Genomic DNA, 70,937 nt, shown 5'->3' on the forward strand with positions numbered 1-70,937 from the left:
GGGTGAAGCGTGGTGACCTGCTCCAAGAAGCTGAAGACAGATATGGACAAAGACTGGTAAATTTCACAAGCAAAATAATACTGACACTTATGAATGAACTCATGAATGCACATTAATTTGAAAGATGAGAACACAATTTCATTGTCAGTACAGCTCCACATAGCTGAAACAACCGTCATAATATTGACACAGATGTGGAAAGTCAAAGAAAGGGGATTGTTCCACTCTCCAGGCTTTGTTGACTAGTGTTCTTAATGAGGTTTCTAAATGTAACAAGACGTCTATGATACTATAGATGCATTAAATTAGAAAATTAGAAAATGGCTCAGTCTGGCAAAGGCTATTGCTGAAAAATGTTCAATATTAGTATAGATACATATTGATTCTTAACAATACTTTTTAAATACTAATTTCATTGAGTCCATTTGAAAAAGAAGTAAATTACAATACATGCTATGGTACAATTCCAATCACAGGCATTATTAGGTCTTTGTCCATTCATGCATTGGCTAACTGACAATTATGGGATTTACTCATAGCAACCCTTGACAGTATACAGTAAAATCATTACTATCTCTCCATAAAAGTATCAAGGTTTAAAGGCATAGTTCAACATTTTGGCAAATTGGCCCATTACGGAGTTGTTTTAGAGGCAAATTCAGAGACTGCTTGCTGAAAAACTGCCCCTGAAGGCAACACGCATCAGCGGTTTTGCATGAATTTACCTCTAAAACAACTCTGTCTGGTAACGTTCTGTTATTATGTCATAGTGTGGTGACAAGTTGTGACCTGCACATTCACCACGCTATGAGATAATAACAGAACGTTACGAGACAGAGTTGTTTTAGAGGTAAATTCATGCAAAACCGTTGATGCATGTTGCCTTCAGGGACAGTTTTTCATCATCAGTCTCTGCATTTCCCTCTAAAACAACTCTGTCTGGTAACGTTCTGTTATTATCTCATAGCGTGGTGAATGTGCAGGTCACAACTTGTCCACCAGAGCGTTGTGGAGTTGTTGGATTGTGTATTTGATGAGTTTGATGAGGGAAACCAAGAAATCCCATAATGAGCCTCCGTAGCGTAGCTCTGAGCAGCTCACGGCTCTGCTCAGCCGTTCTAAAAATAGCTTGCACCGACAAATAAAGCTAACAAACCTACTGCTGTGACTATAGCGATTATGGCAATGGGCCAATTTGCCAAAATGTTGAACTATCCCTTTAATGCTCAACATTATACCTGACAGAACAAACAGACCATGACACAAAGGGACTTCTGTCAGACATGGTGGTGGTTCTGTTATGCCACACTGACATTTCCTGATGATGATACCAGCCAGCTGATTTTTAAGACTTTTTTTTTTTGACAAGTTCTTGGTGGAAGGTGCAAAGACGCAAACGCAGTTTGTCCTGGTGTGATGTGGACTAAACCATCATGTGAGTAATATATGCAGGCAGCTTTACAGTAATGAGCCTTGTAAATGAACAAATGCATGTGAACACCACACCTCTCACAAAGTGAGGACCACCCAACCTTTTCTGCACAGGATGCAGTAATAAGGTGGTTAGAGGATCTGCAGTGATGTGGTAAAACAGTAGCTCGCATCGAGAGCCTGTAGAGTTGCAGGCAGAGCACTGTGTAGAACATACAAAACAATTAAAGACAATTAAATGAAAAAAGGTGCAATACAAAGGGATGCTGGGTTTATTGCCTTATTATCAAATCTGATCCATGGTTTTTGACAGATGTGTGAAGTTATTGTGATTAATGATTCTTTCTAAATTATCACATACCTACTGTTACATACAACACATTACTGTACAGCCATTTGGCAGATGAAATGGAGAGGTGATCTTCACATACAAAGATGAGATAAGGACAGAAAATACTTCAAACAAATATTGGTTTAAGTCAATGGTGTTTGAGAGCTTTGGGCTGTGTTCAGCCCCAGTGGGAGGTTTGGGAAGCTCCCCCTCCACAAACTAAAGCCCTAAAGGCTAACTGAAGATAACCAGATTGTTACCATTGTTGCATCAGGTAACAGGTTCAGTCGCATGATAAACAGACACAGAGACAAATATCTGACTTAGAGAATAGAATGTTTTCCAGCTGAACCAAGAACATTTTTTTGGTAACACGTCACCTCTATCAATAGAATTAAAATATCGGTCTGTCAATTTCATTGTAAAGTTATTTGTAGCTGACTACTTTACAACTTTATGCAGGGTGGGTTTTATAGATTCTTTTCCCAGTGGATCCATAAGAGACCAATAAAGTTACTACCAGACTGCAAAAAGACGACTATGAAATGTGATGTGCAAATGGTTTCCTCTCTGATTAATGTTGTTTAGGCCTAAACATTACAACCAGCTCTCCTGAAAAGAATGAACAACCGTTTTTTTAAAATGTAAACACTGCTGAGAGCGGTTCTATGTAGGTGAGAGGTTTAAGGTTGAGACACAGTCGATCAAATGGAGTTAAAATTCAATGAGATTCAAGTTAATGACAACTGAAAAGTCTTATAAACACAGAAGACCTTTCCATTAGAAATGCTCCTTTAGAAACCCTGTTGAGGGTTGTACCTCCTCCCTGGGGTGACTCTAGTTAGGATGTCATCAATTCAAAAAGAATTAACTCAAAAGGAGAAAAATATTATTAACAATAATCACACAGAACAAGAAATGTTGCCCCTGCTCTACAAGAACATGCCGACTGGGTTTGGGGCTCAGATTCTTGGCAGTAAAGGAAATGACTTCATCCACACAGTCAGATCTAGATTTGGTAGAACTGGTTCAAGTCTTCATTGAGCACATGTTGTAATATCATAATAGCAAAGAGTAAATGTTTAAGAAGTAGAGCACTGAAGACCTGATGCATTAAAATGAATGAGAAGAACTTCACCTCCTCTCGCTCTCTTTCTCTGACAGATGGCGGGTCATCAGGGCGATGTCACGGCGACTGATGGATGATTGGTCCCTTCAGGGAGCGCCCATCATTCGGCTCATGTGACTGGCTCCTTGACAGTTTGAGGGAAATCTCTCCGCTCTGCTGATCTACAGTTACACCCAAACCGCGGGAGAGAGAAGGAATTAATTTGTTAGTTGAAACGTCAGCTCTTCCCATCACTGTCTAAGTGGATTCCAGGAAGAAATTCCACATGAAGAAACTCATCCAAATTAAAAAAGCTTACCTCTGTAGAATGTATCTGTGTTTGTCAGCACAATGAATACACTGAACATTAGCAGGAGTTCACATGCAGGCAGAGAGACCCACAAGCACATTTACTGAAGAACCTCTGTATCTGTCACACAGAACATCTGGTTAGGCTTCTTCGGGAACTGTTGATTGGCCAACCAGCAACCAGGTAGCAACATCTACACTTACCTCTTTAGAAGTTAAAGGGATAGTTCAACATTTTGGCAAATTGGCCCATTGCCATAATCACAAAAGTCATAGCAGTAGGTTTGTTAGCTTTATTTGTTGGTGCAAGCTATTTTTAGAACGGCGGAGCAGAGCCGTGAGCTGCTCAGAGCTACGCTACAGAGGCTAATGGGATTTCTTGGTTTTCATCAGTTTTAGTGTCCTCAAAAACACAATCCAAGATGAAAACGCTTTGGTGGACTTACATGTTGTGAGCTGCACATTCACCACGCTATGAGTTCTCAGAGCCACATGTTACCACACAGAGTTGTTTGGAGTGGACAAGATGATGCAAAACAGCTGATGTGTGGCTCTCCTGGTACAGCTGGAGAATGTACCACGGCAAGCCCAACTCATGTATTTACTCTCATTGTCCTACCACAGTGTAGTTAAGATTTATTTTTTATTTTTTTTAAAGATTTTTAAGATTTAATTTATTTGCACAATTTAACAAGAAAGAAAAACAGCATAAAAACAGTAAACCAGATGTGCAGGTGAGATTAAAGAAACCCAGAGGGGTTTATAAGAGAAATCTCACCTCATAGAAACAGAGATGAATATTAAGATGAATATTCCCCCAAAATCACCATAAAAGACAGATGTTACCATCAGATGTTGCTGTGATTGTGAAGGGGGAACTTACCTATTTTCATGTTGTCCAGAGGTTTCACTGAGGTTAGAGCAGTTTGTTACAGACCACAGATACAACTTAAAGGGATACTTCACCCAAAATCGATAATTCACCAATTTTCTACTTACTGTCATGCCAATGAAGTATTGAGAGAACTTTCAGAATTATCAAAACGCTTTTGGAGTTCCAGGGGGGGTCTGGCTGGCAACAGATTTTCATATAATGGCGGCGGATAGAGTTCACTTTTTTAAAATATATTTTGGCTTTTTGCCTTTATTTGATTACACACAGTAGAGATAGACAGGAAAGGGGGAGGCAGAGAGATGGGGAATGACATGCAGGAAAGGTCTGCCCGACGCGGGATTCGAACCGGGGCCACCTGCGGTGAGGACTGTAGTCTCTACATGGGGTCGCCTCTTTACCCACTGCGCCCCAGAGAGTTTACTTTTAAAATCGTCAAAAACACACACTAGGAAACATCCAAATACCTCCATACTGCTCATCAGTACTGACCCAAGTGTCCTGAAGCCGCCACATGAAAAAGTTGTTCGGAAGTTGTTAGAGTGCCTATCATTGTAAACACAGAACACATCCGTTGCTAGCTGGACCCCCCTTGGAACTCCAAAAGCGTTTTGATAACTACAAAAGTTATCCCAACCCTTCGTTCACATGACGGTGAGGAGAAAATTGGTGAATTACCGATTTTGGGTGAAGTATCCCTTTAATGAAGACTATAGTCTTAAGTAAGGATTTGTCAGAAGACCACACAATGCTGCCTAGATGGAAACGTATTTCAAATGTATCTGTTCCTGACAAATGAAGCATAACAGCAGCTTCTAGTGCTGACCTTGGACCAAAGGGGATCAGATCTGCTTTAGCAGGACGTGAACCCGGATCTCAAAACCCACCTCCACCCAGCCACCTTCTAACATGCTGCTGTATGGAACCTAGCACTTTCACGTTTCCTCTGAGATACATTTAAAAAACAGTGGTCTGGGATATAAATGTAATTTATAGGAGAGGGTGTTGATCCCTGACTGACTGTTGAAGTTTGAGACTCCAAACCTTAAACTTCACAGATGATCTTTAGATTACCCACAGAGAGGTGGGACACTGATTTATGTTTTAGAACCGCGGCTCCTTGTCAGACACAGATGTCCAAGGTCTGATGTTTATAGTTTACAGCAGGACTCAGTCCACCCCAAGTCAACATCACAGCAATGTTAAGTAATTACAAATCCTGTCTATGAAACGGAAACAAGGATTTGCCTCAAACACCAACCACAGAGATTTAAAGGGATAGTTCACCCAAAATTGAAATTTCACTCATTATCTACTCACCCTCATGTGGACTAAGGGCTGGGAGAAGTTTCAGAGTCCTCCGTGGCTTCTCTGAGTTACAGGGGGTCTCGGCGTAGCAGTGCATGTCCATATAACGCTTGCAAATGGATACCAACTGTCTTCGTAACAAAAAGACACACCAAAAAACATCCAAATACCTCCATGCTGCTCGTATGTAATGTCCGTCTTGTATTGAAGCCCAGAAATGCGAAATTGTCCCGAAAAAAATTAAATAAGTCTATTTCAAGCTTGTTTGTATAGCGGAAGTTCCTCTTCCCAGTTCGTCAAATTTGGACGAACCAGGGAGAGGAGCTTCAAGAAGCTTCTGCTACAAAAAAAGCTTGAAATATAGACTTATTTAATTTTTTTCAGGACAATTTCGCATTTCGGGGCTTCAATACAAGACGGACATTACATACGAGCAGCATGGAGGTATTTGGATGTTTTTTGGTGTGTCTTTTTGTTACGAAGACAGTTGGTATCCATTTGCAACCGTTATATGGACATGCACTGCTACGCCGAGACCCCCTGTAACTCAGAGAAGCCACGGAGGACTCTGAAACTTCTCCCAGCCCTGAGTCGACATGACGTTGAGTAGATAATGAGTGAAATTTCAATTTTGGGTGAACTATCCCTTTAAAGGCAATTTTTGAAAGATTTGTAGACACATTTTCATGGTAAAATCATTTTTGCTATGAAGATGAAGGAAAACTTTAACTGTCGCACAAAAACTTTGAATTAAGAAGAGAAATAAATCAGGAGAGATAAAATATGTAGAAAGAAGGACGTGCAGAAGCCAGGTGTAAAAAGCTCAGAGGGCGTAGGTGGAGGAAGCCAAAGAAAAGCGATGTGACTGATGGGTCAAAGAACCGGAGGAAGGAAGGGGATGAGCGGATGGTGAAAGTGCAGACTTGGCAGCTGAGTTTTTTCCAGACACCTGTCTAGGATTTCATTTGAAGGCTGCGTTGGGCCACACACTGACTGACAGACAGCACACAGACCACATCCACAACACTCTCCTCCGCTCTCTTTACTAATATTTAACGGAACTGGAGGCGTACGTGATCGAACTCTGACAGAGTAATTATTCCCCAAACTGTAATCTCAGAAAATGTTCCGCCTGGATTGAAAACGCTATTCTACAGGAATATATTACATTTCTCCCTCTGAAGACACACTATTGGATCAGGCTGAGCAGCTGCTTTTGCTCATGTGCTCCTCAAGAGGTTGAGAAATTAATAAAAACATGTTTAACATGTAAATGTTTCATCGTAAACTTTTCCAACCTGATGCATAAAGACACAGGAATGTGCCCCACAGCTGCAGATCACTTTAAAATCAAAATTATCTCATGACTTTTCATTCTGATGTTCCCCTCAGGAGCTGGTGGAGACCAAACACAGAGCTACAGTGAAGGAACACTGGGCTGAGATTCACCAGGCGACACAAACACCACCACATATGGAGGAGATTGTTGCTGTGACAGACAACCTGGTCTGACCTGATGTAGCTATAGCTGCAGCAGATGAGCCACAGCAACACAGATTAGGAGAACCAAGGTCAACAGCATCTCACCTGGACTTTGTTTGCTAACATTAGAACCAGGGATGGACTGGCTGTAGGGCAATAAGGGCAAATGCCACAACGGCTGCGTAATGATGCCCCGCCCCAATTCACATATAGGCCTACTGGTAAAAATAAACGTGATAGTATGAAAACATTAAAGTGAGAAAAAAAATAGATGAGGGAAAAATTAAAATATTGTAATAATTGCTGTGACCACAGCTGGACACATGTCTATAACTGCCGTTTATATGCAGCGGTTTGTAGGACCACTATTGGCCGTCCAAAATGCTCAGAAATCAAGTTTGTTTCATTTTAAAGCTTCAGAAACCATCAAACACATCGGCCTACTGTAGCCTATATTTAGGAAAGGTCACGGACTGGGAGACCAGTAGTTTTAATGTAAACTCAAACGGTCTGTGAGACAGCTGAATCCACCTGCTCCAGCAGTACCATAATAACACACCTTCTGATCGCTCCTGAACGAAAGAGTCGCGTGACATCAGTCAATCACATTCAATGAAGTTCGTTTTTATTTTTTGTGTAGGCTATATTCTAAATATTCAAGAAAATTAAAAAAAAAACACAACCAAACTTTTGAAGCAAATTATATTAAAAAAAAATATGGGCTATTAATTTTTAATTTTTTTTTTCATGAATCTCAGTGGGTGGGCACTGGGCAATCGATCAATCTGGGTGGGCCGATAGCTCCGCCCCTGATATATATAGGGTATAGTGTAGTGTGTGGCCTCTCTCTGTCAAAAATGCTCGGGCCTCTTGGTGCCAGTCCATCACCGATTAGAACATATACGACATTGTATAATGATGATGAAGTAACAAGCAAACAGAAAGATAGTCAATAATAGGTAGAGGCCCTACATCTTACATTACATGTGTCTCTCAACAACAGTCCAAAGTCAATCCAGACTCCTGCCAGTCCCAGCTTTCTGAAGCAGCTGGTCCAACCGTGTTCATGTTCAGCTGCTGCTCCATCAGACTGCAGCATAACCTCCACTGATGGATAAAACATGTACAGTGTTTGACTGCAGAAGTCAGAGGACCTGGACCTCCTGAGGACCTGGACCTCCTGAGGACCTGTCCCTTCAGGTAGAGGACATCTGCATTCAGGGACCAGTCCAGGTTACTGTCCAGCTGCACATCCAGGTATTATGTGCACTGCCTGTGACTGTGATTTCAGGCAGTCAGTCCTCCCCTAATGGCCTGAAGGGTAGGAAATGAAAAGGTTAAAGGGATATTTTAACATTTTGGTAAATCAGCCTATTGCCATAATCCCTATAGTCATAGCAGTAGGTTCATTACCTTCAATTGTCGGTGCATGTTGTTTTCAGATTGGCAGGAGAGAGATGGAGGCGCACGGTATTTCCACGTTCCCCTCAATCCAACAACTCCAAAACGCTCTGGTGGACAAGTTGTGACCTGCACATTCACCACGCTATGAGATAATAATGGAACGTTTTGAGACAGAGTTGTTTTCGATGCAAATGCAGCCGGAACTACATTTCAGACACGGCTGCTGGGCGGAGTGATTTCAAAGCAAGTAGTTCAAGTAGTTCGGAGGCTCTCTGCCTTCCACCTAGCGTCTCTTAGCGGAAAGCATCCTTATAAGATCAGCACCGCCCCGGTGTCTCAGATCTCGTCTCGGTGGCACCACGACACAAACAGGCCCCATAACCTGTAATCTCTTGTTTATGACAGATATGACTACATAATTATACACATGGTAACATTGTAAATAACATTATCCACCGCTCCATGGATTGATTTCTCAGCAGCTTAGTTGTTAACACGTGCACATGGAGGAAAGAGGGTTAGCAAAACATTAGAAAAGAGACCGGACGTAGTTTCCCCTTTAAGTCTAAAGTTGGAACAGACATTAGTTAGACTTAAAGGACAATTCCAGGCGAATTCAACTCAGGGGTGTATTTTCCTATCATTTTAGGTCTAAAAGAAGGAATCTGAAGATTTTCAGTTTAATTGCTCCTGTTTTGCGGTGGTTGTGTCTGTCCCCACATCGCCACGGCAGCAATGAATGGGAGTGGATGGAAGTTCTGCTGCTTAGGCTGTTTCCATCCCTCAAAGCCGCAATTTTTTTCCACAGACAGCGTCAGATGGCTACTCAAACATGCACCGAGAAGTTTATTTACTTCAAGCAAGCCGACATGTTTGTAAAACTAGATCTAATTCAAAGTCTCCCAGAGTCTCGCGCAAGTCCGAAGTTGCAGTGCTGGTGTATTCAGGTGCAGTGGGAGCTACCGCTTGTGTCATAAACACAGGAATATCAACTCTTTACTTGCTACAGACAGCGTCAGGTGGCTACTCAAACATGCGCCGAGAAGTTTTTTTTTACTTGAAGCAAGTCAAGAGTTGATATTCCTGTGTTTATGACACAAACGGTAGCTTTTCCCACTGCATGTGAACACACCGAGCACGGCAACTGGGTCTCGCGCGAGACTTCCAGGAGACTTTGAATTAGATCTAGTTTTACAAACATGTCGGCTTGCTTGAAGTAAATAAACTTCTGGGTGCATGTTTGAGTAGCCATCTGATGCTGTCTGTGGAAAAAAATTGCGGCTTTGAGGGCTGTAAACAGCCTAAGCAGCGGAACTTGCATCCACTCCCATTCATTGTTGCCGTGGCGATGCGGGGACAGACACAACTACCGCAAAACAGGAGCAATTAAACTGAAAATCTTCAGATTCCTTCTTTTAGACCTAAAATGTTAGGAAAATACACCCCCTGAGTTGAATTCGCCTGGAATTGTCCTTTAATGGCCAAACCTCAAAAGCTTATTGTTATAAACAAGCTTATAGTAAAATTCAAAGTTAAAGGGACAACGAGGAGTTTGTATTTGGTTATAAAAAAGTCTCACCTTAATGTGGATGAATCTACGTTACCTACACTTGTTAATGGCTCCATTTTCGATAAATATATCGTTTTGTCTCTTGTTATTTTGTTATTTTAATTAATGGTAGAAATGCTGGGCGAGCCGACCAGCGTTTCCTTACTTTCGGTTTCGTGGACGCTGCCCGGCGGGTCATGATAATAACGCCGCCGAATCGCCGTTTATGGTCGGAACTACGACGGTATCTGATCGTCTCCGAACCTCTGGCTTTCATTCTTGATGAATGAAAACATTCTTGGCAAGACGTCCATCTTGCGCTGGTCCAAGAATTTCACCGTGCGCGGAGGCTCATGGTGAATGTAGTATGAAAACACTTCGCTTTTCCAAAACTCCTCGTTGTCCCTTTAAGGCTAAGGTAGTTTGCTAAAAAAGTAACTTAGGGGCTAACGTTGGGATCTCGCTGTGTCTGACTTTCCAGCAAAGTCAGTTCTAACTCCCCGGGACATTTATCGTTTCATTACATTATATAAATATGACTTGACAGGGTAAGTTGTTCCCTGATTCTTAACTGAGGCCTCACAGATGGATCTGCTCTGGGAATGGTCGGTGAAACCTTTGTTTTCTTCCTGCAGACACACAGTTGGAGGAGAAGCTCAGTGTTGTTTGTCAAAGCAGCGACACAGACAGTCACTGGTTTCTATATTATTTCCACTTCCAGTCCAGCTCCAGGCGGGGAGCTGAGAGGAAATTTATTCGTCCGGGGTTTATGTCCAGTCCTCTGGGGGCGGCTGCAGACCCCAACACAATTCAGACCAAAGAGGAAAAAGAAAAGCTTGGTGACGTCTCTCATAAATAAATAAGAGCTAAAAGGCCTCCGCAGACCCCGCTGGGGTAGAAGTTTAGGACAGCATTGTTAAATTTGACAACAATGGAATTTAAGTACGGCGACCTGCGGGGGCCACAACTCACAGAGACGGAGCATCCTGCTTCCTGCACAGGCTTCAGAGCAGAGCAGAGCGAGGTCAGATGGACTGAGTGAAACAATCTGGACAGAATGAAGTCTTAAAGTAGGCCGACTGGAAGTTTTATATTGTATGAGGTGATTAAAATGCCACAGTGGCCAATCAAATGCATCTAAACACACATTCCTTTACCTTTACTCTTCATCTGTGAAGTTCACAGATGAAGCGTAAGGACAGTTTAAAAGACAAAATGAATTACAGAGACAAAACGGACGGAGTGAAGGTTTAAACTATCAGCCTCTGTGCATGTCCTGACTCTCAGTAAATCACTTTCCTTCATAATGCCAGACTGCTCCATTAATACAGAGCAGTGCTGTAAATGGGACGGATGAGTGGGGGCAGCTGTTCCAGTCTATCATAGGGAAGGTGAGTGCTGCCACCTGGTGGATGAGCACATTCAGTCACCTCCACAGGCTCCACTCCACATCCTGCTTCATGACTGTTGGCTGCTTTATTAATGGATTGTACACATTATTATATCATATGTTCTGTACACTAAACATCACTTGTGTAATCTGGTTTATTTACAATAGTATTTTAGTTTCTTTGTGTGTTTGTTGGAGTCTTTTCATAACTATTCATACCTCAAATTCCTCTTCCTCATTTTATAAAATATTGCGATTGTATTCACTTTCCTAACCACAGGAAGCTCAGCTCAGCTACCATCAAAACAAACCTGGTCATGCAATAAACCAGAAGGTTAAAGGGATAGTTCACCCAAAATTTTAAATTTCACTCACCCCCATGTCGACTAAGGGTTAGGAGAAGTTTCAGAGTCATCCGTGCCTTTTTGGAGTTACGGGGGGCTCCGCGCAGCACTGCATTGCCATATGACGGTGGCGAACGGGGCTCACTTTTCTTCATCCCAGTTCCCCAGTTCACGGCTCTGCCTGCTACAAACAAGCTTAAAATTTAAACTTATTTATTTTTTTCGTAACAATTTCTCATGTCGGGGCTTCAATACAAGAGGGACATTACAGATGAGCTGTGTGGAGGTATTTGGATGTTTTTTGGTGTGTCTTTTTGGACGAAGAAAAGTGAGCCCCGTTCGCTACCGAACCCGCTGTAACTCCGAGAAGGCACGGAGGACTCTGAAACTTCTCCCAACCCTTAGTCGACATGGGGGTGAGTAGAAAATGAGTGAAATTTGAATTTTGGGTGAACTATCCCTTTAATGAGAACCCGAAGCTACCAACACTAAAGCTTCATTTCAAACCAGTTTTAGGCAAACACATTCAAGTCCTGCAAGATCAACTGAAAACAGACCTGAATATGATGAAGGAATTTACAATTGAAATGAGAAACAAACTGACAAGACTCAAGTATATAAACTGTGACTTTGCTAAAATAACTGTTGTATCTCCTTGCAGTCATATCCAGAATACTGATTTTATCTTAAGAAGTGGAGAGCAGGCAACATCCCACATGTTCCACAGCTGAACTAGAACAAAAACTCTGTGTCTTCTTGATGACCCATTAGTAACACAATCTACTACTGCCACCTGCGGGCTGCAGCCAGCTACAGAAACAACACACAATTGTGATTACTGCAATAAGCTGCACAATCCACAACAGCTCCACTTGAATAGAAACAAAAATCAAATCACAAGGAAGTCACTCAACACTGAAACACCACAGCACAGACAATATCTGACCATAGAAGTCAATCAAACTGATGGAGAATCTCTAAAAGCAAACGTTTTTGGCTGGGGAAAATGGTTAAAATGTGAATTTTAAAAAGTAATTTATATTAATGTGTTTTAATTCTTAATCAGAAGAAAGAAAGACATTATAACATTATATTTGAGTTAGTGTGTTAGTGTATTAGGGTTTGGATGATAAATTGTTAATGCAGAAATACAATCTTGGAATATTCAATGTTGATGCTTTTGTTATACTGAAATAAAAATACAGAAAAACAGGTTCAAGTCTTGTATCAGATGATTAATACAAACTTCTTTTATAGGCCGAAGAAATCTGTGTACATTTTTGAATTTCATACAAACTAAACATTTGAAAAGAGAACCCACCACTCTAAAAATGACAAATTCTGCTTTTATTGACCAAAGAGAGAAGACAATGACGAGCAGAATAACAGCTTTGCCTGTAAAGATTTTACAAAGTGTTTAAGGCACTTTAACAAAACTGCAGCTCTACAATCTGAATCATTAATGTGTCCAGTTACATAGGAATACAACACAACATTAGATCATGATTCGAGTTCACCATTAGTATCTGAAATAATCTCTATACAGTGAAGGCAGGTTCATTCAGCTCATCGATGATGTGGCTGTTTTGATGAAATCAAACCCACAGCTTATACATGCAAGCCTACTGCTGAGCCCTATAAACTGATAAGTGCATTTATAAATGTGTTAGCACGCTAACATTAGCAGTGAAGATGAACTCCAGCTGAGGCTGATGGGAATGTCATTACATCTTCAGAAGTCAGAAAGCAGAGAACTGGATGAATTCAAATGAGACCTGATGGTGGAGCCAGAGGAAAAGTCAGAGTTCATCCTCAGGGGACCATGAGCAGCTGCTGAAAGCTTTCAGTCCAAGGTAAAGTGGAGGAGGCATCAACATGGAGCTGCTAACACTGCAAATTATACAGTTAGTTCATGGTCCAAGTCTCTGCATGGATCCAGACTGGGACCCAGCAGCTGTCTGGTTTGGTTTTCTACGGCACTGAACCTGAAGACAGAAGCAGAATCTTTCTTTTTCATCATCAATCATCCTTTTAGATGTTTGTCTGGCTTTTTAGGTTCATTGTAATAGACTGGGATATTTAATGTGCTTCATATCCTCTGAAATCACTTGTTTGTGTTGATTAACGACAAACAAGCTCCTTGTAATAAAACCTGTGGTGAAGAGTTATCCTGGAGGTAAGTTCACTGTGGGATGTCCAGCCCTGATCCTGGAGGACTGACCTTACAACATTGGACAGTGATCATTAGTCCTCAGTTGTTCATGTCAGAAACACACACACACACAAACACACACACACATCTTGCCTCCCTCCCTCAGAGCTTGGCCTTGGCTTGGAAGAAGCTCATGATGGCACTGAAACACTCGTCTGACATCCAGCGTCCGATCAAACACTCCACCTCGGCGTCGTTGACGGCGTAGAGACGCTCCTTCTCCACCGAGCGGATCAGCTGCTTGGAGAACGCCAGAGACTGACACAGACAAGAGGCAGGACGTTACATTCTAATTCATCTATGGATTTACATGCTGTCATTTAAAGTCTTGCCAATAAGCACAACTGAACTGAAAAGGATTTTTCCATCCATGATTTTTCCCTGCTAGGGAGGCACATGATTAAAGCGATAGTTCAACATTTTGGCAAATCGGTCCATTGCCATAATCCCTATAGTCAGTAGGTTTGTTACCTTTATTGTCGGTGCAAGCTATTTTTAGAACGGCAGAGCAGAGCCGTGAGCTGCTCAGAGCTACGCTACGGAGGCTAATGGGATTTCTTGGTTTCCCTCATCAAACTCATCAAATACACAATCCAACAACTCCACAACGCTCTGGTGGACAAGTTGTGACCTGAACATTCACCACACTATGAGATAAAAATGGAACGTTTCCAAGGTAAATACAGAGACTGCTTGATGAAAAACTGTCCCTGAAGGCAACGCGCATCAGCGGTTTTGCATGTATTTACCTCTAACTTGAAATTTCAGAAATATTGCTTTTATTTTGCGAAAATCTGTAATGGAAACGCAGCTAGTGACAGGACATTGACGCAAAAAACATGCAGCTGAGCAGAAAGGCACGATGGGAATAAGTGTGTACATGGATGCGGTTTGGAATAAGGATCGGCATAAACCATCCCTCATGATCAGAACACAATTTCTTTCCGACTGAGGTGAATCAGATCAGAATCTTCCAATGTTTACATGACGCATTTTTATTCTGATCAGCCCTTTATTCCGAATATTTGTGTCCATGTAAACGTAGCTATTGACACGTCATGTTATTGTTTCTATGGCACGCAACAGGGTGAAATCATGGGCATTGATGCACGGTGTGTTACTGTGTACTACAGACAATTACAGGAGGTAGGTGTGTGTGTGTGTGTGTGTGTGTTTACATTGGGTGGCAGCTTGGCGTAGGCCTTCAGTCTGGTCCAGACCTCTGACTGGAAGCTGTTGTCAGGGAAGACCTCGGTGACCAGCCCCAGGTCACAGGCCTGAGCCGCCGTCACCTTCTTGTTAAACAACAGCATCTCACTGGCCTGGACAGAGACAGAGACACAGAGAGACAGAGAAAACAGAGGACAAACATGAGACGAGATGACTCCAGTTCAAGAACTTCCAGGTTCAATTCAGACGTTCATCAGCTCACAGCAGGGGACGGTTCATCTACATTTCTGTCATTCAGACCAAGAGTAAAGCTTGTTTGCCTCCTTGTCTGTCAACCTGTCAGCAGCTTTCTGACCATTCTCTGCTCACTGTCACACATGGCCAGAGTGTTGCCAAGTCTAGGAAACCACTGAAGCTGCAGCTGCGGTTAATGAAGAAGACAATGATGAAGAAGCAAAAGAGGACAAAGGCGTAGAAGACAGGAGATGATGAAAAAGAAGCAGAGTGAGGAGAGGAGGAACATCAGAGATGTAGAAAAACAAGAAGTAGAAGAAGTAAACAAAAGAAGAACAATAACATGGAGACAAGATAGACAATGAAGCAGAAACAGAAAACAAGGAAGATGCAAACAACACACGCACGTGTGTGTACCGGTACTTGCACACCTATACATGTGAGGACCAGTTTGAGTTTGAAACCATCAGAGTGAGGACATTTGGGCTGGTCCTCACTTACTCAGAGGGTTAAGACTTTAGGTTATAATTAGGTTTAAATTAGGTTCAGAGTGATGGTTAAGGTTAGGCATTTGTTTTGGATGGTTAAAGGGCAATTCCGGGCAAATTCAACTCAGGGCTGTATTTTCCTAACATTTTAGGTCTAAAAGAAGGAATCTGAAGATTTTCAGTTGAATTGCTCCTGTTTTGCAGTAGTTGTGTCTGTCCCCGCATTGCCACGGCAGCAATGAATGGGAGCGGATTGAAGTTCTGCTGCTTAGGCTGTTTACATCCCTCAAAGCTGAAGATGGCGACTCAAACATGCACCCATAAGTTTATTTACTTCAAGCAAGTCAAGAGTTGATATTCCTGTGTTTATGACACAAACAGGAGCTTCTGACTGCACGTGAACACACCGAGCGTCAACTTGGGTCTCACGTGAGACTTTGAATTAGATCTAGTTTTACAAACATGTCGGCTTGCTTGAAGTAAATAAACTTCTGGGTGCATGTTTGAGTCGCCATCTGACGCTGTCTGTGGAAAAAAAATGTGGCTTTGAGGGATGTAAACAGCCTAAGCAGCGGGACTTCCATCCGCTCCCATTCATCGCCGCCATGGCAATGCGGGGACAGACACAACTACCGCAAAACAGGAGCAATTAAACTGAAAATCTTCAGATTCCTTCTCTTAGACCTAAAATGTTAGGAAAATACAGCCCCTAGTTGAATTTGCTCGGAAATATCCTTTAAGGCGCTAGGGAATACATTATGTCAATGAGTGTCCTCACAACGACTGCTGTACAAACGTGTGTGTGTGCGTGTGTGTGTGTGTGTACCTTGGCAGCTCCCATCATCTTGGGGAAGGTGTAGGAGGAGCAGCCTTCAGCGCTCTGCCCCAGCTGACTGAACGGAGTGTGGAAGGTAGCCTGAGACAGAGACAGAGACAGAGAGGTGGAGTCAACTACAGCACAGCAACCATCTCCTCTGTGTGTGTGTTCATGTCTCTCTGTGGCTAGGAGACATTAATTAGTCATCAAACAACATAGACTGTACTTTGAATGGTAGTTTGAGAGTTCACCCTACCCCCTCTGTGGCATAGACCAGGTCGAAGAGTCCCAGCACGGTGACAGAGACTCCTACAGCTGGTCCATTCACCACGGCGACCAGTGGCTTTGGGAAGTCGATGTAGGCCCTGATGTACTTCCTGTGGAGAGGAGACAGAGGGGACAGAGGGGACATTACCACCACACAGGGAATGAACAGAGTCCAGCTCTGTCCTGGCTTTCTCCTGATTTTCTAGCCGCTTGGAAACTCATGCAGGGGAGAAAAAGATAAACTGACACCTGTGATCGTTTCTCAGGTGGAGTGAATTATAAACAATAGTTTTAAATACTCCACAATGTTGAATGAGTGAGCTGATGAGCTGCTGGTCACCTGAGCAGCTCTCCACCACGTCTGGCCATGTCCTCCACACCTCCGTCCTGCATCTGGAAGTTGGTCAGGTCGTTTCCACTGCAGTAGAAGTCACCAGCTCCTGCAGCCAACAGCCAACAGTGTGTGTGTGTGAGAACATTTGAAAATGTAACCAGCTGCATTCACTGGAATATTCCTTTAGATAGAATCAAATCTCTACTCTATCTGAAGGAGTTTTCCACACAGTGAGTCATAATATATTTTACATAGTTTTATAAAACACACTTTTATAATGTACTCGAGTAGGTTCATTACCTTTAATTGTCAGTGCAAGCTGGTTTTAGATCAGCGGGGCAGAGACGTGAGCTCTGCGCGGTACTTTAGCCTTTCCCTCATCAAACTAAACCCACAATCCAACAAATCCAAGTTGTGACCTGCACATTTACCACAAATTTGGACACCACATGTCCAAATTTTTCCCTGTTAAAAGGGTTTTCTATGGAGTTTTTCCTCAGTGGATGTGAGGGTCTAAGGGCAGAGGATGTTGTTATGATGCTATATAAAGCCCTTTGAGACAAACTGTTAAAATGTTAAAAATGGGCTATCCAAATAAAATTGCCTTGCCACAGAGTTCCAACCTGTTTTCCTCCAGTTCGTCAACAAGGGAAAAAAGGACAAACAACACACAATCTGCCTGCAGCAACTTAAGGGCTGTGTGTGTCAGGTTGTGTGTGTGTGTGTTTACCAGTAAATACAGTGAGGACTGAATCATCTTTAGCTGCCTGCTCCAGGGCTGTGATAAGTTCATTGTACATCTGAGACAGAAAAAAAGAGACATGAGAGAGAGGCCAGTGTCAGCATTCAGGGAGTGAGGATGTGTTAGGTACCTGTAGAAATGGCCAATATAATAAAAACCTAACACCACTAAACAGCAAAGTGATCAGCATGAAGGATTCCATCACTGGCAAATCAAGAAATGTTGTTTTCATGATCAAATGTCCATGTGGAAAACTCTACTAACTAAATCAAAGAGGTGGCAATGTTGAGTTTACCAGGAAAAGAAAAGAAGCATTTTGATTTTCCATTTAAAACGTTTATTTCCTAGTGGCATGAGTGAAGATTTCTCAATTTATGACTTTATATAGTGTTCTTTTGTTCCTTATTATCTTTGCAAACAGTGGTTTTAGTGCAGTGCTTTCTGTAACGTGCTTATTGATGACCCTGATGAAGGCTATAAGCCGGAACACGTTGGGTTTTTTTTTAGCTACAAGTGTATATATAGATAAATATAAATATAAATAGATCCGGCTGATCCCAGATCTGCTGTACAGGTCTAGGATCAGCTGCTCACTGCTGTTTCACTGTCTAGAATTCCTGCCTTGCTGTTGTACTGTACCACCTGTCACTCAGACTGGTTTCAGGTTACGTCCCTGTTGATCCAGTCAGAACATATCCACCATTTGTGAGAAAAGTTGTCACATCTGCTGTGTGCAGTCTTAAGAGATGGATACAGTGTTGGACACATAATGAAATGTATATTCTAAACTATTCCGAACCTTTGTTAACATGACTTCCTGTCACTTCCAAATAATAAAAGACGTACAGACACACACCTCGGTTGTGATGGCATTCTTCTTGGCTGGACGGTTCATTTTGATGGTGGTGATGTTTTCCTCTGTGGTGACCAGCAGTGTCTTGTATGTGGCCCCGCTCCCGGCCGGCGACGCAGCCACCTCGGCCGAGCTCACACCTTCTGCCTCCAGCAGGGAACCAATCAGATCGCAGTACTGCTGCCTGGCTTCCTCCTGAGGGACACCGACACATACAGTGGCTTTCTACACAATGTTTTTGTTGTGTTGTTGAACTGATACCATCTAGTGAGGATCGGTGGAGCACTGTGGTGTGTGAGTGTGTGTGTGAATGAGTGTCTGTGTCTCTATATTGTATCATGTTTCTATTATGATATTGTACTGTTGATGACTGAACTCTTGTTTTGTATTTTTGTTGTTAATATGAACCCCTCGAAAATGAGATGGTACTGTACATCTGAAGGGGCTATCCTTTGAAAATAAAGTCACAAAGTCATTAGGGGGTGAAGCCCCAGCCCGGCCCGGCCCGATTAATTGGACGTTTCAGCTATAATCATCATATTTTGATTAAATGATTAAGTTAAATATGAATTTCTTTATGTCAATGACTGTATTCTCCTATTTAATGAGACTTGACGCACAGATGCAGTTACAGACCTCAGACCTTATCTGAGCACTTTCAATGGCTCGGCCATTGATATGTCTTGATTTACCTATCCTTGAGATGATTCCATCTTATTCATCATCTCTTTTAATCCTGAATAATACACAAAAATCTTTATTTCTTGTCAAAATGTCTCATTTCTGGTCAAAACTAATCTCTTTCCACTTAAAAACAAGATTCATCACCTAAAAATGAACTTGTTTTTAGATCATTTTCACTTGTTTCAAACAAATTTTCACTTGAAATAAGTAGAAAAATCTGCCAGTGAAAGCAAGTTTTTTGTGCTTGTAATAAGAAAGAAAAACTTGCCCCACTATCAGATTATTTCAAGTGAAAACATGCTTGAAAGAAGTAAAAAGTGTCTAAAAACAAACTACTTTTTAATGTGATGAGTCTTATTTTAAGTATAATGAGATTTGTTTTGACTAGAAATGACATTTTGACTAGAAATAAGACAAATATTCTTGGTAAGATTTTGAGTTTTTGCAGTGTAGAGCCTACAGTCTCCGCTCTCAGGACTTTTTACATTTTACTGTTCCTAAGGTCAGAACAGAAATGGAGAAGAAAGCTTTTAGATTTTCTGCTGTAACTACATGGAAAATTTTGCAGTCAGAGCTCAAACTCTCAAAGTCTGATATCACTGAATGTATTCAAGTCCATGTTAAAGCCCATTGTATCCAGGCTTCAGGAGTTCAAATGTTTTATTTGAGTGAAAATGTTTTATTTCTAACTAATTTTGGAAATGTTTGTATTTTTTATAACTATGTTTCATGTGATCATGTGTTGAAACTGTTTGTCACTTTATGTGCTGCCATTCTTGGCCAGGTCTCTCTTGCAAAAGAGATCTTGGATCTCAATGGGACAAACCTGGTTAAATAAAGGTAGAAGAATGGCATTAGTGTGTATACTTTGTTTCCTTTCAATATTAAGTTTATTTAGAAAATTGTTAGAAGCACCTTTTGGGTTGTTAAATTGATCATTTTGTTTTTTGAAGTGACTGAGCAGCACGATGCAGCTGCAGCATTACTTTCAGGGCCTTCCCTTGGTTCCAGATGGGACCAAGTTGTAACTAATGATGAGTAATATTGTGAATATTTTAGGGTGGACCTCTTTTTCCAGCTCTTATCAGCTCATCCAGGTTCTGCTAAACATCTCACACTGATGACAACAGCAACAAACCATTACCTGTGATATGGAGCCCAGGGACTTCCACGCATCCCATTTGACCTTGTTGACAAAGTCCAGCATGCCTGGTTTGGGGGTGTTGCAGGGACCCTGGGTGGCCTGGAGAGATGGCGGGGGGGGGGGGTAATCTGCATCAGTAACCATCTTATTTGACTTTTAGTTGTCAGTGCAGAGTACAGTAGATCATCGGAGATTAGTGGGCACATAATCATCATCCATTTATGTAGATATTTGCTGTGTTGATTGGTACGATTCAGAGTTGGTCTCAGATCAGTCAAACCCGGTGGGATCATGGAAAACAACCATGTGAATGCAATTTACTTCCTTTATCCTTTATGGATGGATGGATGGATGGATGGATGGAAAGATGGATGGATGGAAAGATGGAAAAATAGATGGATGGGTGGACGGACAGATGGATGGATGAGTAAACTCAATATCCACCTATATGGGTTTTACAACAGGAAGTGAATGTTTTTAACCACTGTTGACACTTCCGTAGAAGAAATAACAGCTTTACAGTGAACTACAGTGAGTTGCAACACTGGAGGACATTCCCTGTAACAGCTGGAACATCTGGAGAATCTCCCACCTGTTTGAAGAGAGCGTAGATCTGTAGCTTGACGTCGTTGCCTGGGTCGTTCTTCAGCGCCGACATCTTGGACTTTGCCTGTTCAAACTGCTCCACAGTCGCACCTGCAGAGATTCTAATATCACTACTGATGATCTGCAGCTCAACACCTCCATCACTGGGAATTATCAATAACCTCTGGATCATACATCACATGAATTAGATTGGTTGCTTGTGTTTAGGTTTGGGACTATTGTATGAATTTAGGTGTGTTCGTAGGGCCAGCAGAAACCATCATCTGCTGTTCCACTAAACTCAACTCCTCCAACCAGCAGGTGACAGTTATATATTCCCCATTCTGAGTTACAGTGTTGAATAATAGCGTGTTTTTACACAACTTTATGATGGCACAGTTAAGTTAACATTTGACCTTCAGCCATGCTCCGAGGTCTTTCCTCTTGTTGGTCCTGCACATATACTGTAGGTCACCGTGATTGGGTAGGTGGTTTTAGCAAAGATAAATAGCCTTAGGTTGGGTCATGTTTTACATCATCTTCTTTTTCTGTCTCTCCTTTATATAATCTCCATAAACTATTTTAACTGCTTCTTTCTATTGGACAATTTCTCTCAAATATAATTTGAATTGATGAATATGTAGTTTGTTTTGTAATTAAATGCTGACCATCAGTATTGACATTTCAGCCTTTTTGGTTTATCTTAATCCAAGTCCAACTGAAAGAAAAAGACTTACGATTACACCCCTAGATATACTGTCCACCTGTTATACAAAATGCGCCAAAAAGAAAGAAAAAAAAAAACTACGAAGATAAACTTTTTATGCTTTTGGATGAAATCAAAACTACTGAGAAAACTTGCCCAAGAGTGATGTATTTGGTATGTATTTTGGTCTAACTTCCTGCTTTGCTTGAGAGCAGACGCTTCACTCCTTTGCTCTCCGCTTCACTCTCTCTTTTTTTTCCATTGCAATCTTTTCCTTTTGAAATTTATTTGTATTTTTTCCTGGATACCTACATATCACTGGGAGCCTAATTTATGATAGTTACGGAGGCTACGACTGTTTTTCAAACTGTTTTACCCTGCGAGTGTGGCTTATCAGCAGCACAACCCGGCACTGTTGTGACCGGGATTGAGGAGCTCAGCTAACAGAAGCTAATTAGCAGCAAGATGCCTCCTTTTTCCACGGAGGACTACCACTAACTGCTCCAGAAGATAGCAGTACTGGAAACAAAAATGCATCGGCTCGAAGTGAACGTGGAGATAAATGGACAATATGGAAATGATACTACTCTGCCGATATTCCAAAACAGTGAAAGGGAGCAGGCTAACACAAGGCTAACGGGCACAACCAAGGCACGGCCGGAGCCAGGTGTAAATGGGAGTAAATCAAACAGTCCTCCCTGGAACTCTCTTGGTGCAAAGCCAAAGCACCACAAAATACCTCCCTCAAACATGGGAAGACGATTATCAGGCAGAACTCAGCACCCGGAGATGGATTACGACACCGAGTGGCCTGCACTGCCATCACACAGGACTGTCTCCTCAACCCCAAAACCACGGAGAAAACAACCACGGACCAAGGCTACGAGCAAACTGCCCCAAGACACAGGGATTCTACTTGTGAACAGATATGCTCCACTTTCACAGGACCCAGACTCCCCAAAAGAAGGCTCATCTCCCAGGACCAGAGAAAGGTATGAGGCTAAATCTGATGCTAAAGGGCTACAGAGAGAGCTAACCACTGGGCCTCAAACTCTGATAGTGGGTGACGGAGCTGTGAATGACATAAAACGTTTTTGCAGCAAGAACACCACCAAGGTACTGTGTTTTCCCAATGACATGGTGTCTGATGTCTCAAAAAAGATCCTGAAGATTGTTGCTGAGCATCCAACATTGAAATCGCTCATCATACACACAGGAGCCCTTGATGTTGTGAAGCAACAATCAGAGCTATTAAAACGAGACTTCATGGAACTGATAAACAAAGTTCAGTGTTTAAATACTGAGGTGTTTTTCAGTGGACCTCTGCCAACAGTTCGACGAGGAGATGAGAGATCCAGCAGGCTGATGATGCTGAACAGATGGCTTAAAGATGTACTGCTCAATCACTGAACTTTATTAACAACTTCAACATCTTTTGGGAACGCAGGCACCTCTTTAAGGCAGATGGATTTAGCCTTAACAAGTCAGGAGTACAGCTGCTAAGTGCCAACATCTTTTACTTTTTGCGTCAGGCACCAGCAGTTCCTGTCAAGGACAAGACACAAGACAATCCAAAGCAACAGATAAGACGGCGCTCTGGTGAGGGCGCTGAGTTAAGGATTGACAACGGAGGACAGCAGACTCAGAAAGAACCTGCAACGTCATCATCTGCACCCCAGCAAGTGGATTATACACCAGCCCCAACAGCGTCATCATCTGCACCCCAACAAGTGGATTATCCACCAGCCCCATCAACACAACATGAGGAGTCTCCCTTAGCCCCAAAAGCCCCAAAAGGGGAGTCTCCCCCGGCCCCAACAGGAGACTCCCAACATTCAGCCCCCTGGACCACATCCAGCCACCAACTCTCTTCATCTAGTCCCGACTCCCCATTTCTGGATTTCCCTGACAGGATGAAGAGCTTCATCACTACTGGAATCCAACTAACACCACGCCAGGGTCTCATATTTTCCCCCATTAACCCCCCACATCGTCCACCCCCTCCCATTCCACCGCGTCAGAAACAACCCTCGACCAAAAGCAACCGAGCCCCCCCACCTCCTCTGAATCATCATATCATTGAGTCTGAATGATATGTGCCGGGTCCAGGCTGCAATACTGATATCAAGAATGTTCTTTCCCAGGAAAAGTCAGGGCCCTATGGAGTTCAGGCAGCTTTCTCAATCCCTGTGGTGACGGGTAACAGAAAAGTGATCAAACTGGTGAGAAATAAAAAGGGTTCAATTAAATCTACCAATCTAGTGAGTATAGCTTGTCAACCTCGAAACTCACCAGTGTCTCCTGTTATCTCCACAAGGTTAGCTCTACTTAATATCAGATCACTAGCCAACAAATCCTTGTTAGTAAAAGACATCATTATGAACTATAATCTAGATTTCTTACTTCTTATTGAAACATGGCTGACTGAATGTAGCTGTGCTACCATTCTCAATGAGGCTGCACCAACAAATTTCAGTTTTATGAATAAGTGTCGAAGTGGTAAGAAAGGCGGGGGAGTTGCTGCCATTTTCAAATCCGTATTTCAGTGCAAGCAAACTATATTTGGTGATTTTAGCTCTTTTGAATATCTCTGTTTTTTAGTAAAGGGGGATCCAAAAGTTCTCTTCCTAATTATTTACAGACCACCAAGATACCCAGGAAAATTCTTTGATGAGTTTACCGAACTGCTGTCAGTTATCTGCACTGACCACAACTTTTTTATCATAACAGGGGATTTTAACATTCACATAGACAATAACATGGACACAAATGCCAAAGAACTTTGCTCTCCCAACATGTGAAAGGGCCCACACACACCCGAGGTCACACTCTGGATCTGGTTATCTGTAGAGGTGTTGACATTACTTCTGTTGATATCAAGGACTTGGCTCTTTCTGATCATTTCTGTGTGTTCTTTGACTTACAGATAACTCTGAACATGCAGTTACCCTCTGTATCTGTTAGGAAAAGGTTCATAAATGAGAATACCAGTGTTAAGTTTATGGAGGCTATAGTCATGTCACCAACTGTGAGTGCAGAGACAGTTGATGAACTCCTGGATAATTTCAACTGCAAAATCTCAAATGTCATTGATACCATTGCACCTTTTAAAACTAAGATGACCTTGACCAGACAGAGAACACCATGGAGGAACACTTTGATGGTAAAGGCTCTGAAAAGAGAATGCAGGAAAGCTGAGCGTAAATGGAAAAAAACTAAACTTCAAATCCACAATGACCTCTACAAACAAAGTCTTTTTAACCATGGGTTATTCAAGGCTAGACAGCAACACTTTAATGAAATGATTAATAAGAACATCAACAACACTCGTGCTCTGTTTGCTATGGTTGATAAGCTTACAACCCCCCCAAAAGAGATAGCTTCAGAACTCTTTTCCACAGAAAAATGCAATGAATTGCTTACTTTTTCAATGAAAAAATCAAATCTATAAGGCTAAATATCAACACAAATCAGCAAAATAATACAATGATGCAATCCCTAAAATCACCTAGGAATAAATCAACTGTAATGTCAGAGTTTAATACAGTTGACCAAAAAACCTTAGAAGAAACAGTTCAGCATCTTAAAACATCGACATGTTGTCTTGACACAATACCATCTGACTTTTTTAAAACTATTATAAGCTCTGTCCAAACAGATCTGCAGCAAATAATAAATTGCTCACTTCAATCAGGCACATTTCCTAAACCCCTGAAAGTAGCTGCCATCAAGCCACTCTTAAAAAAGAGAACATTGGATACTACCATTTTAACCAATTACAGACCCATCTCAAATCTTCCCTTTATAGCCAAGATCGTTGAGAAAGTGGTTTTTAATCAACTCAGCAACTTCTTGAACTCCAGTGGACTCTTTGACAAATTTCAATCAGGCTTCCAACCTCACCACAGTACAGAAACAGCTCTTATTAGAGTGTTAAATGACATAAGGCTGAACACTGACTCAGGCAAGGTGTCAGTTCTGGTCCTGTTGGATCTCAGTGCTGCGTTTGACACTGTGGATCACAGTATACTGCTGGACAGGTTGGAAACCTGGGCAGGACTCAGCGGGACAGTCCGAAAATGGTTCAGGTCCTACTTAGAGGAACGGAGTTATTTTGTGACCATTGGTAGTGATCAATCCGATCGAGTGGCTATGACATGTGGAGTTCCTCAGGGGTCAGTCCTTGGACCCCTTCTGTTTAACCTGTATGCTGCCTTTGGGTCAAATTCTACAGAACTCTAATGTCAACTATCATAGTTATGCAGATGACACATAGATATATATTGCACTGTCTCCAGATGACTGCAGTCCAATAGAGTCATTATGTCACTGTTTAGAGCAAGTCAAACATTGGATGAACCAAAATTTCCTTCAGTTAAATCAAGAAAAAACTGAGGTCATTGTTTTTGGAAATAAAGAGAAGAGGGTTGCTGTCAGTAAACACCTTGAGTCACTGTCTTTAGAAACTAAAGACCAAGTCCGAAACCTTGGCGTGCTGATAGACTCAGATCTGACCTTCAACAGCCATATCAAATCAGTCACCAAATCAGCCTTTTATCAACTTAAGATCCAGAATTAAGGGTTTTATGTCCCAAACTGATCAGGAGAAGCTGATTCATGCTTTTATCTCCAGTAGACTAGATTACTGTAACGGTCTTCTGACTGGTCTCCCCCAAAAAAGCATCAAACAGCTGCAGCTCATTCAGAACGCTGCAGCTCGAGTTTTAACCAGAACAAAGAGATCAGATCACATCACCCCGGTTCTTAAGACCTTACACTGGCTCCCAGTCAGCTACAGAATAGATTTTAAAGTTCTGCTACTGGTTTACAAATCACAGAATGGTTTAGGTCCAGAATACATGAATGACATGTTAGTAGAGTATAAACCCAGTAGAGCTCTGAGATCTACTGACTCAGGTCAAATAGTGGAGCTCAGAGTTCAAACCAGACATGGTGAAGCAGCATTTAGCTGTTATGCTGCACACAAGTGGAACAAACTACCAGCAGAACTGAAATCAACCCCAACTGTGAGCACTTTCAAATCCAGGTTAAAAACATTTCTCTTTTCACGTGCTTATAGCTGAGAACTTAAAACTTTATCTATTTTCTTTTTGTTTACTTTTATTTGCTCTTGCTTTTAACTCTGTTTTTAGTGTTTTGTTTGTTTTTATTCTATCTTATGCTTCTTTTTTTTTAATGTTTTGTCTTTATGTAGCTAAAGCACATTGAGTTGCCTTGCCTTGCCTTGCCTTGCCTTGCCTTGCCTTGCCTTGCCTTGCCTTGCCTTGCCTTGCCTTGCCTTGCCTTGCCTTGCCTTGCCTTGCCATGCCATGAAGACACACCTACACTCTTATTTTTTTTTCTATGCAAAACTTATATCAGCTTATGAAACATTCATTACATCCATACAGTTTGGGATCTTTTTTATTATTATTAATTTAGGGTTGAAAAATAGGTGAAAAATAGGTGAATTGTTTTCAGGTGGGATGAAAAATCACATGTTAAGAGCTAAACAGTTTTGGATCAGTGAGTGACACATGCAGCTGTTGGATTTTCTTAATGACTCCCTCTGGTGTTGGAGATGTGACCAGTGTGACAGGATGCCCCGGTCTCTGCTAAAACATTTATTTTGCATCTGCATGGATCTGTGTTTGTTTACTCACCCATCATAGGAGAGGCTGTGGTGTGGAACTTCAGACTGGGAATCCTGGAGAATCTGACCAAGCTGGTGACCCACAAGGAAACATTCAGTGCAGTGACCTACAGAGAGACTGAGCTCAACCCTCCCATACATGAAGCCAACTACAAACTAAATCACTAGACATTATCATCCCCTTAGAACTGCTGCACTGTTGTGGCATGCAAAGGTTTAAACACCCCTGGGCAAAATTTCTGTTAATGTGAGCAGTTAAAGGGATAGTAGCATGTTTTTAAAGTGGGGTTGTATGATCTACAAATAGCCCCTTAGTACTTTAATTGAAGTAGAAGACTCTGCACTCCTCCCGTTAGCAACGCCAGCCCATAGCCCTGCCCAGAGATTTACAACATACATTGGTTAGGTCCAAATAAAAACTGCGTTTTCCTGCACTTTGAAGGGCTGGAAAAAATTATATTATAGCGAACAATGGAACTGTGTATTTTTTTTTCAGGTAAAACCTCTTTTAGGCCGTTTCTTTGGGTCCATTCACAACAATGTATGTATGCTGTGGAGTGCAGAGAGTCTTCTACTGCAATTAAAGTACTTATAGGGACTATTTGTAGATCATACAACCCCACTTTAAAGAAATGCTACTATCCCTTTAAGCCAGTGGCAGATAACGATCTCCAAAAGGCATAAAGTTACACATGAAACAGTCTTTTTCAATATTTTAAATCAATATCAGTGTATTATTTTAGTTGTCTACAGTTTTAGAGTAAAAAAGGGGAACAAAGCAGCAGCCTGCAAAAGAATGGGCAGGCGACTTGAACTTATAATACAAGATATTTACTATGGCCAAACCTTTGCTGTGGACCCTTTTCCTTTTCGGTCAGTAAATGTAAAATATGAAAATATAGAAACATTTGATCAAAATGTTCAAAATGTAATAATATGTCATGTATAACTTTTTTTCATCTTCCTCTTGCTTCACTGTTCACATTAACAGACCAAGGGTGCCCAAACTTTTGCACCGTATACATTCACATAGACATATGCAAGTATTACTGAATACTGGTAATAATACTGTATCACTATCCTAGCTCAAGATGAGTGCCTTAACATTCCCTTTTTTTCATTTGTTTTTATTATTTGCTCTAGTTTCTGGTTCCTCTGAGTCAGTCCAGTCAGGTAATGTCAGTGTCTCCACCTCTGGGAATATGGAGCAAAGGTCACAGCTAACCTTAGCCTACTTTAGCTGCTGTTGTTTAACAGACAGAGACCTTTCTTCGATGAGGACATATCGGAGCAGTGTCTCAGTCCAATACAAACTGAAGGAAGGACTGAATTATGCAACTATCACCCTCATCATATAGTGTAGATGTTATTTCCCATTCATACTCGGACAGCCTGAGGCAGCCTTGTTAGCTTGTCTTACTGACACTGGTTTCGCAGCAGGTCAGGTGTAACTGACTGAGAACAGCAGAAGTTTACAGACTAACCCTCTGACAGACTCTACAGACTCTGTGTAGCTGCTAACAGAGCTAAACTAACCAACAGTTGGCCTGTAGATGTTGTAACCGAGTTTAAAAGCTCCACAACGTCAAAGTCAACGCCAACACCACCTATAATCTAAGTTAAGTTAGCACCGAGACAGAAACGTGAATATTATCGGACATGAGGAGTTTTGTTGTCTCACCTTCTTAACTTGACACAAAGCCAAGGAGCGGAACGCTGCAGGGCGACGCCGGCCATTTAAACCCAGGACAAGAGGTCCAAAGTGCAGGGGACTGAAGAGCAGGAGGTCCGGAGAGAGGACGGACTGGGCCAGGGAAGGGTTAACTAGCTTTACTCTGAGCTAACAGAGAGCTGCTGTTTATACCGCTGCTCCCGCCCACTCTGCCGTCTTCCGCTCTCCTATTGGTCAACGTACAGAGTCCCGTGTCAGCGGTGCGTTCCTTCTAAACCAATTGGAACGAACTCTGATAAGGAAGGCCCGCCTCCGTGCGTGCGCCCAGCCAATCAGCACGAAGCGCTCCTTAGCAATTCGGCGAGTCGGTGCTGCCAAAGATATTCAATAAATGGAAAGATACTCCATGAGCGGCTGCTCCAATGATATGAAATGGTATACACTTCCTGTCTCTCTAAATGGGCGTGGCCAACCGTCACCCCACCTCGTCTGTGAACGTGTGTGTGGATTTATACAATTTTTAGGTAGATGAAAGTGAGATATTTATATTTTCTTATGATAACATTAAATATTTACACTACTAACAGTAATATTTAGCATGCCAAAAATAATTTAAATCATTTTCACGGGATTTCGCGGCCGTTTGTTTGACGTTGCCTAGGAGATCTGTGCCAAATCTCGCGAGAGTGTGTCGTAGAGACAGAGACAGGTCTTGAACAAAGTGGATTTTCTCCGGATCTCTCCGTCTGAAAATTACCATTTTGGTGTCAAACTGTTCAGAAGAGATGTGGCTTGTGAAAAATGAGTCCAAAATTTGCTTCAGTGACCGTGGGGAGAAAGGCCCGATCATAATCGGTGTTCACATTAAATTGTCCCATAGGAATCAATACACTCCAAACTGCCTCTGGTCTCTCTAAAGGGGCGTGGCCGTGCAGAAGCCCACGTGACATGCATACAGGAAGCTGACTCGTCATGAAAGGTCTTGGTTTATAAACCGTCTTTGGTGCTGCTTCGGGAAGCGATGATGCAGGAGCCCTGATGATGCTCGCCTCTGTCTGGATGCTCCAACTAAAACCATGCCGCTGCCAAAATCACGGAAAATCGCAGTGTTGGGGTACAGATCGGTGGGTAAGTCCCCGTCACGTTACTTCCATAACATTAAGCAGGGTTTTGCCACGGTGCATGTCAGTCTGGACCCACGCCATTACTATTAGTTGACATAAAGCTTTGTCCTTCAGGAATGTGTAGTAGAGACTGTCCATCCTGGTGTTAGTCCATGTGAAACATGAAGACAGCATGGACTGGAGTGGGAGAGGGGCCGTTCCTCTCCCCACAGTATTGTAAAATGATACAACAAACTTGAAGTCATCCCCACAGCCATAATTGGGTAAAAGCAAGGATTGGTTATCTGACAGCCAATCAGATTGTGAGGCAGGTGTGGTCCTGATGCTGCGTCCTCCAGCATGGCTATAAGGCCTTCGCATCATCACCTGATATTAATTTGGTAGAAAGTAGTGTTTTGTTACACACGCACACACACACACACACACACACACACACAGAGAGAGAGAGAGAGAGAGAGAAACGAGGAGTCATGTAACCAAAAAGAGCTCCAAAGTAAAACGGCAGCATTTGAGCATTTACCCACATTCCTGAATGTAGTTTACATGAGTATTTTTTTTAACATCTGCCTTTCCCTCCTCTATGTGTAAGGGACCAATAAATAGCCTCATTAATAATGTTTAATCACAAACAATCTATATTCATATTTATTAAGCATGTTGATAACAATATTGTTATTTGTCCACTACTACTATTACTACTAATGCTACTACTACTACTACTACTACTACTACTAATAATAATAATAATAGTAATAAATATTACATTCATTAATCATGTCAATTTCCTGCACCTGTCTTAGACGTCCAAAAAAGTGACCTAGCCCGACGTCCAAATGTTCAACTGCATATTGAGTCCAAGTTGGGCCATGATTAGACGTCCAAATACTGGACCGTGGTGTAGACGTCCAGACACAATATAGACATGATCTGCATGTCCATCAGACGTCTAATGTTTAGTGGGATATTGTGTTTTTGACCTTACTATATTTTTAAGAAGCACTCTTACTTTGAATCACCTTTGAGTCAGTGAATGAATTCTGGTTGAAAAAGTGACAGGCCTGAAGAAAGGAGCCAAATCTCCAGAAAACATATATTAACGTCACATCATGTGTTAATGTGATATTAATACAGGCTTTCCTGCAGGCACAAGTTAATAAATCATCAGTCAGGATCTGTAAATGTCGATACCTTTTAAACGTAATAGGATGCCAGTTCCCATAATTCAGCACCTGGAACAAAGATTTGATTCAGTCATTTATCAGATTAGATGAAGTGATTAGTCATCACAGAGCTGTGAACCGAAGGAAGCCCAGTCATGCTTTCACTCCCAGTAATGCTGTTACTGTTACACACAAAAAAACACACACACTTCACTGAACTGAGTGTTTTTGTAGGGAAGTCCTCTCTCACCATCCAGTTTGTGGAGGGGCAGTTTGTGGACTCCTACGACCCCACCATAGAGAACAGTAAGTCTGTGTTGTCACTTGTGTTGTGTTGTGAAGAACCACTGTGGGAGGGGGGGGGGGGTTGAATGTCACACATTCTAACGTGGTCCCTCTCTGTCCCCTCAGCCTTCACCAAGACGCTGACAGTGAACGGGCAGGAGTACAACCTGCAGCTGGTGGACACGGCTGGACAGGTGAGCTCTGGAACTTCTCTATTTGCTGCTGAAAGTGGGAAAAGATGCAGGTGACTCTGTGCAGCACCACACACGTCTCACTCACCTAAAGACAACCAAAGTGTCACTTATGATTCCTTTAATCCTGTCTACTGTCCACCTGCTCTCAAAGACACACCTGTCTTACTACTCAACTCCTCACACACCCATCACACCTGCTCACTACTGTCCTGTTTATTACAACAACAACAACAACAATTTTATTTATATAGCACATTTTAACTCAATGTGCTTCACAAAAACAAAACAAAGCAGAACATTACAGAAGGAATACAAAATACATATAAATGCACAAAAAGACAAAAAGAAGGAAATGTTGCAAATTAAAAACTATAGCTTGTCAGAAAAGAAATGTTTTTAGTCTGCTTTTAAAAGAAGATACAGTACTGTTGTAGCAGACCTGAGTTCGTGTTCAGATCTGAGACAATAATTAGTGGTTTGTCTTTGCATTGTTTCTTATCTGTCTCTGTACTTCTGTGTTTGTTGTTTTGTGGTTGATGCTGCAATTTCCACTGGAATCAGTGAAGTATTCTCCTGAATGATCTATTGGTCTATTATTGATCTGTCTCTCTGTTAGGATGAGTACTCCATCTTCCCTCAGAGTTACACCATCGACGTTGATGGTTACATCCTCATCTACTCTGTCACATCCTACAAAAGGTAACTCTTCCTGTCTTTTTCGTTCCATTGTATTTGTATTCCTCCACGCCAGCGGTAGTCAAAACAGAGCCAGACGTAACACCTTGAAGGAACTTGTTCAGACACATTCATTAGGACTCATGGATGAAGAAATAAGGCTTTCTGGCTTAAGGTCAAAGGTTAAGACTGCAGCAACCTCACAAAACATGTTTTTCTCTTGTGAATTTTGCACAAATGTTCACATTGACTAAAGGACAGACTGATTAGAACTTAGTGGTCAAAGGTCAGTGGACAGTGTAACCTCACAAAAGACTTAAATTCTATAAATTACTATTTTATGACTCCCGATAAACTTGGTGAGGATTGTAGATGATTTTATTTTTGCTTCTTTCGTCTTCATTCACTTTTGTCTGGACTAACAGTCGGTCAGTGTGTTGTTTTTATGCCTCTGTGTAGTTTCGAGGTGGTCAGAGTGATCCACGAGAAACTGCTGGACATGGTGGGAAACGTACAGTACGTACACACATACACACACACACACACACACACACACACACTCATATTTTCTCTTGAATAAGCACAGACAAAGGACTAATGATGCGTTCATGACCCTTGCTACGACTCCATGTTAATGACGATTGTTATTTTTTCATCGTCTCAGTGGACAAAAGAAATCAAACCATAACTTTTACAGCTATAGCTCCCATAATGCATTGTGGATGTGAATAACATTTATTTAATAAGCATTTCTCAAGACCTGAGATGACAAGTGTTTCATAAGATACAAAATAATAAAACACATAACCCACCATAATAACCAATGTATGGATAAAAATAAAGATAATACATTTTGCAGGTCAGGTGAACCAGAGGTTTAGTATGTCATGGAGTCAGTGGATCACTGTGATACTGAAGGAAAGTTAAAGGGATAGTTCAACATTTTGGCAAATTGGCCATTGCCATCCGTAGCGTAGCTCTGAGCAGCTCACGGCTCTGCTCCGCCGTTCTAAAAACAGCTCGCACCCACAAATAAAGGTGACAAACCTATTGCTATGACTATAGGGATTATGGGATTATGGCAATGGGCCAGTTTGCCAAAATGTTGAACTGTCCCTTTAAAATGAAGTTCCACAGCTTCTGTTCCTCCTCAAACATCAGTTCCTTGATGTTTGTTCATGAGATTTACAGATAGTGGAATTTACACTGAATCTAAAAATATGTTTCATGTCTGTGTGGTGAGATCTGATGAGTCTGAGAAGGAGGAGGATTTGGAGTTAAATAATTAAAGATCCATTCATCTCTTACAGCTCATGAAGTTTCTCTATGTCTGTCAGTTAGACTGTATTTGTAGAGCACTTTTCATGCAAACAATGTAACACAAAGAGCTTTACATAACAAAAGCTTTTGAAATGAACAAACAACACCCACCCCTGCACACACACACACCCATTAGCACACAAAACATTGCAGGTAAATAAAAACAATGCAAATATGACAGTAATTACATATGCAAAGACACATTAGATTACAGTGCAAGAGATGAAATAATGAAATACTAAAACAGAGGACATAGGGTTAGGTTAAAATGCTAAAAGAGAAGAGATGCTTGCAAGGTGTATAACTAGAAATAAAATAAAATAAATAAATAAAAGTAGGCTATTACTGTAAATGAAAACAGTCCAGAAAATGTCAGTAAAGCCAGTAAAACTGCATAATTTATAAGAAAAGAAATTCAAGAAAGAAAAGAGTCAGACATATTGTCATGAGTCGATCATTTATCTCCTGTCAGACTCAGCTCTGGGTTTACAGTAATACTGACTTCTCTCTCTCTCTCTCTCTCTCTCTCTCAGAGTACCAATTATCTTAGTTGGAAACAAGAAAGACTTGCACATGGAGAGGTGAGATACATACACACACACACACACACACACATTTCAAAAGTACATGAGATTTTCCATCATACTCACCCACAGTAACAGGAACTAGGACTGTGTTGTAGACTGTTTCCCATATTACAGTAAAAAAGAACTTGAACACATAATGTCGATATCAGACCAGCGTGCACACACACAGAGTTCACACACATAGACCTGTGTAGGCGATGGGGGAGGTGGTGGAGGGTAAACATGAGGTGAAACATGTTCCTCGGATGATCCTTCACTTTGTACCACATCCATGACCCCTGGATGGAATTTAGATATCAGTTACTCCCAAAATATTTGTGATACATATACAGTAGGGCTGGGTCTTGACTAAACATGAAAATCACTTTTGACTTGGGTTCCAAAAATTTTAACCCCTTCCTGGCCAGTTGTTTTTGCTGCAAAAACACAACATTTCTATGGGGCTCTATGGGCTTTAGGGCTGGTCTCATTTACAGAGTGATAAAAAGAGATATCCAAAATCCCCTCTGTGAAAACTTTTGACTCTAATATGTCAACAGAATGAAACAAGAATTTTGAAAGGGGCTTTATACATTGTTCAGATTTCGGTTCTGGAAATGAGCAAATATTTCATTAGATATTGCCTCATTTACATATTTAAACATAAAATTTGACAAAACTTGTAATACAAAAAATATTTGTCTTAATGTGCGTGATAAACTTGGGAAGTTTCATGGTGATATCTGTCTTTTTACTTTAAAATACTTTTTTTTTTTTAAACATAGGCGGAGGTGGATATTTTTGTCCAGCAAAGGGTCATGGGTGTGGTTAAAATGCATTATGGGTCCAAAAAATGTACTTTTATTCTGAAATTCGGGACATCAAGAGTTTACCCAAAAATACACCTCCTTGCCAAACATCAGGCCCCAGTGACCTTTCATTGACCGTGGGGAGTTGGGAAAGTGTGAGAGGTGGACAAACATGTCCAGGGGTAACAGGAGGGTTGTATCAAAGGCCCATTAATGAGTCTCATTTTAAATAATAGAGACATAAGTCACTTATAATGAGGATTCAGATATCAGCCCTGATGATGATACATGTGATAATAGCAGCAACCACACCCATAGTTCCTGCAATAGCCCTGCGTTAGTGTGTGTGTGTGTGTGTGTGTGTGTGTGTGTGTGTGTGTGTGTGTGTGTGTGTGTGTGTGTGTGTGTGTGTGTGTGTGTGTGTGTGTGTGTGTGTTAACAGGAGGATATTGCCTGGACTGTGTGTGTGTGGACAGTGAATGTCTAAAGTGTGTTTTTATGGGTGAAAAGTGGTACACACACATCTAAAGGCTAACACTGCAGCTCCAATTACTAGTAAGTGTGTGTGTGTGTGTGTGTGTGTGCGTGTGTGTGTGTGTGTGCTCAGAGATCCAATTAGAGCAGGAGAAGAAGCTTTTACAGCAGGAATGTGTTTGAGGAGCGATGGAGAGTGAAGGAGGAGGGGACGATGAGTGACCACAACAAATGAGAGGATGAAAGTGAAAAGCTGAAAAGAAGGATGGGAGGATGGGAAACAGAGCAAAGAAAAGACAATGAAGGGAAGGAGAGGAGTGAAGGAGAGAAAAAGGAGGATGAAAATCTAGAGAGAGAGAGAAGAGACATGATATTCGCACCGACATAAGAACTGGAACCCGATGTGAGCCAGACCACTTTTGTGAATTTTAGGATGTCAGGATCCAGATCACATTTGAACAGCAGGTGTAAACAGGAAGTGATGTCACATCTTTCACTCTCTTCCTCATAGGGTGATCAGCTTCGAGGAGGGGAAAGCTCTGGCCGAGTCGTGGAACGCTGCCTTCCTGGAGTCTTCAGCCAAAGAAAACCAGGTGAGGTCCAACAGGCTCAGCCCGGCCCCCTGCAGGCTGACAGCCTCACTGCAGCAACTGACAGGAGACGCTGACTGACGGCCTGTCCCAGTATGCACACGATCACACTTACACACTTGGCGTGTGGTTCAGGGGCACTTGATTTGCACTTGCACCCACACTTAGGTTAAAGGGATAGTTTAATATTTTGGCAAATTGGCCCATTGCCATAATCTCTATAGCAGTAGGTTTGTTACTTTAATTGTTGGTGCAAGCTATTTTTAGAACGGTGGAGCAGAGCCGTGAGCTGCTCAGAGCTACGCTACAGAGGCTCATGGGATTTCTTGGTTTCCCTCATCAAACTCATCAAATACACAATCCAACAACTCCACAACGCTCTGGTAGACAAGTTGTGACCTGCACATTCACCAGAATGTTATGAGATGGAGTTGTTTTCAGGGTAAATACAGAGACTGCTTGCTGAAAAACTGCCCCTGAAGGCAACACGCAACAGCTGTTTTGCATGAATTTCCCTCTAAAACAACTCTGACTCGTAACGTTCTGTTGTTATCTCATAGCGTGGTGAATGTGCAGGTCACAACTTGTCCACCAGAGCGTTTTGGAGTTGTTGGATTGTGTATTTGATGAGTTTGATGAGGGAAACCAAGAAATCCCATGAGCCTCCGTAGCGTAGCTCTGAGCAGCTTATGGCTCTGCTCCTCCGTTCTAAAAATATCTTGCACCGACAAATAAAGGTAACGAACCTACTGCTATGACTATAGGGATTATGGCAATGAATAAATTTCAACTACTTTCTCATAATTATGACTTTTTAATCTCATATATTTTATATACTTTTATCTCACATATTTCAATTTCAGTTTTGTTGTCTTTAGGCTTCATTATCTTTTACATCTGATCATTTCTGACCTGTTATCACTTAATTATGAATTATCTCTATTGATTATAACTTATGTAAATATTTTTGATCATGCTCTGTTTAATCCTATGCGTTTATCTTTTTTTTTTTCTCACAGAGTTGGATTTACACATTTATGTTTTGAATCTTGCACATAGAGACACTTTTGGAGTAGATGAGACTCACTGTGATCCAGCAGCACTGTTTATTACGGTTGCTGTTCTGTGTGTGTGTTGGAGTTGTGCTAGTGTGCACAATGGCACTCAGATGACAGGCTTCACTTTTCCAGTTTGTCCTGAATTGCTTATAAATATCCCTGCACGTTTGGCCACTTACTACATGCTGCACACTATGAGCAAATGTACGTTTTTTTGTTTTGTTTTTTCGCACCAATACAGAATAACAAGAATAGGACACATTAAAATACATTGACAAAAAAATAATAGGTGCTAGCCGAGACAAGAGACCCAAAGGGCCTATACTGTACAAGGCCTCAGCTCAAGAAAAAAAAAAACAATTACCAAAACAAACAAACAATATGTATACCCATGTATACACATACATACACAGACACACACATGCATACATACTAGACAGTGAGAGTAGAAACACTACTCATCTTAAAAATAATATACTAAAAAATCACAATGCTAAGAATAATATTAATTAACGAGACAACTCAAATCACTCCAATATTAACATACAGTCACTTAGTAGAACATTTATAAGTCTACATTTGAGCACTGAAATAGACCGACACTTAGTAATTATATATGAGGTATAGAATTCCAGATTAAAGGACCTCTGAATTTAATACTAAACTGCCCTAATGTTGTACAAGAAAATTTACGATAAATATGATTAGCTTGTCTGGTTGGGTATGAGTGAATAGTGGAATTTGCAACAAAAAAGTCATTGAAAACAATAGGAAAAGATGCATTTGTAGTGCAATTAAACATAAAAATACATATTTGATAAGTGTTACGTTCCATTGACTGTCTCCTCCTCTTCTTCAGACAGCGGTGGAGGTTTTCAGGAGGATGATCCTGGAGGTAGAGAAGATGGAGGCGGGTCAGCCCCAGAGTCGGACACCCTGCTCCATGATGTAGCTTCCATCCCGACCTCAACCCTCTCCCACCCAACACCCAACACCCCCACCAGGAGGTCCAGGAGGTCCGGTTACTGTTAGCTTCCATGTTCGTCCTGATATTTACACCAAACTCAAGTGAAAAATGATCAGATTTAATGTTGATCTGCATTTTTTGGAAAACTAGAACACAACTCCTCAGGTTTTCTGTTCATTATCCCAAAGAAACGCTGTCGACGCCTCATTGGAGATGTAGTTGTTGTTGTACCAACAGAGTAATCACTGTTTCATCTTTGTTCCACCAGATGGACAGAAAACCTCAGGAGCATGTTTTTCTCCCTGACCTCAGAGCTGATGTTTAAAACTGAACTGTGATCTGTAGACTTCCAAAACCTCAGCAGTGAGTCCTGGAGGGAAGTCTGGTGGTCTCCGGTGGATGTACAGCGATGGTGTTTCAACTTTTACAACCTCTTGCTCCATGAAAACAAACAGGCAGCAGGAAGCAGCTTTGAAAGTTGACTTCATTGGAATAAATACATTGATTTAATGATGAGCTGAATTTACTATAAGACTAGGGATGTCTTTTTTCACCACATTGGAATTGTGGGTAATTTGGGAAACAAATCTAAATTAACGGCTTTTCAAAAGATGTTTTGGATATAACATTTGCCTGTCACATTATATTATGAGACCAGAACCTATTTAGATGCAGCAAAACACAATGTATTTATTTATGAAATGTTGTCAATTATATATAAGATCACACTGTATATTATTCAGATTCTTTAGGGTGGATGTTGTAAATGCCTCTTAAGTGAAAATTTAATTTTAAAATGGATTAATTCTGTTTTTATGATTAAATTATTAGTATTAGTATTATTATTATTATTATTATTATTATTATTATTATTATATCAGGTATTAAGGTTACATTAGATGCATAGATGGTTTAACAATTTCCTGACGTTGACAACACTGTCTGCTGCTCTCCCTCAACTGATCACTCTTCTATATTAAGAAAGAAAACACTTTTTATATGTAAAATAAAAAGACAAAAAAGAAATGTTTCTGTTTTTATGATTGTTCTCATTAAAGCTGTGTTCTGTTGTTTGGCTAAAAACCTGCTCTGTGTTTTATTCAAACTGACAAAAACAGCACTTTTGTCTCATGAATATTTCAGAAAGTTCAGTTCATCTGGATCATGAATATTTTCATTATCATTTAATGTGACACATATATCGCAAAACTGCAGATACTCACTTTACTCTTGTTAATTTTATTAGTTTTATCAACCAATGATTTAATGGACCATTGGCGCTACAACCAGTGTTGGTGGTGTGGTGATCACCCAGACCAGCAGAGGGCAGCATCAGCCCAGCAGACAGAGGTGTGTAGTCACCAACATCTCTCCATTTTTACTGGCTATTAGGATCTTTATAAGGTGGCAGACAGTCTCATTGACCTATAGGTGTTGACCCCCTCCAAAGGGTCACCAGGTGAATCTGAGGGGTTATCAGAAGAATCAGATGTCAGCCTCTTTTCCTCCCATGAATCATCTCAGATCTAGTCCAGACCCTTAGGCCTGAACCATCTGACTGGGTTCAACATGGTTAAAGCAGCTAGGTCCTATAATAAGTTCATGGTCTGTCTCCTGTTCCCTGTTCTTGTCCAGTTTTATTTTGAAGTCCCATGTCTTGTCTTCCTGTCCTCTCCCGCTGTGATTACCCCGTGTGTCTCAGCTGTGTTGATTGTCCCGCCCGTATCTTGTTTCTCTTTTACTTCAGTGTTTTCCCATTGTCCTTTCTGTCTGAACTGGGGACTGGACCCAAAAGCACATGGAAACCAGTAAGGTGGAACGAAAAAATAATGAATTAAACTTGCAGGGAGAAAAAGAACTTGAAGAGTTAATTTGCAAAAGCAGATAAAATTTCAAAAAGAATTTTCAGTTACTATTTACACCAGGTGATATCAGTCAAGCCAAAGTTGCGTGGCTTTGACCAAGGGGATGAGACGTAATATAACAGATGTAGCTCAAAAAAAAAGAAGCTTTATTGACAACAACACTATGCAAAGAATAATTCAAAAGCATCAGCTCATTTTTTTCAAAATGGCATTTATCTGCTTTTGCAAATGAAGTCTTCACTTGCATGTGAAACAGAGCATGGAACAAAGAGAAAACGAGACACAGGTGGTGTAATCAACAAAGTGAGACACATGAGGGAGAGGACAGGAAGATGAGACAACACATGAAACTTCAAAACAAAACAGGACATGGACAGGGAACAGGAGACAAACCATGACAGTAATGAACTGACAGAGGATCAATGATCTGATCACAGATCAGTCCCAGGAAGCACTTGACCCTTTTGATACTTTTGGCCAATAATATTTTGGTACTTTGGAGGCTATGATGCCATGTTTGACAATGGTACATTTACTTGAGTAAAAGATCTGAGTTATTTTTCCACCACTGATGGGACATGAAATGTTCTGTAGTCTGGATGTATAGTTCCTATTCATGGGGAAAACAATAGCTGTGACACCTTCAGTTAGCGTGTGAGGGTTTAAGCTCATTAATTTCTTCTCTTCCTGTCTTGAATATTCTTTAGTTGAATCTCAAGTTTTAAAAAAGCTGCAAAATCAAATATATGTTTTCCTCTTTCCTATAGGCAATGCAAGGCGTTTTTATTTATATAGCGCATTTCATACCAAGGCAACTCAATGTGCTTTACATTAAGACATAACATTTAAAAAGAACAGCATAAAACAAAAAATAAAGTGTTAACGTTAAACATTATAGGCTGTAGGAAATGTAGTGTATGTTGTATGAGAACACTGACTCTCAGAGCTCTGTAGGCGTCCCTCACTGTCTCTATAGAAGCGTGGTATGTGCAATATCATTGACCCTGCAAAGTTCAGGCCAAGCACATTCTATTGAGACACGCATACACAGACACGCGCACACACACATACACACACACACAGCAGAATCAGCAGACGCATCAGGATGAAGGGAAAGCGTTGAGGCAGCAGAAACCTTTGAAGCCCGTCTTTTGTCTGCCGGGCCTGGACCTCACCCCTCGCTCGTCCCTCACTCGACCCCTGGCGTATATATTGGGGTGTCCAACTTTTTCTCTGTTACACTGTGTGTGTGGTTGTAGGCCAGGTTGGACAACATCCAGTGGGCAAAATGTCACAGTATTCTGGAAAGGTGAGTAGGATGGTAGTGGCTGTGGGACGCTGCTGGTGAACGCAGCAGGATTTTAATGTTTAAAATGTAAAGATTAGAATGTGGAGGTTTAGCTAACCCTGTGGTAAATCTGATACAGATGTGAGCTACTGGAAAACATGTTATTTAATTCTCAAAGTTAAATCTTTATGGGTATAACTGTATAACTGACCTTACAATCTTGTTGGTTGATAAAACTAACCACTGGAAGGTTTATTCACACAAGGTTAGGATTCATTTAGGAAATGGAACCAAACAGCTTTTCTTAATTGTGTTGCAGCATCCAGATGTAGCACCTGATCCTCCTGCTGTTGAGTTACAGTTAATCTGTGTAGTTGGTTGTGTGATTAACTATTGTGGAAAAGCCAGTAACTACTACTTTGTAGTTTAGTTTAGTTTTGGTAACTCAGCCTCTTGTTTTTTGATATTTACTGGTTTCATTTCTCACAGATTCAGATTAATTTCTCAGTGATGTGGAAGTGTACTCTAGGGTGTGGCAGTACAGTACATCACTGCTGGGCGTGGTCCCAGATGCAGCTGAGAGGATGTTACATGTTAAACTTCTTGTTATTAACTCAGTCCTTACACAGGACTGGATGCTGCCCTGTTTTGTCACTCAGGGATGAAAATTAACAAAGTAACATTGGTTTCTTCTGGTAACTCGATTGGTAACTTCATTACAAAACGTCTGTGTCTGTTTCTGGCCTGTCACAGATATTGCTATAAAGGCTGTTGAAGTTTAACATGTTAAAATACTTAGGAGTCTGTTTGATCCTGGTAAACTCACAAGATGTAGAGGAAATTGCAAAAGCAAGATGTCTGACTTAAACTAAATCATCTTATTGAACCTTTAAATCCAAATCTCTTCCACATTTCCAGCTGAATCTACTCTCACAGTCAGGAACTGCTTTTTAAAATCACTCATTACAGACATGTAAAGGCAGCAGGTACAGGTCAGTGATCACATGTCTGTATTTCTTCCTCCAGATTACCTTCTATGAGGGAAAATGCTTCACTGGCAGGAAGCTGGAGGTCAGGGGAGACTGTGATAACTTCCAGGACCGTGGCTTCATGAACAGGTGACAGAAAATGTCTTAAAATGTCTTATTTCATGTTTGTTTATCAGCCTTGACATCTTCAAGCATCTTTGTTTGACATCATGTTGCTAATGTAGCAACCTCATATCAGAACAGAAATATTGTGTTTTGATCCAGAGGATTCTCATTGATAATTCCCATTTTTCACATTGAAAGCGTAGAAATAAAGAAAAGACCACAAGTCTCCTAATATGAAAAATTGGAGAATTTCTGAATCCTGATCCTTGGTGTCCTTTCAGGGTGAACTCTATCCGTGTGGAGAGTGGAGCCTGGATCTGCTACGACCACCCTGACTTCAAGGGCCAGCAGTACATCCTGGAGCACGGAGAGTACCCCGAATTCCAGAGGTGGAACTCCCACAACGACCACATGGGATCCTGCAAGCCCATCCGCATGGTAAACACTCTGACAGGCTTTGTGTTCTTTACTAACCAACACGATGTCCCTTGGACACATGTTTTGATCCACAGTGAAAGGAATCTTAGATTTACAGCACATTCATGTTCCCTGGAGAAAGAGCCCTGTAGATCCAGAGCTCTGTCTCTCACAGTTACATGATCGTGGATTTCTGGGAGTTTCTGTCCACTGCATGTCTCTAGAAGTTTGTCTTTCCAGATGTTTTTATGAACTTCAACTTGTGTATTCAAAATAGGAGTCTATACATATAATGTTAAGAAAAGAAACAAAATCCCAATTTGATGAAGTTTTGTTGAAAGCTGCACCACATTCAAATCATAACGTGACCTCTAAGACTTTCTAGAGTGGTGGTCATGTTTCATTGAATCACACAGTTTTATGTCTTTTCACTTATTGGAAACAAACTGAAAATTCAGGAGTGATCTTCATGGAAACAGAGCTCTGTTAGAAAACTACAACAACAGTCCTTCTCTCTTTGAGACCGATCTGACCCATGTTCCTTCCCTGTCCCATCAGCACGGAGAGCACTACCGCATCGAGCTGTTCGAGGCCTGCAACTTCTCCGGTCAGTGCGTGGACATCTGTGACGACTGTCCCTTCCTGCAGAGCCGCGGATTCTCCAAGAACTGCATCAACTCCGTCAAGGTCTACGGAGACGGAGCGTAAGTTTAACATACACACGGTTTCACTGCACCACCATAGATCCAGGTCTGTGGACAGGCAGTAAGACGGAGATTGGCAGTAACACATTGGCATTACATTAGCAGCATAAAGGCAATAGGCCTGAAATCAAACACAAGAAGTCAATGAATCAGTCAGTTCACAAAGAACTGTTTAAAGGGATAGTTCACCCTAGAATGATATTTCGCTCATTATCTACTCACCCTCATGTTGACTAAGGGCTGGAAGAAGTTCCAGAGTCCTCCGTCCCTTCTCTGAGTTACAGGGGGTCTTAGCGTAGCAGTGCATTTCAAAGCAACGGTTGTAAAGGGACACCAGAGCTCTTCGTAAAAAAACACACACAAAAAAACATCCAAATACCTCCATGATGCTCGTATGTAATGTCCGTCTTGTGCTGAAGCCCCAAATTGCGTAATTGTCCCGAAAAAAATGAAATAAGTCCACATTCCAAGCATGTTTGTAGCATTAGCTCTGTGTCTGTTGTCCGGTCTTCCGCTGCCAGCGCGCATGCGCAAAGTTCGCACTGAGACCGACTCGAGTCTCAGTCTGGTTGCGCATGCGCGCTGGCAGCGGAAGACCGGACAACAGACACAGAGCTAATGCTACAAACATGCTTGGAATGTGGACTTATTTCATTTTTTTCGGGACAATTACGCAATTTGGGGCTTCAGCACAAGACGGACATTACATACGAGCAGCATGGAGGTATTTGGATGTTTTTTTGTGTGTGTTTTTTTACGAAGAGCTCTGGTGTCCCTTTACAACCGTTGCTTTGAAATGCACTGCTACGCTAAGACCCCCTGTAACTCAGAGAAGGGACGGAGGACTCTGAAACTTCTTCCAGCCCTTAGTCAACATGAGGGTGAGTAGATAATGAGCGAAATATCATTCTAGGGTGAACTATCCCTTTAATGACTCATTAGTCTTAGAGCTATTTTTTCTATACAAAACAAAGAGTCACACATTTTTTGGCTCCATGTGAGCTTAGAATTATAAGGTTCTATCTCCATTTTGGGTAGTTCTGAGATATTGAGCATCAAAGTTCCAACTCGGCTTGTGTTTTGGTTGATAGAACCTTTTTATTTTACGAATATCTAATTAAAACATGTTGAAATAACACCACACAGGCATTAACAGACCACTGATGGATGATATTATGCAAAAAACCCAATTTTGAAAAAAATGGAGATAGAACCTTATAATTCTAAGCTCACGTCCAGTCATTGCCTAGCCTCGTAAACCCGCCTCTCCCGGAACTGCATTTCATTTAATTCTGAGGGAGAGTCTGGCCTCATCCCCGCTCTAAGCGTCTGGGGTGGGCGGGAGCTGGGCGGGAGCTGGGCGGGAGTAGTAGCGTTGACAGACAACCCCATTCAGCCAATCAGCAAGTTGGTGTAGTGACGGGGCTTTGCACCAGTCGGTCCCTGATTGGCCAACGTGCTGTGTCAATCACAGCGGCGACGCTGATTGGCTCGGCCTTCTGAGGGTTTCAGGCCAAACGCTTAGAATGGGGATGAGGCCAGACTCTCCCTCGGAATGAAATGAAATGCAGTTCCGGGAGAGGCTGGTTTACGAGGCTAGTCATTGCCCAGACATCAGAGCACATTCATTTTAATATATTTGAATTTTTATTTTTATACTTTCTAACACTTGCTAGACCAAACAAATAAATGATTAATGAGATGAATTGATAGTAACAGTGTCAGGATTGAACAGTTTTACGAAACTCTTCCTCCTCTGTCCTCAGCTGGGTGATGTACGAGGAGCCCAACTTCCGTGGTCGCATGTACATCGTGGAGCGTGGAAACTACTGCAGCCATAACGAGTGGCAGGCCCAGAACCCCAACATCCAGTCCATCCGCAGAGTTGTCAACTACTTCTAAACCTCCGCCTCCCAAACTCTTCTGTGACTTCCATCACTGCTGTAATCATGTACAATAAATAAACCCAAGCTAAGATAAGAAAAGAGATTTTTTATCAAACACTTTCTGTGTGTGTGTTATTTGTGTGGCCTCAGTGGGCTTGATATTTAAACTGATGGTTCTCGAGTGTCACAAGATAAAGCTTCATTTTCCAGGGAACTCTAAAAGACCATGGTTAAAACTACTTACTGAATAAGTTAACTTGATAGGTAGGTGTCAATCACATGTAACCATGCTCTAAAATCTACCCTGCCTAATCACCTTTGGCAGTGGTTCCACAACTGTTTTGGCTGTGCACCCCATTCACATTTCTTAGCTGACGCACCCCCAGTGCCTGACATAAAAAACAAAAGGCAAAGGCCCGTCTATTAAAGGGACAACGAGGAGTTTCTCCATCGGCAGAACGAAAAATTCCGCGACAATAAAAAGGTCTATATTAATGTGGATGAATCTACGTTACCCACACTTGTTAATGGGCCCTTTTTCGATAAATATATTGTTTTGTCTCAGTGTTATTTTGTTATTATTAGTGGTGGTGGAAATGCTGGTTGAGCCGACCAGCGTTTCCTTACTTTCGATTTTGCAGCGAGTCATGAGAATAACGCAGCTGAATCGCCGTTTATGGTCGGAACTATGACGGTATCTGATCGTCTTCAAACCTCTGACTTTAATTCTTGATGAATGAAAACATGAGTCTGTCTTGCGCCGGTCAAAGAATTTCACGGTGCGCGGAGGCTCATAAATGTAGTGTGAAAACGCTTCGCTTTTCCAAAACTCCTCGTTGTCCCTTTAAATATGAAAGGAAGATGAAAATCACATGACATGTCTGTTCTGATTATACAAGTCAGCAGTCCTGAAATGTGTTTCTCTTCTATAATACACATTCTACATCTCAGAGGCGACGTCTTTCCACATACGGGCTTCCTTCACCTTTCTAACGGGACAGAGCTCAGTGGGAAACAGTAGGAGAGACACAGCCTGAAGGGGAACCAGGATCTGACATAGCACCGATGGGAGGAGCCGGTCCAGGGAGCTGTGCATCGCAGACGTGCATGGAAAAACAAGCATGTTGCACTGAGTGCACACCGCTACAGCATCGTGTTGGCCTTTGCCTTAGATAGGCAGGGAAAACCCTTCTACTTGTAAAATATAACACCATACCGCCTTTACCCTATTCATGTCACACACCCCCTAGCAGGGGGTGCATATGCACCATAGTTTGGGAATCCCTGGTCTATGGAAACATAACTTGAAAAATGAACATCATGTTGCACTGACAAAGATGAGAGAGGTCAGTCAGTTGATGGGAAAGGGATGGTTGCTTTCAAAAAGGTATATAGTCTTTTGTATAGCAGAGGTAAGGGTTAGGCTGTCTGTGTACATTTGTGTAATATGTGTGTGTGAGAGAGTGTTTGTATATGTTGGACTTTGACAGTACAGTGGGTGTTCAGCACTATAAACAGATGTCCCTAATTATTTGATGATTGAAAACACCTGTGTGTCAGGGGTTACCATGGTGATTTTACCTGCAAAGAGGTAAATAAGTTAGGCCAATAATTTATTTTCAACAAAGGTCAGTCAGTAGTGTAAGTATGATCCAGGGCCGTTGCTAGGAATTCTGGGCCCCCTGAAAGAATACTAAAGTGGGCCCCTACCCCCTGACTTTTCCACTTTTTTTCTTAGACTACGTATGTATTATCATTTTTTATTTAGCCTACTTTGTTTTGATGCTAATGCAGCATTTCTATGAGTATTAGTCAGAGTCTTATGCAGAATAATTCCGTCATACAAAGATTACTGGGAGGGGTTTGGGCCCTACTGGCCCCTAGAATTATCATCACCTTTCTCCCCTATACAACGGCCCTGGTATGATCGCAAAAAAAAGAAAAAGAAAAGAAAAGAAAAGAACAAGAGAGAGAAATGTGAAGGATTCAAAAAGCCCTGGGAACACTGGGCTCAGGTGTACAGTACCCAGGTAGCAACTACCTAGCAACACCCACTGAGATCTAGAAGAAAGAGAGGAACACAACCATACAGGACAGGGTGTCACAAAAAACAGCATCAGCAGCGTTAAATGAATTAAAACTTTTTTTCAAGCACGCTATGCTGGTGTCCCTGTGCAACCAAAAACTTGTTTTCCTTCTCCACACATAAACATGAAAACGGCATATTGAAAAGTCTACTGCCTGAAAGGGATTTTTGGAAATATCCATTTTAAGGACCAAAAACGCTGTTTAGGTGTGTATGATAGAATAGAATAGAATAGAATAGAATAGAATAGAATAGAATAGAATAGAATACTTTATTTAAGCCACAAACGCATAGAAAAGTATCCAATTTCGGCCGTTATTCACATGTGGACAGGGCCTGAGTCTCATAATTCCAGTTCCTTCAAAACCTGAGGTGGAGTGATGGTGGTACAGAGTACAGAGGGAGGGGCAGGGAGGCTTTAGAGCAGGTTTGGCTGGCAGACGGTGAGGATAACTGAAGCATGGCAGGCTCAGGTTTCAGTCTGAGGCAGATCAACAAGGTGGAGTACAACATGAGCAAGATTAAGAAGTAGACAGCAGACCACTGAAGTGAACAGAATGATCTGGCAAGAAGTAGAGATCTGAACCCACTTCTTATACTGCAGCAGTTTGACTAGTTGCTGAGGCTCAGATGAAACAGTTGATTGGAGAAAGAGAGGGAGGGGCCAGGGAAACACATTACAGGCACATCGCCTTTACAAGTTGTGGCTTGAATTCTTGATGCCAGCTGTTTCTGTTCATTGTAGGTGCAATAACTGGAGGCTTTAGGCTACGGGATAAAATCATTCATCTGCAAACAGGACAGAGAGGCTCCAAGTGAGGTATAGCTCATAACACATTTGCAACAAACATTTCCTGGACACAATGCACAGGGCAATTTCATATTGAATTTGGTATTGATTGATATTGACAATATAGGTAACTGTACTGTAGCGCTTTCCTGTTCTGTATTGAGTTTTGAGTCTGCAGCAGCATCGTCACTCTCAAATGCTGCATCCAAAGATCAGAATCAATAACTTCACCCTGTCTCTCCTACCTGCTGCTGCCTGACTTCACCTGAGGTTTATCCTTTTCTCCACAGAGCCTCCATAGAGGGGCACTGTTTTCAATTTGTCATTTGTTTCTCTCAGTCGTGTCATTCTTGATTCTGAGCCCAGACAGTTTTCCTGTAAACAGAGAGGGGCAGAGCCAGCCAATCAGGTGTCAGGTGATCGAGGTACCTGAGAGGAGGGAGGGGGCGGTTGAACATTAACTTGAAGTTGTCATGTCAGATACTGTAGTTCAGACTCCATTTTACCTGGGCAGAGCATGGGGGGGTTGAAGGCGGAGGCAGGTGAGTGTTGATACAACAATATTAATATTTTACAGTCTGTGGTCAATGTGGACAGAAGTACAGCCAGAGACAGCTGCTGTCCACAAGAAGACACAGAGAGAAGAGGGAGAGATAACAATCTGTGTGTGTTTATGTCTGTGTTTGGTATTTGGGCTATGACTTTTTTGAACAGACCTGTTTGTCCTCATGTGTGTGAGCTGACAGTCACCGTCTTTGGCTGATTCAGGCCTGAGAAGATGAGTGGGTGTGTGGAGGAAGAGGAGGGGGACAGAGCAGTGTCTCCAGTCCCCAGCTGTCTGTCTGTGAAGACTCACCTGTCCAAAGATGAACCTCTGTACTTCAGAGACAAACCTGGACACTCACACACACAGTAAGAGAACCTTTACAAAGCCATTCATATTCTTATTTTTTAAGTTATGACTCAAATATTTTTAAACTTAATTGAAGCTATGGCAATTAATTATTTTTTACATGTATGTTTAGATATGATATCTATGTTTGTGCATTTAATGCCTAATGTGAAATGTGGACAAGTGAGCCACAATACAGTTAGATTAAACCAGTGTAGTTCTTCTCACTTTCCCTTCTGCCTGCCTGTTATTGGTTGGATGAGTGACATGTGACGAGGGGAGACAGGAAGTTGATGTTGTGAAGTGATGTGGTGTGAAACTGAGGACCATCCAGTCTGTGCTGCTCGCTGCTCATGCACTGTTCATGTAGTGATACTGTAGTGACACCTACTGGTTACTTACTGTCACTACTGCATTATTATATCTGGTAGTGTAACAGTGTATTCTGAATTATACATAGACACATTTATAACATTTTTTGACATTAAGAAAAAAATCATACCCACATTATATACCAGAAATAACTATCGTCATGTGATCTATTGTGCAACGTGTTACTTCCCGTTTCCCTCAGTCCTTTTGTGATTCTTGTGTGAGAGCTGACAGTCAGGGGTTTCCCTCTCAGAGTGACTCAGGACCAGAAGAGGAGTGACTCTATGGAGGAAGAGGACAGAGCAGTGTCTCCTGTCCCCAGCTGTCTGTCCATGAAGAGTGACCTGTCCAGAGATGAACCTCTGTACTTCAGGAAAGACCCTGGACCCTCGAACACACAGTAAAGGAGTTCTATGGTGCATCAGTGATTGAGGACAAAATGATTTACATCCATGATGCTGAATGAGGCTGGATGACCTCACCAAATGTTATTTCTGCAGCAAAACACTGGATCGTTGATTTATCTTTACTCTGATGTTTTATGTGGTTGAACAGGTCTGTTCTAGAGGATTGGTCATCAGAAGATAAGAATCAGAATAATAATAAAATAAAGTGAATAACACATGTTTGTGTTTGCAGAGGTCAGAGCCACAGAGTGAGAGCAGTGTCTCCTGTCCCCAGCTGTCAGACTGACCTGTCCAGAGATGAACCTCTGTACTTCAGGAACCAACCTGGACCCTCACACACACAGTAAGTTAAATGTTTTAAAATGATTGATAAAAAAAAAAAAAGTTTTCTACAGAAATCTAATGATTATAAACCACTGACTATCCACCTGTTATTTTCTCTGACAGCTGTTAGTCACATAATAATACATAGTGTCAAGTTCAACTGGAAGAAGATTTTGTGTTTTGTATTTTCATTATTATTTCTCAGTTTTGGCCTGTGACGTCTCTTAGAAAATTACAGTAAAAATGGGAAAATCCTCAGAATGAAGTAAAAAAAAAAAAAATCCACATGATGCATTCTGAATTTTATTAGTTGATCCTTTACCTCTTCTTCCATTTCCTGTTGATCCAGCTCATCAAAATATTCATTATTCATCAGTTACATAGTTCATGAAACCAGGCACTCCTTCCTGTCCTTCAGTGTAGTAGTAGCACAAGGTGTCTGATGTGGGAGCTTCAATACCAGAGTCTTATACATGAAGTGATGATACTTTGAATGATGAATGTGTGAACTGTGGAACAGCTGTCCTCTCACTTTGAACGTCCTGCATTGTGTGAGAAAGAAAAGTGTCTGATGTGGTGTGGGAGTCTCAGTAGGACGTTGTTGTGGTTCTACAGTATGTGACTGCATTGGCCTCCTGCTCCCTCTAACTGTACTGCTGAGACTCCTATTCAACAGACATATTAAATGAACTTATTTGAATAATTGGAATTTAAACCTCTAAATCTGTATTTTAAAAAAAGTCTTGAGAAAAAAACCACATGAGTTAACAGTATCATGAACTTAGGAGTGAAGTCAGTAGTGAAAGTGAAAGTGAAAGTCAGTTGTCCAAGAAAACACTGAACAAGGCAGAGCAGAAGAAGGGAAGTGAATGTTAGCATTTTACTGTCACAATCTCTGAGTGAGGGTAGGGGTTAGGGGATGAGCGTCTGAAAGAACACATGGTGTTACTTTTTATTTTCTCAGTTTTCATGTGATTCTTGTGTGAGAGCTGACAGTCAAGTTTCCCTCTCAGAGTGACTCAGGACCAGAAGAGGAGCGACTCTATGGAGGAAGAGGACAGAGCAGTGTCTCCTGTCCCCAGCTGTCTGTCCATGAAGAGTGACCTGTCCAAAGATGAACCTCTGTACTTCAGGAAAGACCCTGGACCCTCACACACACAGTAAGAGACTGTTTCTACTGTAAACTGACCTGATGGAAGATGAGACAGACTAAAGACAAAATGATCTACTAATAGATTAATATCATTGGTTGTTACATTCCCAGGGAAGTCAGATAGACGGATACTTCTGTAGTAAACCACCTGAAAATATTCAGAATATACACCTTTACAAAACATTAATTTGTCTTGATCTTGATGTTTTACCTTCCTCCACTGCTGCGTGAACTGGTCTGCTCTTGAGAACCGTTCAGGAAAAGGTGGAACAAGAATCATGCTACAGTAATGTGAATGTGTTTGTGTTTACAGCGGTCAGAGCCACAGAGTGAGAGCAGTGTCTCCTGTCCCCAGCTGTCAGACTGACCTGTCCAGAGATGAACCTCTGTACTTCAGGAACCAACCTGGACCCTCACACACACAGTAAGAGACTGTTTCTACTGCAGACTGACCTGATGGACAAAATCACTTTTATCACTTTGTGATAAAAGCATGACATTTGGTACATTTATAGCCAAAGGCATTCTGAAAATAACTGGATATGGAGCCATCTTGGGGGTGCAAAAGCAATTTAGAATGGTATAGTAAATAAATTTAACTGATTATGACCTCGGTATCAAATTATATCCATCACAAATATGAAAACTGTTTGGTGACCATTTTGAAAAATGGCTGCCATGGCCACTATATTGAAAATCCAAGATGGCTCCATATCCAGTTATTTTCAGAATGCCTTTGGCTGTACGTGTTCCAAATGTCATGCTTTTATCACAAAGCTAAGCTACTACACTATTTTAGATTGATATCTACGGTTGATACATTTCCCAAAAGGGTCTCAGGAAACAGGGCAGTAACCATAGATGCAACAGGAAATGGCAAAACAGAATAGAAAAAGGAATACAGATTCAACAATAAAATTCTGATTCTGCATAATGAGGAACTATGAAAAAGCTAACAGAGAAACAGAGGGTAGCTTAGACTTTACTAAACCGAGATAAACCAAATTAACAACAACAACCAATCAAAAAAGACTCATTGCTAGTATCTGTTAGTCATAACACAACTCAGCAGATGGTGTCACATAGAATAATGAATTATCTAATCTAATAGGATGCTGTGGACACTGAGGAGATAATACAGTTTGAGGTGTGTTTGTAGTGATGCACAGAATGATAACACACGGGTTCAGTTTGGTCCGACACATTTAATGACACTTTTTACTGTATGCTGTTAAATGTTGTTGCAGCTCAGCATTATCTGCTTTTATCACAGAGATCCTCATTCTGACACCCACTCGTTACTGTCACTACCACCTAATTATAACTGTCAATGCATCACTGAATCCTGAATTTCATAAAATATAGCACATAGAAAATAACCGTTTTAATGTGACCTATTGTGCCACATGTCACTCCCTGTTCTCTCAGTCCTTGTGTGATTCTTGTGTGAGAGCTGACAGTCAGTGTCTCTGGTCTCCCTCAGAACGACTGAAGCCCTGGAGATGAGGGATTTGGAAGAAGAGGGGGACAGAGCAGTGTCTCCTGTCCTCAGCTACCTGTCCATGAAGAGTGACCTGTCCAAAGATGAACCTCTGTACTTCAGGAAAGACCCTGGATCCTCACATACACAGTAATGGAGTTCTACTAATGAGATGATGCATCATGAATGGACAGAATGATCCTCTAACAGATTTACATTCATGATGATGAACCATTAGGCTGGATTACCTCATCAAAAACTACTGATGTTATTTCTGCAGCAAAACACCTGATCGTTCATTTATCTTTACTCTGATGTTTTACCTTCTTCCACTGGTGCTTTAACAGGTCTGTTGTTGAGAATTAAAGCATGTTTGTGTTTGCAGAGGTCAGAGCCACAGAGTGAGAGCAGTGTCTCCTGTCCCCAGCTGTCAGACTGACCTGTCCAGAGATGAACCTCTGTACTTCAGGAACCAACCTGGACCCTCACACACACAGTAAGAGACTGTTTCTACTGCAAACTGACCTGATGGAAGATGAAAAAAAAACTATTAGTATTGATGCTGCCTTAAACTAAGATGGATCTAGGTTTCCTCTCTTGAAATTACTGATATCAAAACACCTGAAAATGTGCATGACAGTATTTACATGTTGAAAAAACATTTATTTGTCTCTACCCTGATGTTTTACTGTTCTCCACTGGTGTTTGAACACGATCTTCTTGAGAACTTTCCAGTGAGGGTAAGAATAAGAATACTTCTATAATACTGTGAACAACACATGTTTGTGTTTGCAGAGGTCAGAGCCACAGAGTGAGAGCAGTGTCTCCTGTCCCCAGCTGTCAGACTGACCTGTCCAGAGATGAACCTCTGTACTTCAGGAACCAACCTGGACCCTCACACACACAGTAAGAGACTGTTTCTACTGTAAACTGACCTGATGGAAGATGATGCTCTGAGACCTCCCAAAAAAACACATAATGAGCATCTGTGGAAAACTGAATGAAACCGGAGGACTATACTACTTTGTTGTAGTAAAAAGAGAAACTGTTCTGCTGATCCAACAGCAGCAGAACACCAGAACTTAAGTTTGGAATGGCAGGTCTCACCCAGCAAGATTTAGTTGTGATATTTTGGAACTGAAGAGATCACACTGACTGGCAGTGTAATGTCAAGTTGCAGCAGAGAGCCTCTGACAATGATCTGACTGTGAATAAAACACAGTTGTGTTTGCAGAGGTCAGAGCCACAGAGTGAGAGCAGTGTCTCCTGTCCCCAGCTGTCAGACTGACCTGTCCAGAGATGAACCTCTGTACTTCAGGAACCAACCTGGACCCTCACACACACAGTAAAGGAGTTCTACTACCTAATATGAGATGATGCACCAGGAATGATTGAGAACAGAATGACTCACTAATACATTTACACTGAACCATTAAAGAGGAACCTAAGTCTTTTCCTGTGTTTTGCTAACCCTCCTCCTGGCCATGTGCATTTGTTTACAACGAAGCCGGAGACAAATCAAGACATGGAGCAGTACATAACCTTACATAACATATACAATGTTACGAGAGCCTCCATTCTCACTCATAACAAGTCACAAGTCATGTAGTTAACTATTACAATTACGCAGGAGCTTTTTAATTAATGTAGCATAGCCACAGGAAAAGTCCTGTTTAGTTCCTCTTTAAGCTGGGTCTCCTCATCAAAAACTATTTATTTCGGCAGCAAAACACCTGAAAACCCACATGTGAGAATTTACACCATTGAGAATCTTTCATTTATCTTTACCCCGGTGTTTTTCCCTTTACCACTGGTGCTTTAACAGGTCTGCTCTTGAGCTCTTGAGAATTAAAGCATGTTTGTGTTTGCAGAGGTCAGAGCCACAGAGTGAGAGCAGTGTCTCCTGTCCCCAGCTGTCAGAGTGACCTGTCCAGAGATGAACCTCTGTACTTCAGGAACCAACCTGGACCCTCACACACACAGTAAGAGACTGTTTCTACTGCAGACTGACCTGATGGAAGATGATGCTCTGAGAGCTACTTAAGACAAAATGATCCACTAATAGATTAATATCATTGGTTGTTACATTCCCTTGAGTCTCAGGGATCAGTAAACTGATGATGATGCACTGAGAGAGAATGACTTCTAACAAAATGATCCTCTAATACATTTATATTCATGATGATGAACCAGATGATGCTCTGAGAACAGTTTGAAACAAAAAGACCAGCATTAGAGGACGGGGAACAGGTAGCAACCATGCAGGGCAGATAATAAATACCTACAGTATTATAGTAATTGCCACATGATGCAGGGGAGACAACCATTGATGCATGAGTGGAAAGCTGGCAATAATTCGGAAGAGAATGAATTATTGATGCTGCATAAGAGATGTTCATAACGATGAGTAACAGCAGAGGAATGGAATGTGTGATCATAGAAGAGGATGAGGACAAGGATATGCATATGAGAGGCAATGATGATGAGGTTGTGTGTAATAGCCAGGCCTTATAAAAGGCAGGCAGCAACCTTTATTATTGTCACATAACACCCTATTGCCAGTGATGACCCCAGATGTGGCAGGCAGCTGCAATGGGACAGAACCTGTACAATGCTGAGGATAATGTAGGCCTTTGAAGGACACAAAATAGGCTAGGGTGAAGATGTGAGGCAGCAGAGAGCTTCTGACAATTCATTAAAAATGACAAGTCCCTCCTAAAATACTGTGAATAACACATCTGTGTTTGCAGAGGTCAGAGCCACAGAGTGAGAGCAGTGTCTCCTGTCCCCAGCTGTCAGACTGACCTGTCCAGAGATGAACCTCTGTACTTCAGGAACCAACCTGGACCCTCACACACACAGTAAGAGACTGTTTCTACTGTAAACTGACCTGATGGAAGATGATGCTCTGAGACAGACTAAAGACAAAATGATCCACTAATAGATTAATATCATTGGTTGTTACATTTCCTAGGATCTTGGGTCTCAGGACACAGGGAAGTAACAATAAATAGTAGGGACTGGGTAATACAGAAATGAAACAGAATAGGTACTCTGAATAAGCTTTAGTGAAACTTCATTATTGGTTCATGCTGTTACTTCCAGTCCCACACGTACACAGATAGACAGCTGCTGATTGGTCCATTCTGGCACCAAGCAGGCCTCAACCTGTGTCCATACTTTAGCAATTAGAAAACTTTTTTCTTTTTTCTCCTGCTGGAGAAAAAAGGGAGGGTAGAGGGCAAACAGCACAAATACAACACATCACAATGACGTCAAAGCATTAATATTGACCCTTTAAACTAAGAAGGGTGTTGGGTTTTCTCAACAGAAACGACAGATACCTCTGTAGTAAACCACCTGAAAATATTCTGAATCTTCACTTTTACAAAACATTAATTTGTCTTTGTCTTGATGTTTTACCTTCATCCACTGCTGCGTGAACTGGTCTGCTCTTGAGAACCGTTCAGGAAAAGGTGGAATAAGAACCATGCTACAGTAATGTGAATGTGTTTGTGTTTGCAGAGGTCAGAGCCACAGAGTGAGAGCAGTGTCTCCTGTCCCCAGCTGTCAGAGTGACCTGTCCAGAGATGAACCTCTGTACTTCAGGAACCAACCTGGACCCTCACACACACAGTAAGAGACTGTTTCTACTGCAGACTGACCTGATGGAAGATGATGCTCTGAGACCAAGTGAGACCACCTGAAAAAACATGGACACAGCATCTGTGGAAACTGAATGAAACCGGAGGATTTTACTACTTTGTTGTAGAAAAAAGATAAATGGTTCTGCTGATTCAGCAGCAGCAGAACACCAGAACTTAAGTTTGGAATGGCAGGTCTCACCCAGCAAGATTTAGTTGTGAACATTTGGAACTGAAGAGATCACACTGACTGGCAGTGTAACGTCAAGTTGCAGCAGAGAGCCTCTGACAATGAATCAAGTCTCTACTGAAATACTGTGAATAAAACACATGTTTGTGTTTGCAGAGGTCAGAGCCACAGAGTGAGAGCAGTGTCTCCTGTCCCCAGCTGTCAGACTGACCTGTCCAGAGATGAACCTCTGTACTTCAGGAACCAACCTGGACCCTCACACACACAGTAAGAGACTGTTTCTACTGCAGACTGACCTGATGGAAGATATATACATGTATATATATATAGGTATAGGGATATAGGTGTGCCACAGTCACGAGGTACCAGTAAGGAGAAGTGACAGGTTGTGACAGGTTGTGCCGGTTAGCGGTACTGGAAGTAAACTCACTCACCCATAAAAGTCGTGCTAACCCGCTTGCCAAGCAGTGTCAACCCCTTAGCAAAACGATTAGCATCGTCACCTGCGGTGCGGGAGACCGCGTGTTTTTCTCCTGGAAGGCCACAATATTGCTCCAGGGGGCAGAAAAGCAGGATACAAAATAACTTGCGAGTGCTTTGAAAGCACTCGGAAAAAAAAAAAAGCGCACAAGTTTCATTGCGCGGTTTATGTCAGTATTCTATCCCCATACTAAGTAAATTACTTGAATTCTTGAACAGCAGCTGCATTCTTACGTTTCTCTTTGACTTTCCATATTTTTCAACAACAAATCATATCTTTATCAATCATTTCTTTACAGAGAAAACAGGATGAGTGATGTTCCAGAGGAGCAGCAGCTGTCCTGCTGTGCTCTGTGTCAGGACATCCTGAAAGATCCGGTCTCTACCAGCTGTGGACACTGGTTCTGCAGACAATGCCTCACTTCATACTGGGACCAGTTTTGTTCATCAGGAGACATATCCTGTCCCAAGTGTGGACAAACGTCCAGAACAAGACCTGGACTGGATCAGTCCAGCACCATACAAAGTGAGACAGTACTACTACGCCATGACTTCTGAGACAAGGACTTGTTGTATTATATAGTGTCATTTTTTACATCACATACTGTATCACTGACATTGAAGATGATCCTAAATACCAGAACAAATTTTCTTTTGCTTGTCTTGTTTTATCTGTAGCAACTAGATTCTCAGATTCTCTTCAGTCTGACGTTGTCTCTTCTCTTTCAGCAGGTAGTGGTCTGGAGGAGGTTTTAGATCAACATAAGATCAGTCTGAGGAGCAGATGTGAACGTGTTACTGAAGGAACTGATGGAACAGGAAGTGGAACCCTCCTCAGTGAGATCTTCACTGAGCTCTACATCACAGAGGGACAGAGTGAAGAGGTTAATACTCAACATGAGGTCAGGCAGCTGGAGACAGCTTCAATGATGAGGAACCTCCATGAAACTCCAATCAAGTGTCACGACATCTTTAAAGCCTTACCTGACCAACAGAGGCAACACATCAGATTTGTTCTGACCAATGGCGTCGCTGGCGTTGGAAAAACCTTCTCAGTGCAGAAGTTCACTCTGGACTGGGCCGAGGGCTTGGAGAACCAAGATGTCAGTCTGCTGGTTCTGCTTTCATTCAGGGAGCTGAACCTGATCAGAGATCAACAGTTGAGTCTTCTCAGGCTGCTCCATGTTTTCCATCCAACATTACAGAAGGTGACAGCAGAGCAGCTGGCTGTCTGTAAACTTCTCTTCATCTTTGACGGCCTGGATGAAAGCCGACTGTCACTGGACTTCAACAACAGGGAGGTTGTGTCTGATGTCACACAGACCTCATCAGTCAACGTGCTGCTGACAAACCTCATCCAGGGGAATCTGCTTCCCTCGGCTCTGGTCTGGATCACCTCCAGACCTGCAGCAGCCAATCAGATCCCTCCTACATGTGTTGACAGGGTAACAGAGGTTCGAGGCTTCACTGACGCCCAGATGGAGGAGTACTTCAGGAGAAGGTCCAGTGATGAAGAGCTTTCCAGCAAGATCATAGCACACATCAAGATGTCCAGGACCCTCCACATCATGTGTCAAGTCCCAGTCTTCTGCTGGATCAGTGCTACAGTTCTGGAGCACATGTTGACCACAGACCAGGAAGAGCTGCCCAAGACCCTGACTGACCTGTACTCACATTTCTTGCTGGTCCAGACAAAGAGGAAGAAGAACAAGTATGATGGGGGACAAGAGACAAGTCCACAGGAGCTGATGGAGGCTGACAGGGAAGTTCTTCTGAAGCTGGGGAGGCTGGCGTTTGAGCAACTGGAGAAAGGAAACATCATGTTCTACCAAGAAGACCTGGAGCAGTGTGGTCTGGATGTCACAGAGGCCTTGGTGAACTCAGGACTCTGTACTGAGATCTTCAAAACAGAGAGTGTGATCTTCCAGAAAACAGTCTACTGCTTTGTTCATCTGAGCATTCAGGAGTTTCTGGCTGCAGTCTATATGTTTTATCGTTACGTCAACAGGGATACAATAGTACCAGACGACTACGATGAAGATGAATCTTTCCCAGAAGATGATGACGACCAATGTTCTGACGGTGCAATTGACTATATGTTGGATTATTTTCTGGCAGATAACATGGAGGATTCATTCAAAAGTAAAAATGGTCACCTGGACCTGTTTGTTCGCTTTCTTCATGGACTCTCTCTGGAGACCAACCAGAGACTCTTAGGAGGTCTCCTGGGTCAGACGGAGAACAGTCCAGAAGCCATCCAGAGAGCCATCAACAACCTGAAGGAGATGAACAGAGATGATGTCTCTCCTGAGAGAAGCATAAATATCTTCCACTGTCTGATGGAGCTCAACGACAACTCAGTTCATCAGGAGATCCAAGAGTTCCTGAGGTCGGAGGACAGATCAGAGAGGAAACTCTCTGAGATCCACTGCTCAGCTCTGGCCTACATGCTGCAGATGTCAGAGAAAGTTCTGGATGAGTTTGACCTGAAGAAGTACAACGCATCAGAGGAGGGACGACGGAGACTGATCCCAGCTGTGAGGAACAGCAGGAAGGCTCAGTAAGTCCTCATGGGATTGACAGTACTCTAAAGCCACCAATTGTAAAGCAAACAGTGAGAGCATGTGTAAAGTAACTTTCTCTATCACATCTTGAAATTCACAGAGTATTTGTTTTGCTTGTTGCCAACAATATGAACATTTTGTAAGAATAGCTTCATGTTTAAATTTGGATGTTTCCAACCTTAGGATTTGTGCTGACAGTGTTCTGATGGTCCAAATTTCATGACATTTGACAAATACTACTAATACTAAAAGCAGACAGTGCTTGCAGACAGTGCACTTAAGCTAAACCTTCGTTAATTTCCCTTTCCATTTGGAAAGGAAAGTTGAAACACTGATGTCATATTCACTTGTGGCCACAGCAAATAATCAACATTTTCTACCCCATCCCCTCCAAGTGCCACAAGAACTGGTAGGTTTGCAGGACTTACATGATGCAGATGATCCACCTATACCTGTCCCTCACCATAAAACCCCAATGTTTCTACATGGATCTTGGCCAATTGGTCCAAGAAAGCTGGGTATCATTGATGACGAACAACTCTTCTTCTCAAACCATGTTAGGTCTTTCTCTCAGTCATGCCACTTTGGTCAAACACCATGATTTTTCTCTTTTTAAGGATACAGATCAACCTCATAGATAGCCGAGTAGGACTCATATGGGCACTGATATTTTTGCAGTTTTTGCCCCTTTTTTTTTAGGATATCTAGATTCTGTCCTTTAGCCAAAAGTCTTTATAGGTTCAACGTTCTGCTCCAGGATCTGGGCATGTGGACAGGGGGAGTTCCTACTGCCAATCTTTTGACTGACTTATGATACACTGTTTCTCATTTCAATTGGATTTCTCCTCAAAATGTATAGCCTAAAGCAATTTCTATCCACAATTAAAGCTATATATTTTTCATCATCACAGACTTTCTGGCTGTGGACTCTCGGAGATTCACTGTGAAGTTGTGGCCTCAGCTCTGAAGTCCATCCCCTCCCATCTGAAAGAACTGGACCTGAGTAAAAACAACATTGAAGATTCAGGAGTGTCACTGCTGACTGTTGGACTGGAGAGTCCAAACTGTCAACTGCAGATTCTGAGGTCAGTTCACTGATCAACCTAATATAAATATAATGTTCTCCTCACATGTGTCATCGAGGGACTTGGTACTAGAAGGGGATTCTAGTTCGTTTGGGGGTGGCAGAGTTCTTAGGAAGTCTTTTCATGCTGGGGGTGACAGGCTTTGATAAATTGTGGGCCTGATCCCAATTGTCAACCCCCATTAGTTATGAAGTCAACCAGCCCTAGCCCAGAATCTCAGCCCTAAAACTTAGCTGAGAGTTTACCTTCCAGCATGTGTGGGATCAGACCAGTTGGATTTCGAAAATAATATGGCAATTAAAATCGGAGTCTCTCTCTCAATCTTCGGAGATTCAAATTTTTTATTTTAGTTCACAAACAGGAATCTCATCTTAAAACTCAGTTTCCAAAATTGTATCTAAATAAAGAAAGAAACAAAAAGCAGTAGTAGTCAGGAAAGTGGGGACATATTCATATTCAGATTCATAATTTTAAATGTGATGTTACAGCACTAACCCTAATCCTTGTTACACAACATCCTTTTACTAGAAGAGGCCTTGAGCTGAACACAGCAAATTTTACTTCCCTTTTTACTTTAGTAACTGAAGTTACAAAAAGCCTACTTTTCGACACCATGATAATAATATTTTTGTATAGTAAATGATGAAATTGTAATATGTGCGATTACATGACTGTCAAGGCAAACAAAACAAAGATTGACTCATGACTGAGTATCCAGAAAAGTGTATTGCTATTTACACCACCTTAGTTATAAGATGAGTCAAACTCTAAGTCAAACTCTTCCTCATTTCAATACAGCAGAAACTATTATTTGAAAGAAAACTGAAGGAATTTTTTGACAGATCTATAGGCAGGAGTATGGAGTATGCAATGTATTTACTCTCTTGTATCAAAGTTCAGTATTCAGTTGTTTATGGTATGGAAGAGCTTGATTGGAAAATTGGATTGCAAATATATATTTTTAATCTTCATTCAGATGCAGGGAATGTGATTTGTCAGAGGTCAGCTGTGCCTCTCTGGCCTCGGCTCTGAAGGCCAACCCATCCCCTCTGAGAGAACTGGACCTGAGTGAAAACGGCGATGTGCGTGATGCAGGAGTGAAGGAGCTGTGTGATTTTCTGGAGAGTCCAAACTGTAGACTGGAGACCCTGAGGTCAGACACCACGTTTTATTCCTGTAATGAGATTAATGTGCTGTCAAAGTTGTATTGGATCGTCATGGTAAAAAAGAAAAAAAAAGAAAAACCAATTTCCTTCCTCTCTGGTTTATTCTAGTGACTGTGACAAAGAAATGTTGAGCCACAGCAGTAATGTAGGAAATTGTGCATCTGTTTAAATGAGATCAAACTGAAATTAACAAATTAGTTGCAATCAAAAATGTTAGTTTTTGCCTTAAATGCTCAGATATCTGATTAAATTTACTTTTGTGCATAAGATGATGGTTCATGTTGCACATGAACACTATTGTAGCCATAATATACTGTATATAATATAATCACACACTGTCACAAACACTATTATTACCAGAATTGTCAATTAAAGAATTTGTATTTGTCTGTTTTTAATCTTTATTCTATTTGTTTGTTGGAATTTAATTTTTCTGAATTTTCTACTTCCTGTTCTTTCTTCAGTTCGGAGCAGATGATGAAACACTGCAACTCTCTCCTAAACTCACCTTATTTATTTTACATTTCAGAGTGAGTTGGTGCAATTTGTTGGAGATGAGCTGCGCCTCTGTGGCCTTAGCTCTCAAAGCCAACCCATCCCATCTGAGAGACCTGGACCTGAGCCACAACTACCTGCAGGATTCAGGAGTCAAGCATCTGTGTGATTTCCTGGAAAGTCCAGACTGTAACCTGGAGATCCTGAGGTCAGGAACCATTTCTCGGTTGTGTTTTAAAGAAGTTTCCAGACTTAGATCACATTAAAATATTTCTGGAGCTGTTATTACTGTATTATGCTCTATGTGACTGTTATTCTCAAAAAGCAGGAGGTAAAACCTCTGCTCTTTGAGAATCCCAGGAGGCCCAGTCTGATTTTATTGATAGTATATCAGCATTGGCCTAACTTCCAAACTTTTAGATTTTCAAAGTAACCTTTTTAACTCAGATTTTAATCATTTGAAAAATGACATCTGAATTCCACACTTGAAGTTGACATAATAAGTGTTTATAGCTGCTCCAAAGATAAAGAAACACAATCCTATGGTCCTAGAAGAAATTGGATTACATATGTTTTTTGTCTATGTTTTCTATTCTGTATTCAGATTGTGGTTCTGCGCTTTGTCAGAGGCCAGCTGTTCTTCTCTGGTCTTTGCTCTGAAGGCCAACCCCTCCCATCTGAGAGAACTGGACCTGAGTGAAAACAAACTGCAGGATTCAGGAGTGAAGGAGCTGTGTGGTTTTCTGGAGAGTCCAGACTGTAGACTGGAGGCTCTGAGGTCAGACACCATGTTTAGGTTGTGTGCTGTCAAAGTGTGGTGTGGTGACTATAATGTTAGATCAGCCCCCGTCTTCTGCCAAGATATACAGTACAGTATTTATAAACGTAAACACTCATAAATCACATAAGACTTTATATCAATAAGCATAACACATTATAGAGCATTATAACTCTATTATAATACTAAGACCTTATAAGCCATTATACAATGCTCTATGATGTGTTATTGTTATAAAGCCTTATGATAATTAATGAGTGTTTATAATGATAGTTATACACGTTTATAAGACAATTATAACACATTAAAACTATATTAATAATGCATTATCAATGTGGGCATTGTCAGTGAGTTACTAACAATTAGTTATACAGTGCTATTGCTGCTTTACAACTCATTATAAGTATGGTTATAATGCGTTATAGAGATAGGCGTCAAGTAAAGTGTTACCGACTTTTTTAATCTGCATCCTGTTGATTCAGATTTTTGCTCTAAACAGATGATGAAAACCTGAGCAAGTTCAAGCGGGGGCTTGACCTGACCTGCTAAAGTGACATATTTTATTCTTTATTCAGGTTGAGGTCCTGCAGTTTGTCAGAGATCAGCTGTTCTTCTCTGGCCTCAGCTCTGAGGTCCAACCCCTCTCATCTGAGACACCTGGACCTGAGTGGAAACAAGCTGCAGGATTCAGATGTGAAGGAGCTGTGTGGTCTTGTGGAGAGTTCAGACTGTGGACTGAAGACTCTAAAATCAGTATAAGGATGGGGTCAGTATTCTTACTTCAGAGAAGCATTATGAAGTTGATCTTTATACAGTCCATCTGTCAGATCTTCAGTGACAGCCTCCATGTTTATTTTTTATTTTATCCATCACCTCTATTGTCTTCTCTGCAGGAAGTGATGCTGTCCAGTCTCCATTAGCCCACCTCCTTGACCTGGACTTTGCACTTGCAGCCGATTGCTGCTTGGGCTCAAAGTCTTCTTGTATTGAACAGAACTTTGAGAAAGGGTTTGATCATTCTTTCTGTGAGAACAGCCATGTACAGCCTGCCTTACTCACCATAAACCAGTGAACTCAACAACAGACACCACTGCAACTGCTGTTGGATCACCAAAGAGGAAAACTGTGGAGAAAAACATTTGTGAAGAACGAACTGACCTCTGAACAGAGCAGCTTCTCAACGTTTATGCTGTGATTTCCTACATTTACATTTTTTAATAAGAGAACAGCACAGGATCCCACAGATGTAAATCCACTGATGAACCTTGATGGGTTTTCTACACAGATTGCTAAGTTCTGCAATAACTCATGCTGACTGTGATTCAGTGCACTGGGTACTTTGCCCACTTTTCTGTAGTTTTTGTGTGGACTGTAAGTATTTTAACCTACTTAATTTATAGCACAGGTTTGTTGTATTGTTTATACCGAATCATCTTTACTATTAAGTTTGTTGCATATAATTTTACTTACTGCTGATGTTGAGTTCCATAAACTAACTTTCAAAAGCATGTTTGTGACAGGAATTCCTTTGTTCTGTGTTTGGCACATCCCTGGATGCTCCTCTTGATAAACCACAGCAGCTTCTTTACCATGACTCTCATATTACTGCTGCCAAACTGTGTGCTACAGTGTTTTTGATTGGATGTGTGGCATGAGTGTGGTTATGCTACCGAGAATCTCCTGTGTTCAAACACTAGTATAACTCTCTAAGTTTAAAAAGAAACAACAGTAAAATACCACTGTCTCCTGATACAGCTGCTAAAATGGTTACAAATAGATCTGTGAAACATTGATTTAGCCTAGACATGTGCAGAACACACATCCTCTCTCTTTCTCTTGCGCACACACTTCCCGTAAACCAGAAGGGAGGAGCAACTGTAACTGGGCATTTTCTTTTAGTTCAGATTGCATTGCATTCTGAGTCAACAGAGCATTAGGAAGACACTGAAGGCTGAGGCAGGTGAGTACTGCATTAGTATTTTACTGCCTATAGGGTCTGATTCAATTTTCTCCCTGTTGGACTGTTGAGGGAAGAATAAACAAATGTTTTGCCTGCTGATAAGCCAATAAACCTGATGAGGTGTTTTGATTTATGTTTGCTCTGTCAGTGTGTGTCTGTGTGTGGTATTTTCTTAATATTATCAGGTGTGTCTCTTGAACAGACTTGTCCTGACTTGTGTGTGTGAGCTGACAGTCTTACTGGTTTACTGGTTTAGAAGATGAGTGCCTGTGTGGAGGAAGAGGACGGAGCGGTGTCTCCAGCACCCAGCTGTCTGTCCATGAAGAGTGACCGGTCCCGATATACACCTCCGTTCTTCAGGAATGAACCTGAACCCTCAGACACACAGTAAGAGAAATGCTGTTTAAATGTGCTTTCTACCAAAGTCAAGTGAACTTGTCTTGACAAAGATAGGTCTATTATCACCTTCCTGTTAGTCACACAGAATAATGATTAATGTGATCAAATCTAAGAAGGAGGAACATACAGCAGTAGTTTATGTATTTAGAGCTACAGAGATAGTTTTCATGAGAACAATTAATAATCTTGTGATTTGAATTAAACACATTTGTGTTTACAGCGGTCAGAGCCACAGAGTGAGAGCAGTGTCTCCTGTCCCCAGCTGTCAGACTGACCTGTCCAGAGATGAACCTCTGTACTTCAGGAACCAACCTGGACCCTCACACACACAGTAAGAGACTGTTTCTACTGCAGACTGACCTGATGGAAGACGATGCACAGGGAACAAACACAAAATGATCCACTAATTACTCAAATTCTTTTATCCCTTCAGTTATTAGGTTGATGTCAATTTTTTTTTTTTTTTTTTATTCAAAATTTTTCCAGTTTATGGAGACAAGACATAACATAAACCAAACACACGGCAGATACGTAGACAGGACAAAATCACACACAAACGAGAAATACGATGCTGGAAGGACCAAATCAAATTCAAATATCTCCTAATAACATCCCATTGTCTACCAAGACCCCTATCAAAATCTTTCAGGAAACCGGCTGCTCTTTCCATGTTGAGGAGATCTAAGTATTCCTCAAGCCATACTTCCTTTCAAAGGAAGGTTGATGTCAATTTTAATGAGTATAGGTTTGTGCTTGTCGTTTTTATCTATTTACTTTATCCTATTTATTCATTATTTTTTATTGGAATACTCTGGAATACTCTTGCATATCTGCACATGTACACCGCAGTTGAACTGATTTCCTGAAAACTGAGAGTTGAGTGTCAGAATCAGAGGTGGGAGAAAGTCCCTATGTTGCAAGTCCAAGTAGAGTCTCAAGTCTTTGCTCTCAAGTCCCAAGTCAAGTCCAAGTCCTAAGATTTTTGTTTCGAGTCCCAACCAAGTCCTAAGATTTTTGTTTCGAGTCCCAACCAAGTCCTAAGATTTTTTTTCGAGTCCCAACCAAGTCCTAAGATTTTTGTTTCGAGTCCCAAACAAATCGATTATAATTAATGATACATAAAGATCATGACCACACCTCAATTGTTAAGTTGTTTATATTTTATTGTGTTGTTGTTCTGTCACTTTCATCTGTTTATTTTTTATTAATATTCTATTGTGATATGCTTTGTCAATATAAGCACTGCCCTCTCATGCCAATAAAGCTATTTAAAATTGACGTACAGTAACACGCCAGAAATCTCGCGTGATCAAACATGATCTGATCTACTCTGTTGATGGTAGCCATCAAAGATACTCTATAGTATAATCAATACATCCATGAATATAATACATCCATGATTAAACCGTCTTTGGTAGCCATGGAGCCGTTAGCCACACTGGTTTGTTATGCTATGTGTGCTGCAGTCAACTGCTTCTTTATTGGTTACATTCAATTTCACGTCACATTCTGCGGAGACGGTGACTCAGGATTGTCGTGTTCCCCCACACACAAGCTGACTTTTGATCCAAACGGTCACGATTGTTGGGGCCAACAATCGTAAATATTGAACATGTTTAATATTTACGATTGTCGCCGCCGACCGTTTTACGAGTCGATTGTCAGGAGAATTTAAATCTTAAAACAACACACTACAGGAGAATAATTGTCTTTGGTCGGAAGGGGGAAAATCGGGGCAAAATCAGCCAGATTATCTTTATGTGTGGTAGGCATTAGTGTGTTGGCATTAATTATACAGCCAATACTGATAACAGGAGTGAGTTCCATATAGAACGTCTCTGGCTGGCTGCTACAGTAACATTGATGTGACACTTTTTAGAATATCTAATATTTGTGCTTGCTGCATGTGACTTGACTTGAATTCAAGTCTTTGTTCTCAAGTCCAAGTAGAGCCTCAAGTCTTTGGCATCAAGTCTCAAGCGAGTCCAAGTCTTTTTTTGATTTGATCAAGCAAGTCTTAAGTCATCAAAATCGGGATTCGAGTCCAAGTCAAGTCTCAAGTCTCGAGTCCAAGTCCCCACCTCTGGTCAGAATTGTTCAATGAATGTATGTGTTGTGCCTTTCCTTTCCTTGAACTGGGAGCTGTGAATTGCCGCCCGGTATGGGATAAATAAAGTTTTCTGAACTGAAGTAATGATGCTGAACCATTAGTGTTGATGGAGCTTTACACTAAGATGGATTCCTCACTAGAAACTACTGATAGTATTTCTGCAGCAAAACCGGCACCTTCAGAAGAGGCCTGATGGAAGATGACGCACTGAGAACAAACACAAAATGATCCACTAACAGATATACATCCATGATGCTGCTGAACTACATGTGTTGACACTGTCAGAAGGGGAAAGCGAGTTACAGATAAAACAATAACTTCCACACAAAAACCAAGACCCAAACCCTGGTGGGCAGTACTCGGGTAAAAGTTATCGGTGAGGTCACCACTCCTTTTGAAGAATATTTGTTAAAGGGAATAATGAACAGTACAGAAACAGTCACAACAAACAACAAATGACATTGGTGATAAAAAAAAATGTGTTTACAGAGAGAAGTGGAGGTGTGGTGTATCAGTGGAGCAGCAGCTGTCCTGCTGTGCTCTGCATCAGGACGTCCTGAAGGATCCGGTCTCTCCCAGATGTGAGTTTACCGTTAATTAGATTAGATTAGAAAACGTCATTGATCCTGATAGAGAGATTGGTTCATTGCCACGAGAGCAGACATACACAGACATAACAAGCGCGTGGCCATTGAAACATGAAAGCGAATAAGATGAAATACAAGCATAAAAGAGCAATAAAAAAATACATATTGTAATTTAAACTGATCAGAAGTGTTCTTAAGCAATAAGATGTTCTATGAATCAATCCTTCATTGTGCCATAAAATACTTTCAGGGGTTTATGATCAAATTCATTTTGCCTCATCTTATTTTCCATCCATCTTTGGAGTGAGCAATGAATTAAGTGTTGCACTTGTGGTCATTACAGTTTTTTGGGATTCGACTTGGTTATATACCTTGTTGTATTCAGAGATCTTCAGTTTCATGCTATTTTATATAATCAAGTCATAGGCTTTGCATGTATGCCATAAAATAGAAGGCAATATCTTTGGTGGATTATTAAATTACATTGCTGAAATTCAGTTTGGAAATAAATTGATTTTGATGACGTCCAGACCAGACACTAACACTTGCTCCAGCTGAAAACTGAAATGACAAAGCCAGTTTGGCACCAGAAGTGCTTCAAGGACATCACATAGACGTGTTCTGTGTTCTATTCCAATTTAGACTGAATGAACATTAAGGATATTTTTAATGAAAATGTAGAAGTGACATGGGCCACATCACCACCATTAATCCACCATGTCATCGTTTTTGTAGATGCAGAAAATAAGCAGCATTTTTTTCAGATTCTCTTCAGTCTGACGTTGTCTCTTCTCTTTCAGCATATCATGGTCTGCAGGAGGTTTTAGATCAACATAAGATCAGTCTGAAGAGCAGATGTGAACATGTTACTGAAGGAAGTGATAGAACAGGAAGTGGAACCCTCCTCAGTGAGATCTTCACTGAGCTCTACATCACAGAGGGACAGAGTGAAGAGGTCAATACTCAACATGAGGTCAGGCAGCTGGAGACAGCTTCAATGACGAGGAGGAACCCTCATGAAAGTCCAATCAAGTGTCACGACATCTTTAAAGCCTTACCTGACCAACAGAGGCAACACATCAGATTTGTTCTGACCAACGGCGTCGCTGGCGTTGGAAAAACCTTCTCAGTGCAGAAGTTCACTCTGGACTGGGCCGAGGGCTTGGAGAACCAAGATGTCAGTCTGCTGGTTCTGCTTTCATTCAAGGAGCTGAACCTGATCAGAGATCAGCAGTTGAGTCTTCTCAGGCTGCTCCATGTTTTCCATCCAACATTACAGAAGGTGACAGCAGAGCAGCTGGCTGTCTGTAAACTTCTCTTCATCTTTGACGGCCTGGATGAAAGCCGACTGTCACTGGACTTCAACAACAGGGAGGTTGTGTCTGATGTCACACAGACCTCATCAGTCAACGTGCTGCTGACAAACCTCATCCAGGGGAATCTGCTTCCCTCGGCTCTGGTCTGGATCACCTCCAGACCTGCAGCAGCCAATCAGATCCTTCCTACATGTGTTGACAGGGTAACAGAGGTCCGAGGCTTCACTGACGCCCAGATAGAGGAGTACTTCAGGAGAAGGTCTAGTGATGAAGATCTGTCCAGAAGAATCATCTCACACATCAAGATGTCCAGGAGCCTCCACATCATGTGTAAAGTCCCAGTCTTCTGCTGGATCACAGCTGCAGTTCTGGAGCACATGTTGACCACAAACCAGAAAGAAGAGCTGCCCAAGACCATGACTGACCTGTTCTCACACTTCCTGTTGGTCCACACAAAGAGGAAGAAGAACAAGTACGGTGAAGGACATGAGACGAGTCCACGGGAGCTGATGGAGGCTGACAGGGAAGTTCTTCTGAAGCTGGGGAAGTTGGCGTTTGAACAACTGGAGAAAGGAAACATCATGTTCTACCAAGAAGACCTGGAGCAGTGTGGTCTGGATGTCACAGAGGCCTTGGTGAACTCAGGACTCTGTACTGAGATCTTCAAAACAGAGAGCGTGATCTTCCAGAAAACAGTCTACTGCTATGTTCATCTGAGCATTCAGGAGTTTCTGGCTGCAGTCTACATGTTCCACTGTTACACCAACAGAAATGCAAAGGCACTGAAGTCCTTCATAGGGCAAAAAACATCTAATTTAACCCTGGATGTCTTCCTGATGAGAGCAGTGAAAAAATCTCTCAACAGTAAAAATGGTCACCTGGACCTGTTTGTTCGCTTCCTTCATGGCCTCTCTCTGGAGTCTAACCACAGACTCTTAGGAGGTCTGCTGGGTCAGACAAAGAATAATCAAGAAATCACCCAGAGAGCCATAAACAACCTTAAGGAGATGAACAGAATTGATGTCTCTCCTGATAGAAACATCAACATCTTCCACTGCCTGGTGGAGCTGAAGG

At 41.6% G+C, this 70,937-nt stretch overlaps 5 protein-coding genes and 2 pseudogenes across 11 annotated transcripts in view; 6 read left to right on the forward strand and 1 right to left on the reverse strand.

Annotated features, from left to right (window-relative positions):
- Positions 1–13,608: 13,608 nt before the first annotated feature.
- Positions 13,609–29,348, reverse strand: eci2 (enoyl-CoA delta isomerase 2). 2 transcript variants are annotated; one of them, XM_085763186.1, is made up of 11 exons: positions 29,119–29,309; positions 27,448–27,544; positions 21,086–21,189; positions 20,494–20,592; positions 18,669–18,860; positions 17,801–17,870; positions 17,077–17,176; positions 16,726–16,846; positions 16,479–16,568; positions 14,939–15,082; positions 13,609–14,018 (listed from the first exon to the last, which is right to left on the reverse strand). In XM_085763186.1, exons 2-11 carry the CDS (start codon positions 27,452–27,454, stop codon positions 13,863–13,865), a joined length of 1,083 nt encoding a protein of 360 aa, XP_085619312.1. In that variant the 5' UTR covers positions 27,455–27,544; positions 29,119–29,309; the 3' UTR covers positions 13,609–13,862. The 2 variants fall into 2 exon arrangements, with proteins under 2 accessions (XP_085619312.1, XP_085619311.1); XM_085763185.1 differs by having other exon boundaries at positions 13,610–14,018; positions 27,448–27,509; positions 29,119–29,348.
- On the forward strand, positions 22,250–24,146 carry LOC146966972 (uncharacterized; annotated as a pseudogene).
- Positions 29,349–30,112: 764 nt separating the features above from the next.
- Positions 30,113–38,361, forward strand: rheb (Ras homolog, mTORC1 binding). The gene is made up of 8 exons (XM_085762803.1): positions 30,113–30,237; positions 31,628–31,699; positions 31,805–31,872; positions 32,489–32,571; positions 33,007–33,063; positions 34,401–34,448; positions 36,228–36,309; positions 38,224–38,361. Exons 1-8 carry the CDS (start codon positions 30,186–30,188, stop codon positions 38,314–38,316), a joined length of 555 nt encoding a protein of 184 aa, XP_085618929.1. The 5' UTR covers positions 30,113–30,185; the 3' UTR covers positions 38,317–38,361.
- A 3,068-nt stretch (positions 38,362–41,429) lies between these two features.
- On the forward strand, positions 41,430–45,700 carry crygn2 (crystallin, gamma N2). The gene is made up of 5 exons (XM_085763587.1): positions 41,430–41,505; positions 42,511–42,602; positions 42,860–43,016; positions 43,554–43,699; positions 45,466–45,700. The coding sequence occupies exons 1-5, from the start codon at positions 41,485–41,487 to the stop codon at positions 45,599–45,601; spliced, it is 552 nt and encodes a 183-aa protein (XP_085619713.1). The 5' UTR covers positions 41,430–41,484; the 3' UTR covers positions 45,602–45,700.
- A 3,507-nt stretch (positions 45,701–49,207) lies between these two features.
- LOC146966975 (protein NLRC3-like) lies at positions 49,208–61,065 on the forward strand. Of its 2 annotated transcripts, XM_085763584.1 has the most exons (6): positions 49,208–49,373; positions 50,365–50,380; positions 51,513–51,616; positions 57,703–57,929; positions 58,133–59,963; positions 60,879–61,065. In XM_085763584.1, exons 1-6 carry the CDS (start codon positions 49,240–49,242, stop codon positions 61,063–61,065), a joined length of 2,499 nt encoding a protein of 832 aa, XP_085619710.1. In that variant the 5' UTR covers positions 49,208–49,239. The 2 variants fall into 2 exon arrangements, with proteins under 2 accessions (XP_085619710.1, XP_085619709.1); XM_085763583.1 differs by lacking the exons at positions 49,208–49,373; positions 50,365–50,380 and having other exon boundaries at positions 51,478–51,616.
- Positions 61,066–61,910: 845 nt separating this feature from the next.
- On the forward strand, positions 61,911–64,452 carry LOC146966976 (ribonuclease inhibitor-like; annotated as a pseudogene). Its single transcript, XR_015034558.1, has 6 exons — positions 61,911–61,915; positions 62,029–62,205; positions 62,798–62,921; positions 63,318–63,491; positions 64,067–64,257; positions 64,385–64,452. The product of XR_015034558.1 is annotated as a ribonuclease inhibitor-like (transcript).
- Positions 64,453–65,542: 1,090 nt separating this feature from the next.
- Positions 65,543–70,937, forward strand: part of LOC146966977 (protein NLRC3-like) — a 10,863-nt gene continuing 5,468 nt past the window's right edge. For 3 of the 4 annotated variants that reach the window (XM_085763580.1, XM_085763581.1, XM_085763582.1), the window contains exons 1-4: positions 65,618–65,838; positions 66,071–66,181; positions 68,450–68,541; positions 69,348–70,937. The exon at positions 69,348–70,937 is cut by the window's right edge and continues 196 nt beyond it. In XM_085763580.1, coding sequence (XP_085619706.1) covers positions 65,711–65,838; positions 66,071–66,181; positions 68,450–68,541; positions 69,348–70,937 — 1,921 coding nt within the window. In that variant the 5' untranslated portion in view covers positions 65,618–65,710. Of the gene's footprint in view, positions 65,839–66,070; positions 66,182–68,449; positions 68,542–69,347 lie in introns of all 4 variants that reach the window. The other variant, XM_085763578.1, reaches the window with a different exon arrangement.

This window comes from Trachurus japonicus, chromosome 20, assembly GCF_045865225.1.
Source record: "Trachurus japonicus isolate A0001 chromosome 20, Traja_1.0".
Lineage (NCBI taxonomy): Eukaryota > Metazoa > Chordata > Actinopteri > Carangiformes > Carangidae > Trachurus > Trachurus japonicus.

Coding starts and splice junctions, on each gene's coding strand:
- eci2 (XM_085763185.1), bottom strand. CDS start 29,174: ATGGCCGGCGTCGCCCTGCAGCGTTCCGCTCCTTGGCTTTGTGTCAAG. Junction 21,190..27,447: donor CACAGCCTCTCCTATGATGG/GTGAGTAAACAA, acceptor GAATCTCTGCAG/GTGCGACTGTGGAGCAGTTT. Junction 16,569..16,725: donor TGGTCTATGCCACAGAGGGG/GTAGGGTGAACT, acceptor TCTCTGTCTCAG/GCTACCTTCCACACTCCGTT.
- rheb (XM_085762803.1), top strand. CDS start 30,186: ATGCCGCTGCCAAAATCACGGAAAATCGCAGTGTTGGGGTACAGATCG. Junction 31,700..31,804: donor CGACCCCACCATAGAGAACA/GTAAGTCTGTGT, acceptor CTGTCCCCTCAG/CCTTCACCAAGACGCTGACA. Junction 32,572..33,006: donor TCTGTCACATCCTACAAAAG/GTAACTCTTCCT, acceptor GCCTCTGTGTAG/TTTCGAGGTGGTCAGAGTGA.
- crygn2 (XM_085763587.1), top strand. CDS start 41,485: ATGTCACAGTATTCTGGAAAG. Junction 42,603..42,859: donor GACCGTGGCTTCATGAACAG/GTGACAGAAAAT, acceptor GTGTCCTTTCAG/GGTGAACTCTATCCGTGTGG. Junction 43,700..45,465: donor AAGGTCTACGGAGACGGAGC/GTAAGTTTAACA, acceptor CTCTGTCCTCAG/CTGGGTGATGTACGAGGAGC.
- LOC146966975 (XM_085763584.1), top strand. CDS start 49,240: ATGAGTGGGTGTGTGGAGGAAGAGGAGGGGGACAGAGCAGTGTCTCCA. Junction 57,930..58,132: donor TCAGTCCAGCACCATACAAA/GTGAGACAGTAC, acceptor CTTCTCTTTCAG/CAGGTAGTGGTCTGGAGGAG. Junction 59,964..60,878: donor AGGAACAGCAGGAAGGCTCA/GTAAGTCCTCAT, acceptor TCATCATCACAG/ACTTTCTGGCTGTGGACTCT.